This window comes from Macaca mulatta, chromosome 7, assembly GCF_049350105.2.
Source record: "Macaca mulatta isolate MMU2019108-1 chromosome 7, T2T-MMU8v2.0, whole genome shotgun sequence".
NCBI classification, from domain to species: Eukaryota; Metazoa; Chordata; class Mammalia; order Primates; family Cercopithecidae; genus Macaca; species Macaca mulatta.
Window position 1 is genome coordinate 13,593,836 of NC_133412.1, and position 72,089 is coordinate 13,665,924.

General features: G+C 36.2%; 1 long non-coding RNA gene across 1 annotated transcript; it reads right to left on the reverse strand.

Moving 5' to 3' along the window:
* Positions 1-28,600: 28,600 nt before the first annotated feature.
* LOC114679369 (uncharacterized) lies at positions 28,601-50,605 on the reverse strand. The gene is made up of 3 exons (XR_003731188.2): positions 50,035-50,605; positions 47,116-47,262; positions 28,601-31,129 (listed from the first exon to the last, which is right to left on the reverse strand). It is a non-coding gene; the product is annotated as an uncharacterized LOC114679369 (long non-coding RNA).
* Between the last annotated feature and the right edge of the window lie 21,484 nt (positions 50,606-72,089).

Below are 72,089 nucleotides of genomic sequence, written 5' to 3' on the forward strand. Positions count from 1 at the left end.
TTTGTTCTTGCTCAAATGGCTGGAAATTTTTATTTATTATTTAGCCGGAAATATACCAGTATTTTGACTTGTATTTTCTTGGTGAAGTGAAATTTTTTTATATCTCTAAACAAATCTTGTGAACTATTTTTCAGTTTAAATAGTTCATGATGTCAGCCTGTTAGAGGTTTAAATTTGCACAAAGAATCTTTCTAATGAGGCTTGACAGGGCATGTATCCAAGCAGAAGTTTGCCATCTTTTATCTTAAGCTTTATAGTAAGAGTTCACCATATCTTTTTAATGTGAGAGAATGTGAATTGGCAATACTTATTCCATACATTATTCATTTAGGAGACCTGCTTATCCAGAACTCACAGCCCAATTATTACTCTAGCCAGAGGCCTTATTTCTAGATTCATGTTTTCTCTTGGTGTACAGCTGTAAACCACAAGTGAAGTTTCTAATGTTAGACAAGGTGTATCCATTAGTTCCACTAAAATGCTCTAACCACCGGAGCTCATTGATTTTTAGTTTCATATATCTTTAATGAGGAGATTAAATACTTGTTTAGGAAGCACAGCCTAGCTTAAGTGGTGTTTGTTCCTACAGCATGTACAGTTGAAGACCTCCATAATCTCTCCCATAGGTCATGCCACGGAACAAGCTTTTTCACACTAAAACACAAAGCTACAAGTATTTCTATAATTATATAAATATATGCATATTATAATTATTTTTTACAAAGCATCAGAATAACCACAGGAGAGACAAAAATATTTCCACTTGTCTGGCATCTGGGTATATCTTCTAGAGTGTTGATTATTAATTCTCCATAAATGCCTAGCAAAATACTAAGTCCAGTTTTCAGATGAAGATAAAATATATCTTGAATCATGATCATGATCAGATCGTGAATTGGTGTTGATTATGGGGTAAGAGAAATGACTAAGTCAAGGCCAAAAGCGGATGTCACCTAGGTTCCCCTGGGTCATCAAGAAAAATAAAAATCTGGTCAATGCCTAGAATATTTCTTAAACATTTGAGATAATTATAAAATAACTGCAGTGAGAGATTAGGCCAATTCACTAATTTGGCTGGCAAACTAAGCCAAAGTGAGATCAGAATAAACAGTATCAAGCAACATTGCCTGACTGATTATGCATGGTACCACTAAGTATGGGATGCTGCAAGTCCCTTAAAATAGGATCAAGCAGAGTGATATTAGCATTTTCTGCATGCAGAGCCTTTTGTGTGTGGTAAGCAAACCATACTCTAAGAGAGCTGCTGCGAGTCCCTAGGTAATCTAACCAGACAGTGGGAAGAGAAGATCAACTGATTGCTCATCCTACTTTAAAGAAAGAAGTTTTCTCCTTCAGGGAAAAACAGGGAGAAAGTGAGGATGGGGTTGGGGGAGGAGTGTGGCAGAGGCACACGTGGGGAAAATAGAAGTGTGAGCATCCAGGGAAGACTAAAGTAGTCGAAATGTATCTAGTTCTTTTTAAAAAATCTATTATCATACCTTTAGCAATTTAAGGATCTGTTCTCCACAATACTGAGACAATTACTCAAAAATTCTTAGGACAAAATTGTTTCTTATTTTAATAAAAATATACGGTTCTAAAGGAGGTCGTTTAAATAGGTTCTTTTTTCAGATGCTATAGCAGCAGGGTAAGAATGTGATAGGAGATGCAACAAAATAGTACTCCTCAGCCTGGGGGAAGATATTCATAACAAATACAAACAAAGGTAATATCCCCAATATGGTGAGCTGTTTTTAAAAAATCACTAAAAATAACACAAACATCCTCAAAATAATACTCAAAGTTTGGACAAGGAACATGAAAAAATCTCAAAGCTAATAAGCATATTTTAAAACATCTAACTTCACTAATGATTGTATAGACTATTTCTGAAAAATATTTGAATATATGTATATATTCAGAATCTTTAAAATAATCAGAACTTACAGCCCAGTGATTCCAGTAACTGCTGCTTTCTTATTGTTGTTTGAGACAGTGTCTTGCTCTGTCACCCAGACTGGTGTACAGTGGTGCAATCATAGTTCAAACTCCTGGGCTCAAACGATCCTCCTCCCCCAGTTTCCTAAGTAGCTGGGATTACAGGTGCACGCCACCACACCCAGCTACATTTGTTGTTTTTATTTTGTAGAGATGGGTTCTCACTTTGTTGCTCAGCTTGGTCTCTAACTCCTGGTTTCAAGCAATCCTCCTGCCTTGGTCTCCCAAAGTGCTGGGATTACATGTGTGAGCCACCATATCCAGCCCAACAACTATTTCTAACAAATAGAAACTATGTATCATGACATTAAGAAAATTCTAAATATCTAATCAAAAACAGAAACATTGAAATAAATTAAGGTATATTCATAAATGAAATATTCTTCAGCCATGAAAATCACATTTAGTAATAATTTCAATGACAAAGAAAAATGTTCATGATATAGGCTACATGAGAAATCATTTATTTATAGTATAGTTTTAATTATTGAAAAATATGTACAGCAAAAAGAAAAAGGGAAATCTCGACTTTTTAACACTGGTTACATAAAGATTGTTGAATTTTATGTATAATTTTCATTTGTTTTTTCTAAGTTTTCTAAAATGAACATGTATTATTTTTCAGAAAAAAAGGACAACAAAAATGTCTAAGAAATACAGTAATCCTCTAAGTCAAATATATTTGGAAAGTACCTGTTTAATATCCCCAAAATTTTGTAAATATGAACATTTTACTTTAAAATATGTCATTTGAGCTGCTTAGGAGAGAGTAAACATAATGAAAAATAATAATATATTCTTGTATCATTTTGAAATGATACAAAATGAAAGATTTTGTTCTCTTCATGGAAATTTTTCATATGTATAATATTAACTATTTCCATATTAACTTCTGCTGGTCCCAGAGATCATTTTCAGTGGACACAGTAGCTCAGGACAACTTTATTCCTTCTGTATCCAAGGATAGAGAGGCTTATTCTGTTTTCTAGTGCTGAATTAGTGTGCAGAATTTGGCATAGAACTGTTGGGCATTGAAGGACCACTGCAAATCACTATTTAATTTTTAAATATAACTTTTGGGTTATGTTTGAAGGCAATATACACTCTCTGCAGTTCCTAAGGGTTAAAGTCTACAGAAGCAATCTGGTATCAACTTGCTGCACAGCTAGTGTGACAATCAGTATTCAAAATTCTCCATTCTAAAATGGCATGATTAATTCAGAGATTGGGCTGTACAGTGGTTCAATATTTATGTATAATCTTTGTACAAATTTTCAAATGGCCTTCATTTTGTTCTGATTTTCTGCTTTCTACTTATTGAGCTAACAATACTTTAGAAAACAACTCAGAAAATTGTATTTTGCATGACCTAAAGTCGTAACCATAATGCCCCTTTTACTGAGCCCTGACCCCTAATATTTTTCTAGGCAAGACCTTAAGAGAGGTAGAAAATTGAGAGGGTGAAGGGGAAAATCTTCAAAAGCAGCATGCCTCTAAATTGATACCATGTAAACCTCTCATAGTATTGGGAAACCACTGCTGGGGGTAAATGAAATGAATTCACTGGGGCATCTAATCCTATTCCTGCAACATTTAAACTGTTTAAATGCACTGACGGGCAAACAAACTTCAAAGCGATCATTACACCCCAGACACTGTTGCTTGTGTGGCTGAAATCTTTATGAGATTAGCCCCCCACAGAGAGAGAAGTTAAACACGGCCAGAACCACTTTGAAACTGTCGGGAGGATACCCATTTACTGGCTGAGGATCCGGGCAAATGTGCCTAATTCCCAATGTGCCTGTGCCCCAGACCCAAGAGCCACCTATTGAGCTTAAAACCCCACTTCACTCTCTGCAGCCTTCATTTCTCGCCTCTGTGACCTCAGCAGCACTGACAACCCTGGACCTGCACAAATATTCAAAGTTCCTAAGCACATCTTCGGCAAAGTATTCATTTCCCTGTCGCTATTGTCTTCACCAAAGAATTAAATGATGGCTAGCACATATTGAACACATATTGTAAAACAGTACAACTAAGAAGTTGTTGTTGTCGTTGTTGTTGTTGTTTTCTTCTGTTTGGTTTCAAATATATGAAAAATAATTAGCAAAAATAGAAAAATATATTGTCAAGATTTTTTTCTGTCAACTTTTACCCTCTTTTCCTTAAGAATCTCCCCAATTTTTATTCCTTCCTTATCTCATATCTTAAATTCATAATGCAATATCAATATTTCATTTGTTAACTAATTTAAGAATAAAACTTTTAGTTATTCCTAAACTAGCAATGTGATATTCACTTATATAGATGGGGCTAAAAAAAAACCAACACTAATTTATTCAACCAACTTTGAGTTGCCTATCATGAGATTCATTCTAATTGTTGGAAAGACAAATCCAACGGAATCATTCTACCATCAGGTGGCCGTTCAGAGGGTGAGGCAAGGCAGACAAATCTGAGGACTTGAGGAATGCAGAACAGACACATAAAGGAAGAGTGAATGGCAATGGAGGCTTGGATATATTTTCTTCCCCTGATCTTTTTATTTCCATGGTTCTTAATTTCTGAAGTTCTATTCTACATTTCTTAGATAAGTTTGTGCTATCAATTTTCAAACTCGAATTTCAGAGATGGAAGCTATTTCCATTTGATTCACTTTGTGGAGTCACACTGAAAAATTTATGAGAACATAAATTAGTTTTTATTTATTCCACGACATGATGCCATCAAGCTAATTTGGTTCCCTCTGAACATCATGGCCAAGAAGAGGCTTTTCCATAACCTGGAAGAGACTGAGGGAAATGTTGGCCATCCTGAGGTCACTTCTGTGGAATGCAGAATGGCCTTCTAGGTGTTCTCGTCAGGCACCTCAATATTCACGGAATTATGTAATTTCACTCCCATCAGGACTAAATGTTGAAGCCCATGAGTTGTCCGCACTAACCAGCTACCTTGTCCAGGTACCTAAAAATCTCAAGTTTAAAAGAAAAAAATAAGAGAGAATGAGAGAATTTAAATAGTCTAAAGAGAATATAGAGCTTATCTAGTCCATGGCATACTTTAAAATCTGTCTTTCATTATACCACTCTGGCGGGAAACATCACCCCTCAAACACATTCTATTAGTTCCCCAAAGATTTATTACTTCATTGCTTTGGGGTATAATTCTATCAGGCTATGTAGTAGAAAATTATATGTAAGCTCATTGTGAAAGCACTGTTAGAATATTGTGTCCCATGTTTCAGCGTGCTCTCTCTCTCTCTCTCTCTCTCTCTCTCTCTCTCTCTCTCTCTCTCGGAATCCATGAGATAAATTTATAACTGGGCATAGAATGGGAAAAAATTAGAATATTTATGATCAATGACCTGGTTTGTTTTTTATCTCATTAAACACTGTGAATCATAAAGCTGATCAGGTCTCCTTTAAGTTGGCTGCTCAAAACTTCAGTGTCACATCCAAGGCTCAGTTCACTCAAGAATGAAAACTCCCAACATTCGATGTGCACAGATTACTCTCAAGCCCAACTTATTATTAGTATTCTAATTTTCTTGTCCCTCACACTTTTCCTTCTTCTATTTTAAACATTGATTCTGTCTTACTGGATTCTGTGTATTTTGTTGAGTAATCTCCAATCGTGTTGAGAATAACAGCATATACAAAAATAAAAACAACGATTACATATCACCATTCTGAGAGATGCTCTTTTCCCTCTTATACCTGGAAGACTCTAGCTTTTGTTTCTTATCTGACAATGCTATTAATATTTGCCACTCCAGCAGAAAGTTTTACACAAATGAACTGGTATAATAGGATGTTAACCTACAATAAGAGTTTGTCACACCACAGTCACACTACAGGAGATCTACCATTGATTTTTCAGTAAATATGGCAAATGGTGAAAAATACAGTGTGTGTTCCTCAGCACTGAATTTTTCAGTGACCATTTTTCTTTTTTGCTGTTTTCTATTCTGCTGTCTTCAGGTGATATTTAATAAAATGTTCTCTTTCCTCAGTGTTTGAACTTGTACCGACATGGCTAATGGGGCCTGTACTAAAGTTGTCATCTGTTTCACCATTAATGCATTTGTAAAGTTTGCCTTCATTCTTTGGTAAAGCATGAAAAACAAATTAGGTTTGAAAAAAACCTACTGAGTCATGGAATGGAAGAGCAAACATGGACCATGCCTCCCTGGCTATTTAGGTTACCCAAATCCTTACAAGCTAAAGGACAATGTCTGAACATCATATAAAGCAAAGTTCAGAATATGATTTTTTTTAAGTATGGCAATTGTTAAAAGATTCTTTTTCCATTTGGCCTAAATTTTTCTTTCTGGAACTCAGGTATTTTGAATTATTATTCTTTTCTAAACATAAGAAAAAGTATCAATATTTCTAATTTGAACCCTTTGGAAAGGTAGGAGTACTGAGATGAAGGTGTCATTGGGAAAGGACCGCTCACTCTCATGGAAGATGACATTTGCCTTACAAAATGGTTCTAGTGCAGGGTCTGCTTCTCTGATTTGTGCAAGCCCAGAAACTTGAGCCTATCAGCAAGGGGAGAATGGATATACTTATCACAGAAAGATATAGATCAAGACAGTTCACCGAGACTAACACATAGAAATAATTTCTTTTCTTGGTAGTATGAGTAGTCTTTTAGTAAATCTCTGTCTTTCACAGGGCATCGGAAAGTTGGAATATGGGGAGCCTATTCCTCCGTTATTCTACAGATGTTGACCATCAAGTATGTAAAGACACATAAGATACCAAGTCAAATAAGACCTGTTCCCTGACCTCAAGAAACGTGTATTCCACTAGGCAGACACAGACATAGAAACACTATCAATGAAAGTCTACACCATGAATGTTCAAGACATTAAATCAAGTCAGCCTCAATGACAGGAATATGCTTGCCTGTAGAAGAAGAAGATTTTGAAAGTACTGCCCAGGATTCCCTCTTCTACAGAAGGTGATGATTGACTGGAGATAATTCTTTGTATGATTATTTTATACTTTATCCATCAGAGCGGAAACTTCTTTCCCTTACTGTCAATTTTTCCACTTTCATCTATGTGCATACTCCCATTATGTAAAGCAGATACTTTTAAAGTCACAGTATGCATCTGCTCTTGGATAAACTACATAATTTCAAAAAATATTTAATGACTCCCTATATCCTTGAGAATAAAACCTAAATATCAATGTTGGGATATTTATTTTTTATATCTCCTACCTTATGTTCTTCATCCTTTTCCCCTTACTTTATGAGCCTTGTTAAGTGCACAGTTTATCCCATTCATTCAATCAGTCCGCAAACATTTATTAAACACTAACTATGCCCAGGCACTGGCATATTTCTGGTCACAAAAACATCACCAAACCTGAAAACAAAGACCCAAACCACTTCTTTTTAAATTGATACATAATAATTGGACATTTTATGGGGTATATATGACATTTTGATACACATATACTATGTGTAATTATAAAATCAGGGTAACTGAGATATTCATCACCTCAAACATTTATCATTTCTTTATGTTGGGAGCATTTCAAATCTTCTCTTTTGGCTATTTTGAAATATACAGCAAATTATTTTTAACGATAATCACTCTACCGTGCAATTGACACTAGAACATATATCTTCTCTCAAATTGTATATTTATACACATTAGCCAACCTATCCTCATACGTCTCCCAACCTCTTATTTTCCCAGCCTCTGATAACCATCATTATACTGTCTAACTCCATGAGATCAACATTCTTAGCTACCACATATGGATAAGAACATGTGACATTGATCTTTCTTTGGCTGGCTTATTTCCTCTTACATATGATTTCCAGTTCTATCCACCAAAACTCTTCTAAAATTAAACATTGAAATAAACGTGGGCTCTACAAACATTTAAAACAAATTAATAAATAAAAACAAGTAAGATAATTATTTACTTGCTTATACCAGTTCAGGACCACAGGTGGCTGGAGCTTATGCTGGCAGCTCAGGGCATAAGGTGGGCACCAACCCTGGACAGGACACCATCCCATTGCAGGGCACACTCACATACACACTAACACTCACTCAGACTGGGAAAGCTTAAACACACCAATTGACCTAATGTGGGACATCTTTGGGACGTGAGAAGAAACCGAAGTACCTGGAGAAAACCCACATAGATGTGGAGAGAACATGCAAACTCTACACAGATACTGGCTCCAGCCACTAATCAATATTTTTTTCTTCTCATCAATGTTATAGCAAAATCATGTTGAGTGAAATGATGGTACTCAACGACCCGCTGTACCTAATTACCTCCTGGTTGTCTTTGCCTTAACTCATCAACTCATATGAAAGTCTCATGAGAAAAAGATTTGTATGTGATTCATCTTGGTATTCCCGTGGGATTCCAGAGATTTTTGGCATGTTGTATCTCTGTTTTCATTTATTTTATAGAATTTATTTTATGTTTGCCTTAATTTTTTGTTTACCCAAAAGTCATTCAGGAGCAAGGTGTTTAATTTTCATGCAATTGTGTGATTTGGGAAGATCCTCTTGGAATTGATTTTTATTTTTATTTCACTGTGGTTGAAGAGAATGGTTGGTAAAATTTTTATTTTTTTTTTCAGTATATTGAGAGTTGCTTTATGAGCAAGCATGTGGTCGATCTTGGAGTATGTTCCATGTACAGGTGAGAAAAATGTATATTCTGTTTTTGATGGGTGGAGTATTCTGTAGATGTCTATTAGGTCCAATTAGCCAAGTGTCAAATTTAAGACCAGAATTTCTTAGTTTTCTGCCTCAATGATCTAACACTGTCAGTGGGGTATTGAAGTCCTCCACTATTATTGCATGGCTTTCTAAGTCTTTTCTTAGGTCTACAACTACTTGTTTTATGAATCTGGGTGCTCTAATATTGGGTGCATATATATTTAGGATAATTATGTCTTCTTGTTGAATTGAGCCTTTTATCATTATGAAATGCCCTTTATTGTCCTTTTTTACTGTGAGTTTAAAGTCTGTTTTTATCTGACATAAGGATAGTGACCCCTGCTCTTTTTTTCTTTTCTGTTTGTGTGGTATATCTTTCTCCAGCACTTTACTTTGAGTCTGTGTGTATTTTTATGTGTGAGATGGGTATCTGAAGACAGCAGATGGATGAATCTTGTGCTTTTATCCAACTTGCCACTCTGTGCCTTTTATGTAGGGTATGTAAATCATTTACATCCAAGGTTAGTATTGATATATGAGGTTTGACCCTACTGTGAAGTTGTTAGCTCATTGCTTTGTAACTTTTCATTGTATGGTTGTTTTATTGGGTCGGTGGGCTATATACTTAAGCGTGTTTTTGTGGTAACAGATATTCTTTCAATTTCATCTACAGAACTCCTTTAGGGATCTCTTGTAAGGTTGGTCTAGTAACAAATTCTCTTAGAACTTACTTGTCTGGAAAAGATTTTATTTCTCCTTCACTTATGAGGTTAGTTTTGCAGAATATAAAATAATTAGTTAGAATTTCTTTTAAACTGCCAAAAACAGGCCCCCAATCTGTCCTGGTATATAAGATTTCTGCTGTGAAGTCCACTGTTAGCCTGATGGGATTCCCTTTGTATGTAATCTAACTTTTTCTCTAGCTGTCTTTAAGACTTTTTCTGTAGTATTGACCTTGGATAGTCTGGTGACTATGTGCCTTGGTGATGTTCATTTTGTAAAGTATCTCACATGCGTTCTCTGGATTTTTTTGATCTAAATGTCTACCTCTCAGGCAAGATTAGGAAAATTTTCTTGAATTATTTCCTCAAATATGTATTACAGGTTTTTCCATTGTTGTCCTTCTTTCTCAGGAATGCCAACAATTTATAGGTTTGGTCACTTTATATAATCCCATATTTCTCAAAGTCTTTGTTCATTTTTTAATATTCTCTTTATTTTTATCTGACTGGGTTAGTTTGAAAGATTCATCATAAAGGTCTGAAATTATTTATTCTGTTTGGTCTAGGCTATTGATAAAGATTTCAATCGTATTTTGAAACTCCTTAAGTGAATTTTTTTCAATTCCAGAGGCTTTTATTGATTTCTTTTTAAGATGTTTATCTCTTCCTTCATTTCATGGATTGCTTTAGAATTTTCTTTGTGTTGATTTTCAATCTTGTCTTGAATTTCATAGTGCTCCTTTGCAATCCATGCTTTGAATTATTTATCTGTCATTTCTGAGTCTCCATTTTGGTTAGGGACCATTGCTGGAGAGTTAGTGTGATCCTTTGGTGGTGTCACTACATTCAGAGTTTTCATGGGGCCAGAATTCTTGCATTGGTTCCTCCTTCTCTGGAGATGCGGGCACTTTTTATTCTTGTAATTATTTTCATGCAGTTAGAATTTTTTCTCTTTCTTTCCCTATTACATATATATTCTTATATATATTGCATATATAATATATAATATAAGAATACACACGCACACACACACACATATATACATATATTCTTTCCCATGTTCCCCAGCGCCTCCACCCAGGGAGAGTGACTGTAGAAAATGTGGGTAGGGTGTTTTGGCTTTGTTTCTATAGCCCTGTGCACTTCTGTTGGCAGGCTTTATATTGGGCTATGCAGTTTGACCTACAAGACAGTAGATGGCACTTATAGGTAAGAGTTGACTACAGCCAACAGGACTGGGTATATATTTTACCTTTGTTTACTGGAGAAGCTATCGGTTGCCTCAGGCAATTGGCTGATTCCTGGAGCGCACAATGGTATGAACTCCCTGCTCCCTCTGTGGGAATAGGGTCACTATTCGGGGGGTGCGGTGCTTTATGAGGCAGGTCTGCCTACAGGATCCCCGGATGGAAAGCACAAGCACCAGCACCTAGGAAGAACCTGGCAAATGGCCTAGTGCTCAGAAATGTGCCCAAGTGTGGAGCTGGAAAACGTCCTTGGCCCACATTCTCTGAACAGAGATGAGAGGTGGCCTAAACTCTCAATCCAAAATAGTGGGTATTCAGAATGCCTGGAGATGACTTGGCATGGAATGGAGAAGGACTTGCTGCACCATGATCTATGTCCAGCAAAGGTAGGGCAGTTCAGCATGTTGATCCAAACAAGTGAGTCCTCTGAATGCCTGGAGATCTACCTGAGCATGAAGCAGAAAGGGCCTCCCTATACCTGGATCTCTGAACAGAAAGAATGGGGCAGGTCAGGCTGCTGACCCAAGTGAATGGGTGCTCCAAATACTTGAGATGTTCCTGAGCATGAAGCAGAGGGGGCCCTCCCACACCAAGATCTCTGCACAAGAAGGGTGGGGTGACTTAAGTGAGCTGGTTTTCTGAATGCTTGGAGATTTGCCTGGGCATGGAGCCGAGAGGGCCTTGCTGTACCACAGTCTACATCCAAGAAGAGTGGGGCAGTTCAGGCTGCTGAACCAAATAAGCAGGTGCTCCCAATGTCTGGACATCTGCCTAGAGCCCCCCTGCACCAGGATCTCTGCACAGGAAGGATGGGGCAGCTCAGGCTACTGATCCAGCCAAGCTGTTGCTCCAAGTACCTGGAGATCTACCTGGGAATGGAATGGAGAGGGGCCCCCTGCACCAAGATCTCTTCACAAGAAGTTTGGGGTGACTCAGGCTGCTGATGCATGCAAGCAGGTGCTCTAAATGTCTGGAGGTCTGCCTGGACATGAAACAAAGAGGGTCCTGTTGCATTGCATTTTATGTCTAGGAAGGGTGGAGTGGTTCAGGCTGTTGACAGGTGAATGGGTGCTCCAGATGCCTGGATTTCTGCCTGGGAGTGGAGCAGAGAGGGACCCACTTCACCACAATCTATGTCCATCAAGGTTGGAGCAGCTCAGACTCCCAGTCCAGGCAAGTGGGTGCTCCAAATGCCTGAATTACTACTTGGGGATGGAGCAGAGAGGGCCCCACTGCACCACAGCCTCAGAGAAGTAGGGTGGGACACCCAGGAATAGTACATGCAGACTGATTCCAGGTCACCAAGCTGCCCCTGCCTGCAAATCTCACTGCTCAGGGGTTATATGTGTTTAACTTGTTGAATTGGTTAAGTTCATCATAGATTCTGGATATCAGACCTTCACTGGATTCATAGTTTGCAAATATTTTCTCTTATTCTGTTGGTTGTCTGTTTACTCTGTTGATAGTTTTGTTTGCTGTGCAGGAGCTCTTTGGTTTAATTAGGTCCCAGTTGTCAATTTTTGTTTCTGATGCAATTGCTTTTGAGGACTTTACATTCTTTGTAAAAGTCAGTGTCTGAAGGGTATTTTCTAGGTTTCTTTCTAGGATTCTTATATGAATAGTTTGCGGTATTACATTTAAATATTTAATTCATCTTGAGTTAATTTTTGTGTGTGGTAATGGTAGAGTCCAGTTTCATTCTTCTACGTATGGCTAACCAGTTGTCCTAGCACCATGTATTCAATAGAGTGTCCTTTCCCTACTGCTTATTTTTGCCAACTTTGTCAAAAATCAGATGGTTGTAGTTGTGTGGTATAGGAAATGTATCATTGAATGGATTTACTTCCCTGTTTGCTATTGGCTTGAAAGAGTCCCAGGATATTCATTTCTGGATAGTTTTACACCATAAAGAAACAAAATAGAGTATTTTAATTTCAAGTTGACCCAAGAGAGAAAGAACACGTGAACTCCAAGGAATTGCCATTTAGGCATTTATGACCAGATCAATGTAAATTTTCCATGACCACCTGGTTTTCTCTTTACATCAGCATCTTGAAAGTGGCAAGGTTTTGGTGCTCAATGAACACCTTGGAAATATTTGCCTTGAATTAACCAGAAAATTTATATGAATGAGACAGTCGGGACAATATCTCCTCCTAACCTCTTTGTCCATGTTTTTTTATTTTTCTAGAGGTAAATACTCTGTTTTCTGTGATTTCCCATAGCCTGGCTACCCTCTTCCTTTCCTAAATTTTATATTTGACACCTCCATTGACAAAGGACTACCTCTTTTCTTCTATCAGATAAGCTACAAACTTGCCATTTTATTTTTTATTTATTTGAAACAGGGTTTCACTCTGTTGCCCAGGTTGAAGTGCAGTGGCATGATAGCCCACCAAAGCCTCAAACTCCCTGGCTCACTAAATCCTCTCACCTCAGCCTCCCTCGTAGCTAGGACTACAGGTGTGCACCACCAAGCCCGGCACTTTCTTTTTTTTAATATTTTTCGTAGAGTCAGGGTTTCACCATGATGCCAAGGCTGGTCTTGAACTCTTGGACTCAGCAATCCATCTACCTCAGTCTCCTAAAGTGCTGGGATTACAGGCATGAACCACCACACCTGACTGAACTTGCCCTTTTAAATCCCAGTTCCTAAGGCTTTCTTGCTCCAGTTCACAAGACCTAATTACCTCCACCTATTTACTAAGTGTTCTCCCTCAAATCAGTCCAGAAAATATGGAATTCATGAGAACATTCTTGGATTTTATGCCATTTTGGTATGAATCCCAGTTAGATGGTACTTTGAAAATATGGGAAATCTACTTAATATCAACTACTATTATATTTTCTTTATACCCTCAGTGACCAACTGCAGGCATGTTTTTAAATGTCCTCATGATTATTTTTAATCCCAGGAAGAATTCGACTTGTCTGGTGTGCTTAGAAAAGTACATTGCTTTCCTCCAAAAACTTTACCAATGAGGTTCATTGATGTTAGCATTATGTACCTAGAGAAGATGTAGACAGAAGGAAGTAGCCTTTAAATAAAAAAGATTTCCTTTTTTTTTTTTTTTCCAGACAGAGTCTTGCTCTGTCACCCAGGCTGGAGTGCAGTGGCGTGATCTCGGCTCACTGCAACAACCGCCTCCTGGGTTCACGCCATTCTCCTGCCTCAGCCTCCTCAGTAGCTGGGACTACAGGCGTGCCCCACCACGCCCAGCTAATCTCCTGACCTCGTGATCCACCCCCTCGGCCTCCCAAAGTGTTGGGATTACAGGCATGAGCCACCATGCCTGGCCCCTATTTTTCTTTTTTAAAATTATGATAGGCATTTTAAGGAGCATGACTTTAAATATTAACTTAGCCCTTCTTTCTGAATTAGGTAATACTGAAAGGAAAAAGAATTGGCCTCTCATGGGGGAAAAAGTTTGAATTCAGTGAGAATAGATTTTTTGAAACAGTAACTCTAGTTCTAGTAGAATTTTATTACAAGAATTTGAACACTTGAAAGATTAAGACTAGATAGCCCTATCCACAAAGAGAAGCTGCCAATTTTCTGGCCAAGTTGAGCAATTACTTATCTTTTGAATTTAACCAATTAAAAAAAATCATTCTAGCTTCAAACTCCTACCTTCTCCTCAATAGTGGATTACTTTCGTTAGAGACATCTGGTTAATTAGTTCAGTTTTGCACTTCATTTCGCCTGTGAGGACAGAGGTTGAAAGCCACGTCTGATTCAATCCCAGAGGCAAGGAAGCATTGGGAGGGCATCATCTACGTCAGTTTCTTAGAACGAAATTATAGTCCAGAGAATGAATACAGAATGTACTAACTTGCAAATTCAAAGAGTTTTTGATTATTTAGGAAAATAAAGGTAAAGCCTGGCATGGATTACCTTAAGCCACAGACATTTGACAGAGAATCACGTCAGGCACCAACTCAACTGTTATGAAAAGTTCCATTTAAAAGGAGAATTGTGTTGAATATATTTGTGCATCAGCTCTGACAATTCCGCACATGATTTTAACATCTCAAAGCCCAGACGAAAGTATTATCATTGCTGAGAAATAGAAATATCATCAGCAAACGTAAGATCCTTTTATTATTCTTGGTAGTAGAAAAATAGATCCAAACATTTCAAAGTGTTGATAAGACTGATGCAAGACTGTAAATCAACACATGAAAGCAATAACTACAAATTCCTTTCTTCTTGCCTCCTTTGCTCAGCCGAGATGTAAATTCAAATCATAAAATAGTAAAATAGTAAAAAAAAAAAAAAAAAAAAATTAACAAAGTTGAAAGGCAAAGGACTGAGTCAAGGGATAAAGTAGATAATGTATTCCTGGAAAAAAAAAATCGAAATTCTTCAAGAAGGTTTTAGGAAAAACTATAATATACAAGAAGGAAAACATACCAAAGTATTTAAATAGCCACATTTTTTACAACAACCTATCCTATAATTTTCCCTCTTAAATTCATTAAAGGACAGAAAGTCCTGAAAACCATTAGTAATTCTATAAATGCAGGATTATAGTCATAAAGCAGTAGAATTCCTTTTTAAGGCTAGCCACTTATACCAACAAAAACCACAAGAGAGGGTATAGTTATTGTTTCTTCTTCAACGGCCTTGCCGTATTTGGGTTACAATGTATAGATAGCCATAAAGATATTTTAGGATGTGGATATTAGAATGAGAGTTGGCTTACCTGAGGTTAAATCAATCACTCTTTGAAACAACAGCCCAGTAATAGTCAAATTTCCAACTTAGAAAATGAAAATTATAAATTGCCATAGAACTTTGGTGTGGAAACTGCTACGGAACTAGCTAGTAAAGAAAAAGGCATATACCACTCAACAATAAAGTTAATCTCACATCAAATCAGCCAAATTACATTAAATAAATGCCTTCTAGACTGCACATGTAGCTGGAGGCTATGAACATCAAGTTATTTTCCAGCATAAAACTTGAACAGTATATCCTAACACCCTACCACATCCCCGCATTACTATAAAAAATATCAAAGAGATTATACACAGTCTATTGGTTGGCAAAACCTGGCAAATTCTCTCCACTTTTAAGTATATGCAAACAAACAAAATATATGGATAATACATTTTACAAAAATCTATAACATAAAGGAAAAACTGGTCTAATGAGGTGGAGGGAATCAAACCTACAAAAGTTTAAAATAAAACACATAAGAAAAACTAATAATACATTTATTTTAGAATGCATCTACTTTGTGTTCTTAAGAAAATAATACAATCAAGATAAAGTGAAAGAGAGCTTTATTAAAAGAAAAATGGCATGCAAACCAGCTGCATTAGGAAAGAACATGGTGTCATTTCAGTTTTTCTTCACATCTATCACTCACTTTAAAAAAATAAATTAAAAGATGAAAACAATAATCTCCATTATTATGAAACCAGGAGACAGTCACAATCCTAGGCTTCAAGTTATATATATATATATATAAAAATAGCTACCAATCGCATTGAATTTAGGATGAAATTGGAGAAGAACCCTGAGGAAACACACAAAAGTCTACAGTTCTCCTACAACATGCAGTTTCTTAAAGGTTCTAGATGCTAAGCACAGAACACCTGACCAGCTATCCTCTAGTTAGGACAGTTAGTCTGATGTTGTGGACAATATAGAAGTTGGTCCTAATGATGATTTTTCACACCACAGAGCATGAAGTGGGGTTACGCGGGAAGCCTTCACATGAGTCATATTTGGAGGAAGCCAGTGGAGAGAATGTCAGGGTGAAGGAGCAATCGACTTGGAGGCAGCTGATGAAAACTAAAGAAATATATGCTACTTTGTGACATGAAGTGCATTTATAAATCACATAGGTTCATTATGAATCACATTTATCTTCTACTCACTCCAAAGAGGAGTAGAAGCATGTCGTATAGCATAGGGGTGATGCACAAGTTATTTAAACGGTAGAGTTTATGTATCAATCAATTAGAACAAACACTGGCCAATAAGAAGGAAGGGAAACACAGGAGATAAGCATGTTGGAAAGTGAGGGCAAAAATATTCTTATACGCCATTGGTATGAATCCTTACATAGAAACCCCAAGAGAATCAACTGAGAAAACAAGTAGAGCATTACAGTAAGTCAGCAAGGTTGTATATACAAAAATCAAAAGCTTACACATACGCAAATGAGTTAGAAGAGATAAGGAAAGAAAATGTGACATTTTAAGAAGTAACAAAGGAAAACAAAGTAGGTATATCAAGAAATATGTAGATTTACTTAAAGAATAATTTGAACTATTAAGGGACCTAATAAGAGAATGTGTTAATAGAGACCATACTTTATTATTTCATCAAACTTGAGATTCCATTCCTTCTAAAACATACCATTATTTTCAAATTCACTATTAAAAAACTGCTGCCAATTAAAATATTACATAATCCTTTTTAATCATTGACTGCAATGTGTATCCCAATTTAAGAGATAATGAAATGAAAAATGTTCATTTTATAATTGAAGTGTTGTATATAAGAAATAGTTAATACCTAGAAATATCCTGGCAACATTATTGAATTTCAAGAGTAAACACAAAATTCTTTCAGGAACCAGGCAATAAAAACAATTACAAAGGAATTAGATCAGCCTTAGCTTTTCTTAGAATGTTGAGTGCCAGAAGATACTAGACTCATCTTTGGAGTTCTGAATAGAAAAGGATGAGATCCAAGAATTCTATGGTCTGCCAAGACTTTTTTTATGTACAAAGGCAATTAAAAAATATTCTGAGATAGAAGGCTTAGAAAATATATTACTATGTTCTAGAAAAATTTACTCAATAATCATGCATCTGATAGTCATGCAGTGAATTAAAGGAGAAACACAAATTATAGTATAAAGCACTGAAGTGATTATTCATTTTATAAAATCAGAATTAGATTTATAAATACATTAGACTAAATTAAACAAAGTAAATTACAGTGATATATTTCATATATAATATTAGAAATATTAATTCAACAATAAGACCATAATAATCTTAACCTCTTACTTCAGAGTATATATATCAGTCCCATAGAAAAGTGTTGGAGAGGCAGAAAAAACAAGCCACATTCACTGTCTTATGTAAGTAAAATTGTCTAATTCACTTTTTTTCACATTCTTTAAAATTAGTTTTTATGCCTAAGATTATAAAGTAGAAAATCTGACCCACAATGTCATCTCATATATCTGTTAATATTTAAAATATTTTAAAATAAATGAGTAAAATAATACCTGTTTATGGTTTAAATTTTTGGATAGTGCAGACAGGTATAAAATGCAAAGTTAAGTTAATTTAATGCTCTAGGCCTTCTTTCCACTGGTAACAATTGCTAACCAGTTTCTTATTTATCCCTTCCAAAGGGGATAAACACATACACACACCCAAGGGGGGAAAAATCTTTAGAAATGTTTATACTAAAGGGATCATAATGTCATAAATTATCTGTATTAGTACATTTAGATTATACTATTCAAAAGTTGTTTCTCTCCCTCACCATCTTTTGTCCCTTCTGGAAACACATATGCTTTTCCCAATGGACAAGCAATTCCACGTGGTAAGGGATTCAGAGGGTAAGGGATTGTGGTCTGACCTTCCTCCATGCTGTAGAAATGACAATAAAATACAAAAAGCAACAACTCTACACCACGATATTTGATTTGAGACTGCTGGAAGATAAAAGGAATCTCTCCTCATCTGAGATCATGAATAAAAACCTTGGAGATGTTGGCCATCTTTTCTGGCATTTATCAAAACCTTTCCTATATTATTTAGAGCAGGCTAGCTGCTGTAGCAAATAAATTAAAAAATAATAGCACAAACACAATAGAAGCTTATTTGTTGTTCACACAAAAGTTGAATGTGCTTTCAGTTTGGAAAGGGTTGATGGGGAGAAGTCTAATCCAAATAGCAATTCAGGCACTCAGGCTATTGGAAGTACTGCCATCTTTTGTGCATGACTTTCAGGAATACCTGGACATGGAACATGGCGTGTTGATGGGTTTGGGGGACATTGGCCTAGAATTACTTCCATTTTCATTCTATCGACTGGAATGCAGTGAGCAAGTCCACACAAACTGCAAGGAAGACAGAAACATAATCCAGCTATGAAACCAACAGAAGAAATGGGTTTTGATGAGCAGCTTACAGTCTCTGTCAAAGTCTTCCATTCAGATTACCAACTGTATAATTTCCTATATTATTTCCTGTTTCCATATGGCCCTCCCTCCCCTAAAACAAGTATTGTATCGAGGAATACCTGTCCAGGATTCCTGCATGATGCATAGGCCTTTCCATCAGGTCCAGATGTGATTCCTCAGTCAGGTAACTCCCAAACCCAATCCCATGTTTAATGAAAAAGCAAGGATAACTATCATGTAGGAATGTAGCTGGAATTGTATGTATAGTTAGGTTGCTGAATCTTGGCTTTGTGTTAATTTCTCCAAATTCATTAAATGTCCTCTATCTCCTTTGTTGAGACAGATTCTGTCACACCCACTCTAAGAGGTTATCCTTGAGTTTTCAGTCATCTACCCAGCTCAATTTAGAGTTCTAAAGCCAAAGCTCACTCTTTCAAGACTTCTTAAATGAGCAATCTTAAATATTTATGTGTTTGGTCCTACATATTAGAGGCTTATGGTAAGTACTTCCTGGAGGATCTTAATACAACTTTCCTTACATTTTCCTTTTCTGTCGGGGGGGTCTTTGTCTCATTTATTTTAGCTCCTGGCTGCCGTTCCACTGTGTCTCTTTTGGTGGAGGAGGAGGATGAACTCCTATTAAATTATGAATACTTTATCTTAATGCTTCATTTCCTCCTGATCAAGAGGAATCAATGGAAACTCCTAATATTGCCTTCCTTTGCTAAGATCTTTTGCTGATAGGTAATAGTTTCTATGTGTGACTATCTACTCACTCCTCAGACCCCTTTCTCAAAGTCAGGACATTATCAGTGAGATTTCTCTGGATTTTAAACATTTATCTTCTTTGCTAATATTAAAGAGGAAAATGGACAGTGATTTAGAGATAAACTGAACCCCAACAAATGTTTTTTTTTCCTTAATCCCCATGTTTTGAAGATTATGACAAGATATAGGGTCCCTTTCCTCATTTGATTGCTATCAGTTCCTTTTTTCCCCCTCCTTCTTACAAATCACTTCGGTTATTTTGTTTGGAACTGGAGAGGCAAATTTAGACTTGATGCCACTCAATCTATTCAGATTGTATTCAGAAGTCATTTTATTACTTCTTCATTGACTGATAGCTAGTTTAGGAGAGTGTTAAAGATATGGCTTCTGGGACTAGGACATTCATGTTTAAACATAAGCAGGGCAATTTGCTAGCTGTGTGCCCCATAAAAGTTGCTTATCCTTTCTGTGCCACCGGAATAAATAGAATAACAGGAATTACCTTACAGGATTGTTGTGAGGATTAAGTTAGGTAATATTTACAATGCAATTGAAAAAGTTCCTGGCACTTGGTCAGCTATGTAAGTGTTTGTTAAATAAATAAAATTAAAGAGCTTGGTTCAAGTTATTTTTTATTGTGACTCTTAAAGCCAACTACCAATAGAATTATCTGAATATATAGCTCCCCATCACTGGAACATTTACAAATTGATATGGATAGATACAAAGAAAACTTTAATAAATTAGAACTGTCAGAATATATATATGTCATTATCACTTGTTTAACCAGAAAATATTTAACCCTTAGATATTTAAAAGCACATCCCAATCTAACAAATCAAAGAGGATAAAATAATTTACAGATTATTATTAAATAATAAAAATGGTCATATACCAAAACTTTTGTAATGTGGACAAGCACAATGTAAATTTTAGCCTTGAAGGCTTTCATTTATGCTGCTGGTGACCTACCCAAAAACCCCTTCTTTCTTTCTAAGAGAACCCCAAGTTTGTCCATCAATCTAGCCCTTCATGACTGAGACGAAGGTCACCCCATTGCCAGCTGTGGGCATAGATCCTGACAGGCTAATTGAATTAGTTACAGCATTCCTTGCAAACTGCTGTTGAAATAGGGATGCTCCCATGACTTGTGCTGATCTAATCAGATGAAAGAAAAGGATCTGGAAGAGAAGCTTTCTGTCTTCCTCTGAAAATGAACAAGAAAGTATGTAACCTGGCTACTACCTGGCCACCTTGTGACCATGATGTTAACCTGTCTGAAATGGGGCCTGATGTTAAAGAAGACAGAGAAGAGAGATGAAAAGTACCAGAGTCCTTAATAAAACCTTCAAGTACTGATCCATAGCACCTACCCTACCTCTAGACTTACAGGGATAAGAGATTAATATATACTTCTATTGTTAGACTCCTTGGAGTCAGCATTTATACCACTTGTAGTCAAAAAGAACCTAACTGGTACAATTTCAAAAAAAAATGAATAAATTGAAAATACAACTAAAAATTAAATAACAATGAGAATAAAACCACAAGAAAAGGTAATAAAACTAAAAGCAGAAATGCATGAATTAGAAAGCAAACACTGAACCACAAGAGGAACTAAAAAACTGTATAAGTAGTTTCTTTCAAGCGTACTTATTATATTAAGAAATTCAAAAAGGGTTCATTACCAAAAGATACAACAGAATTTAAGATGTATTGATTATGAGGAAATATATTACAGAAATTTATCATAATAAATTTGAAAATACTCAGGACACAGAAACATTTTGGAAAACAAAATATCCAAATTGAACGAGGAAGAATTTAAAATGCTGAAGAGTAACAAAACATTGAAGATGTTATAAAATTAACTAAATGGTTATTTTTAATAAACCCCCCAGGGCAAATTTGTGTCAGTGCTGTGATAATCCATTCTACAGAACAATGCGAAGGTATTCACGTGACATCGGGACAAGCAGGTTGAGTTACAGGAGAGGGACCTGAGCTTAAGGACCCCTAACCTTTTCCCATGGGCACTAAGATCCTCTTTCCTATGCTTCCAATGGGGACACGATGTCTGTTTTCTAGGGCTGTTTGCCAGACAAACATCCTTGAAAAGATAGTCCTAAAACAAAAGCAGTCAGTGTCTCTGTTCACAGGATTTGCAGAAACCAAGAGATCCATGCAGAATTGTCTCCCAACATTCGTAACTCCTCTACACCAGGAACAATTGCATATATAGGTCAATAAAATTTGAAATATAATATTTTCAATAACTGTGGTGCACAAAGAGCTGATAGATATCCTCGTTATATAAAGAATTCTTAGAAATCAATATCAGAAGCACAAACAATTGAAAGAAAAAAACTGGCAAGGGGTATGACGAAGGGAGAACAATTCTCAGAAGAAATAGCAAAAGTGTGAAGCTGGTTCATGCCTGTAATCCCAGCACTTTGGGAGGCCGAGGCGGGTGGATCACGAGGTCAGGAGATCAAGACCATCCTGTGAATGGTGAAACCCCATCTCTACTAAAAATACAAAAAATTAGCCGGGCGAGGTGGCGGACGCCTGTAGTCCTGGTTACCCGGGAGGCTGAGGCAGGAGAATGGCGTGAACCCGGGAGGCGGAGCTTGCAGTGAGCGGAGATCGCGCCCCTGCACTCCAGCCTGGACAACAGAGCAAGACTCTGTCTGAAATAAATAAATAAATAAACAAACAAACAAACAAATAAATAAAATAAAAAACATGTAAAGCAACAAATGTTTAAGTACAAAACTTTGCTAGTTTATTAGAACTCAGAATAGAAACAAAAAATAGCATTTCTCAGCAAGTAACTTGTCTAGCTTAAATTGGACAATATTTCTAAACGTTTCTGAAAATGTGGGAAATAGACATTCTCATATACTGTTGGGGATGTAACTTTCACAAACTTTTCAAAGAAATATTTAGCTCTGTATCAAGAACTTTAAAAATATTCACACAATGTAACCTAATAATTCCATGTGTAGTAATAAATTCTGAGGAAATAATTACAGATAAAATACTTTTACATTAAAGGAGACTCAAAGAATTCTTATTAGCAAAACTAAAATCAAAATAGCCTTACTCTCCAATAATAAGAGAATGGTTAATTTTTTTTTCTTAAATCCAATTTAGATTTCTTACATTTAAATTCTTGAATTTCTTAAATTTAAAAATTTCTTAAATTTTCTTAAGAAGTAATGTCATGTAGCTAATTTAAAATATGCTGTCAAGGACTTTTATAACATGACGAAAGATGTAATGCTATCTCTATTACATGATCTCAATTATTAAACCATGTTAAAGCCTGGAAGGAATTTAAACTAAATATCAAGCATAGTTACTCCGTAGTTTTATGCTTACTGACTTTTTAAATTTTATTCCTTTTTACTTTACTATATTTCTCAAGTTTTCTACACTTTACAACAAAAATATTCAAAACATAAACGAATACCAACTATTTTTTAGTTCCTTCATGTTTAAAAAGTTATCATTACTTAATTGATAGACTCTGCATAATTCTGAGGAAATAAGTGAAATAAGATAATCAGCTGATCTGTGGATAGACTGTGTTATTTTTAGTACCCAAAGGACTTTCCCACGCTCGGTTTACACTTGTGTTATGGGGAAAAGGGAGGGAAAGAAAACGCAGCATGAAAACAGTGTGAGGCATGTTCAAATCCACTGCTCACAGCAGGGAAAAGCAATTGCTTCCTCCCCTGCTTCCAGTGACCTTGTGGTGAGGATCACAGTGCTGGAAAAAGAATCCAAAATTGGCTTCAGTGTGACTTCCTTCTGTTATTATTATGTTAGCAAATGCCTACTCCAAGGGAACCTCTGAGAAACCTAAAGGCCTTGTACTAACCTGGTCCTCTTGGTCTAGAAAGTCTTCAAATAGACACCAGCTTATTTTATGAGATGGACGGGCTCAGGAGAACAGTCAAGGACCTCCACGACAACTTAACCCCCAAGAATGACTGAATCATTAATTTCTAAGGATATGACCGCACTCTGAAATAATTCTCTGTGATTTTAAACCCCTGTGGATTGGGAGAACTCTTCAGTAAACACATATCCCTTCTTTGCAAAGAAAAACAATTTGCATATTATTCTTGCCCAAACACTTGTTTATTACTTCTATCAACATCAATCACGAAAGCTTTCAGTGTAGGTGCTGAGGACAAAGATGAAAATAGGTGACTTTAAATGTTTGTTTATAAAGATGTTTGAAGGGATTAATTTTTATCTGGCTATTCAAATAGGATTAAAGGGATTAACTTGAATAATAAAAGCGCATTATAAATACGTATGTTGTCTCTAATTAATAGGTTCAGATATGAATATAAGATATGTCAAATTATTACAGAATCACCTGTAATTACGTTATTTTTAAATAATGGAAAGGAAACTCATGAGTCATTATTAGCAAAGAGATGACTTTGGAATAAGGCAAGCTCATTCAGCTAATATAATGCTTTGCAAGACACATTTCCTATTTATATGTACAGTTAATAACATCTATTATGTAGTCTTAGTCCTAGAAGCCTGTGTTTGTTGAGAGAAATACTTTAAAGCAGAAGCTTAATTACACAGTGCTCAAGTTTCTCTGGCAACATCAAAGCGAGAAAGTCATTTGTGCTTTAATGCACATTTTGAAAGAGAAAAGTTAAGTTTGCAAGTTGAGAGCCCCACAAGTTTGAGACAAGGAGAATGCAGGAGGAATAAAATGTTAGATGAGAATTTATTTTTCCAGTATATGACAACAAAAGCAGTAAGAGGGAAAAACTGTTTTTCTTCTTCTTCATCTTATTATTATTATTATTAATCATAATAAAAAACTATAGCCTTTTGGTATTTGCTCCAAGGTTTTGCTCTCTGAGAATTACTCAGGTACATTAGAATTGGAAACATTCCTTTTCAATTTTGAATACACCGAAAAGGTTCCTTCAGTTCTCTTTACTCACATTTCTCTCCAGACACTACAACAGAAACATGTTAAAGAAAATTACTAAATAAACTTAGTGTCCTATTGCAAGGAGTCTGCAGCTGACAATAGTTTTTGCAAAATGGTTTTAACCTAACTCAGAACTGTGACCCCAAAATTCACAAATTCATATTATAAAAATGTTTATCAATTTGTACATGCGGACAATAGGAAATATAAACCTAGGGTTGTCCAATTTAATATGGAGTTCATAGAACCGAATGGATACGTTTTTGCATTTCATAAGGCAGATAAATGTTAGATACCATTAAATGTCCCTCATTTAATAAAATAGTCGAAAGATGCTGACAGCTCTTAAGTGACAGCCAAGCTCCAATCTCCTGCCTCTGGTTCCAGGGGTGTTCTACTTACTAGTATTTTATCGAACAAAGAAACTCAACTAAATTTTGAAAGGAGTAGTATTTATCTTCAGTACTATTTGATAGAACTTATGAGAACCTTGTTCACGGTCAGCATTAAACAAATCCAAGAACAAAATCAAAATTGGTCTTTGGCATCTGTTTCCTCCTCTTTTGTGTCCCTCTTCCCCCTTGTATTGTCCCTTGTGTCAACGAGAACCCCCTATCTCAAGCCACAGGATTCTCATGCCTCACCCACACCCATCACGTACACTATCATTGCAAAGTAAATTAATTTGCACAATACTGTTAATATTCAATTCATTTTACCTTATTAAAGAGTATTCTCTTTTTGAACTTGGCATCTTGAAGGCACAATATTGTGCCTCAAATGAATGAATTCTTCCTTTTGTCCTTCCTTCTTTTCTCTCTTTCCTTTCTGTTGTTAACCAGGGAAGAGATCAAATAAATCGAAATAGTCAATTAACTTCTGTTGCATATCAAAAATTTCTGGCCGGGCGCGGTGGCTCAAGCCTGTAATCCCAGCACTTTGGGAGGCCGAGACGGGCGGATCACGAGGTCAGGAGATCGAGACCATCCTGGCTAACACGGTGAAACCCCGTCTCTAATAAAAAATACAAAAAAAAAAACTAGCCGGGCGAGGTGGCGGGTGCCTGTAGTCCCAGCTACTCGGGAGGCTGAGGCAGGAGAATGGCGTGAACCCGGGAGGTGGAGCTTGCAGTGAGCCGAGATCTGGCCATTGCACTCCAGCCTGGGTGACACAGCAAGACTCCATCTCAAAAAAAAAAAAAAAAAAAATTTCTATTATAAACACATCATGAGTGCAAAAAAGCCAGATAACTATTTGCTTCTTAAGTTTAATGTAGAATAATCATCAAGTACCAACAGCATCATCTGTTACTTTAATGCAATTACACTTGTGAGAATATTCTACAAACCACCTATCAATACCTACCTGAAATCTCCAGGATGCTGAAATCACCAGTAAGTTTTTGACTATGTCTAAAGCATCATAATGCCAAAAATAAAGTGAGAACAACATTTCAACATTTTGCCTAATTCTTGCACCTCTTCAGTGTGTGGTGATTTATCTATTTCCCCTAAAGTGATGGCACCTCTGCCCTCCCAGGACATGGCTTTTAAAGTCATTGATTAAAACAAAATACTAGATGAGATGGAACATAAATGTCACAGTCATCCTTGTCTAGATTCCTAGTACTGTTTTCATACATGACGCTACACTTGAAGACCCCAAATATACCTCAGTTGTTGGAGCAGAAATCAAAACCTAGATCATCATTTAACTCTATGGCATTTGATTTCAAATTTTACATCTTGGGCTCTCATGGTTGCCTTATTTAAAGCCCTTCTTTTTGCCATCACTTCTTTTGAACTCTGAGAGATGCATCCATCATGGTATGAAATTGGATCTGTAGCTATAGGAAGTGGAATAATAATCAGAAGTATATATATAAGCCGAAAGCCTCTGCATTTCCTCAAATCATCCTCTGTTGTAGGAATACTAAAGTAATGCTAATGCAAGAAAAGATATTCCAGTGTCATTTTAGATTTCAGACACTGCACATTTGCACCCATGATTATGTCAAAATATACACATAGGCATCATTTGAGAGAGAATTTATTATAAAAGAAAATATTTTTTAAAAACCAAAGCTAGCCTGACCATGCTTTATTTATTTTTTAAAAAATTGTACTTGAACTGGGGTTGAATAAATTCGTCCAGCTTAACATGAAATTGTATTCATCTGAAAATAAAAAATAAAACTGGTAAACCTATTCATGTGGACTAAAAAGAAGAGAACATAAAAGAAAAACATAAAACATCTCCCTTCTGGCATAAAAAAATGCATTTTTTAAATCAAAAGAAACCTACTTTTATATAAAAAATAAAGAATTGAAAGTCTCAGAAGCAAGGACATTCACATTAAATGCTGGGGATATCTACCTAGGGGAAGAAAAGGGAAAAGCATAAAAATGATGATTTTGTAGGTTTGAATTTTCTTATTTTTTTAGGTCTGAGGGTCAGACACATCCAGACATGAATGCAAGAGACAGGAATTAATGAATGTTTATCCTTTCAGGTTTGCATACTCTTGCGAAGTAAATAACTTCTCTTATACCTAGACTTGTATACCTAGAAAAAATAAAATGACTTTTTGGGGGAGATTCATCAAATCATTTATCGTAAACCAAGTAGAGTTCAATTGATTCAAGTTTGGCTTCCTGGACCCCAGGGATCAATAGGACTAAGGTAACATTTCTACTGAGCTTGTTCTTTGCCTTAGAAATGCAGTGTTCTATGAATTCAGCGTTCCGAGTTTCCCTCAACCAAAACTAAAAGAGATAGGCAAAGATTGCTTCTCCTTTGCTATTTTCTGTTACTTTTTAAATCTATTGCTTGCCATCATTAACAGATGCTCCTTGGATGAGACTGCTAGAGCTGTGGCGTAAAGCTATATGGGTTAGGGAAGCTCAGAAATAGCTAAATAATTAGCTACAAAAACGCACTAATTTTGAGAAGGGATTTCTAGTTAATTTATTCATCATTTTTCCTTAGAGTATAGTTGGTGAAATATTATAGTAAAGATAAGACTCTTACAAACTCCAAACCTCATTTATTTCTAAATAGTCCTTTAAGGCATATATCTAACATTTAAAAGTTCAGAGTCTGTAAACTCAAAGTTCATTAGACACAATAGAATGGAAACTAAAGGAAAATCCTCAGTCTAATTTTTCCCACATCAGGACCCCTTTAAGCTCAGCTGAACTTCTTCTTCCTTTACAGAAGGGGGAAAAAATCCAACATGTAAAAAGATCAGATTGCAGTTTTCAAGTTGCAGCCTAGAAGGAATTTTTAGCCTTTAGTTATAAATTCCAGAAAATAGGAGTTTATAAGGGAAACAGTGACAGAATCTTAATTATGGCAAAGAAAAGGGCAATGCTGCCATAAAAAGGAACTACTCCTGAGATGAAATGCTTCATCTTTGAGTGAGATGTGGCCTAATCAGTTAAAAGGAGAGTGGTGCGATGATTCGGGGCCTCACTTGTAGTAGGCTGTTTGGGTACCCTTCATGAAACTGACTGTCACCTTCACCTTCTTCCTTACAGACTACACCTCACTTCACTCTGGACAGAGTCGGGAAAAACGTCATAAACAACCAATTATGGCAAATTGCTTTTTGACAAAAGCTGTTTTCCAACACATGTATCAGAGAATCAGAGATGGTGGGAAGGACAAGAAGGGCCGTCTGGTTCAAACCCCCTGTCTACAGCAGATAAAAGCTAAATCATCTGACAGAGTGGGAGGTGGCCCAACGTTCACGTTTTCAAGTGAAGGAAAGTTCACATGCTCCCTTAAAAACTCTGCGCTGGCTCTGAAGTCAAGAAGTTTGTTATGAGAAGCTCAATTCTTAGTTGCCCCAGTTTTACCCACTTCACCTCACTCTATTCTCTGTCATCATGAAGTGCCTTCTGTAAATATACTTTGACCACTTGGAGATATTTTTGAAACCCATCCTTAGGTCTCTCTACTTGTCAAATAACTTCAAATTCCTTAATATTTATTGGTACAAACAAAGGTCAGTGTCCTAATTTTTCGTATTAGTTTAGCTTTGTTTTCCCCTGGAATCTTCTTGCCACGTCCACATTTCTCTTCCCATTACAATTCATCACTGTAACCCAAACATCTGACACCGTGCCTAGCCCACACTAGGCATCCAGTAATCATTTCTGAGAGAAAGAATAAATATAAGGGACTACACAGTAGACATTTAAGTACACGTTAAACAACAAACCAAATTTAAAAGAAGTATTTTTGCATTCCCAGTAGCCATTTCCCAAGTTTCAGTTTTCTTGATTTAAATTGTATCTAAAATACAATGAATTCACTGTCTTTGTTGGTTTCGAAGTTACATTAATAACATGCAAAACATGCATCTGTCTGGCAGCAGTATTATGACCCAGAGAAACCAAATTTTATTCCCAACAAACCAATGTTTTTAGAAAGCATATAAATTAGCAATGGTCATTGTTTTTCCCATAGGAAAGCAAACCGAACAGATGCAAAACAGTGCATCCATCGGTAGGTATGGTATCTATGGTATCCCATTCTCACATAAATAGAAGTTCTAAAACTCTGAATATTTGCAGTAGGACTCCAAAGGCATGACTGAAATAGTTCTGGCTGCTCAGCTCCAGACACATATTGATCGCAAAATCTTACTAAATAAATCTTGGAAAGACAAAGCCATAACCCACCATGTTTCAAATTCATACCCAGAAAATGAAATAAGGGGAAGCAGGAAAAAGAGAGGCATCCAGGACACCATAGAAATGAAGACTTGCTCCTGTTGGTTATTTCCCCATTTCTTTCCCTCAGATAAAAGGAGACAACTCCTACACTTGTGATAGCTTGCAAAGGAAAGCTTCCATCTGAGCCCACGGAAAGCTTTCTAACCAAGCACCAAAACTGAGCAACTCTCTCAGAGTTTCTCCAGAAAAAAAAAAAAAAATCTGCTAGTGCTCTCCCTAGGAACAGATATCTTCAGGCTAGCAATCAGGAAAACAAAAAGATATAAAGGTCACCTACAGTGTATCACCTATGGGTGCAACTCAGAAATGAAATACACTGCATTCCCTTCATATCTGAATCTGAGGAACTGAATAATTCTGGAAAGAAAAGCACCACAAGGGTAATCTTGAGTTAGTTGACTACATGACTGCACACATCGACATGGCATTTTGCCTGATTTTACAGTTAGGAGCATTTGTTTTTATGTTCATGTCTCTCATATAGGATTTTACTTGGATATACTTTTATGTGATAGCTTTTAAATTTCCATTTGCATACTTTTTTGGAAACAGTGAAAGAAAGGGTAGTTTATTTTCAATTCTAGCCAGGCACCGACACTTGGAAGAAAAGAGAGAAGAAGGGAAGGAAAAAGAAAGGAAGGAAGGGAGGGATAGAGAAAAGAAGGGAAGAAGGAAGTAAGAAAGGGAGGGAGGGAGGAAGCTTTTAATTTTTAACAAAATGTCAGAGACAAACTATAAGTAGTCTTCTGCTTGATTCTTTTATAGGGTAAAATGATTCTGACTGGAACAAATGAACAGATGTTTGACATGTTCAAATGCAGACAGATGAACAAAATTCAGACTTTCCATAATTGTTGTAAGCTAAAAGCGAGGATAAAATATGCCCAACTATAACTAAGGTAATCAACTTTCCGAGTTAGGTATAAAGATAGAGACAGACATGGAAACACACACACATATACATATATATGTATATACATGGAGATATCCATCTGTGTTTATGTATGAAATGTTTTCAGCAGGTGTACATTAAACAAGGCTTGCACCCGAAATACTGGATTCATCTCTGATCATAAAAATTTCCAATTTTGTGGGTTTTTAAATATGCTTTGTACATTAAACTTAAGATTTCCTGTGATAGACTTATTGTGCTAAATAATACTGTATTTCAAAGTACAGCATGAAATCTTTCCATTTTGACCCAAAAGATACCAGCATTATATGGCCATTGATAAGAATAGAGGCTTTGTGAAAGAGAACCTCAATGATTATTCTTTTTTTTTTTTTTACAAGAATATCAATGAGCATTTGGAGACAGCAGCTAGGGTCACAAATAATACTATGCTAGAGCAGCTATGTGGTTTAACTGAAAACATACATAGTACTAAAAGCCTTGCTTTAAATAAAAATGTGAAGCATTAACCACATATCTGACTTGATTAGAGCAATGATAGAATCCTCAGGATCAAACATGAAATCTGAGTGGGGCGTTGATAACATCATGTCCAGAAGCTTGAACCTGGATGAGATTTTGTAGACCAGCCACCTGCCATTCATGCTCCCCAACACCACTGTTCAAACTTGCTCGAAAGACTCTCAGAGGCTTTAATCCTCAAAATCTTGAAAAGTAATCAGTGTGCCACAGGCATTAAAGCTGTAAACTTCTTTTAACCTTTCCATTAAATACCAGGAACCTTAGTCTGATTCTGGCAGGTGACCTGGGTGAAGATTTTCATGTTCATTTGATGCACACACATTTTTGCGTTCCACTGCTCGTGCTTGTTCGCTGTTGGTAAATGCCGAACGCATCTGGGGAGAAGAGTTTTGAAAACAATTAGACAGCCTGAAAAGCCCCAACAATAAAACAGAACTCTTTACATTGCAAAGCCAAACAAATGACTTGGGCAAGTATAATTGAATAAATCCTGGGCTTCAGTGCAGATGGCTGTTTTTACTGTCTGTCTATGTCGGGATCTGCTGAAGGTTCTTTAGTTCGTGTGTGTGTGCACGTGTGCGTGCGTGTGTGTGTGTGTGTGTGTGTAGAAGGCTTTTTTATATGAGATTTGGCATATTGCATGTGGCAGGCTGTTGAAAAATGAATAAAGACAGGGGAAAAAAGGCAATGCACATCCCATTGGTAATGAAGGAAAGCAGGTTGCTGACTGCCCATGTGCCAGTTCTCCAGGTTTGCCCAGGGGCTCCCAAGATCATTTCTTTGCCCCCAGATTTTCATGTTGAATTACCGCTCACAGTTTCTAAATGAACATGCCTCTTATTTTATTTAAGACACGGTGGGTACTTGTATTTGACTTCCTGCTAGGCAATACAATATTTAGCGTTTGCTGCATACACAAATGGCAAAAGATAAAAAAATGGCCTTATAAGCATAATTTCAAATTTGTTTTGTTTTTTTCAAAGAGATATCTTTGCTCCAAGCTTTCAAGAGGCAGACATCAAGTGAAAAGCATTTGTTTTGTGCTGGTTTTGTCTGAGAAACTCTGACCAGCGAAGTCTATGAGGATTCATCAGGAGCTTTAGGCTATGGCCTCATGGCTTTGGCCTGAGGCAAAGCTGGGGGCTAAGGCCTTTTCATGTGGGGGGTAAAGAATAAAGAAGGAACACATCATGTCTCGACTCTTACTGCTGTTCTAACTGGTACCCAGAAGCCTCTTCTTCGAAAACGTGGCTCGTTGTTACTGTGCTGCTGTTAAAATAGAAACGAGCAGCATCATAACTTATTTGTGACCTACTTAGAAAAAATTCAAATTAGTCTACAATGGTCAAAAGGAATACACATTGAAAAGAACAAAAATGCTTTCCCTCAAAACAATAGCTCAAAGGAGTAGAGAATGGGATAAAGAAAAATGTTTTTCTCTGAATATGTGAATGTCACACTTGGCATTGACCACCTATCTTTTTATGTGATGGTCTTTTTTTCTACCATTCATTTTAAATGTTTGGTCAAGAGGCAAGGCTTTGTATAATATAGTAATCATTTTTTGAATAAAAGATTGTCATATCTACATAATAAAATCCTATATATTTTTAAAATTTCTTTTGTTCCAACAAGAACTGCAAAAATAATCTGCAAGGCTGCTTATTTGTTAAGTGCTTCTTAACTCATCTCTGACTCAAAGAATGCTCTTGTCAAAATCCAGGCCTATCAATAATTAATGATGTTTTTAACTTTTGATCTCCAACCACAACTTCTTTTATTTTATTTTTTTAGGGCCCAATTATGATTGTAACCACCTGCAAAACAGAGGGAGAGGACACCTGACAAATTTTCAGAAAAGGCTGTGACCTATGAAAGCAGTAACAGCATTCCTGGAATGTTTTTGTCTTCTTGTGTTTTTGCCCCTTTCTGATCGTCTTTGCCCCCATCCCCCAGGAGAAGAGTGGCTTTAATAAAAACGGGGTGAGAGAATGAAAGCATTTAACACAATAACCACTCTAATATGATATTTTCAAGAAACTATGTGCTTCATTTTAAAGCCCACTCTTTGGGGAGGGAAAGATAAATTCCTAGAAAGCAATTGCTGAGAAATAGCCCATTGCCACTGTAAATATATTCGGCCAAAGATAGTGAGGGTGGGTTAGGAAGCCCTCTCTCAGCAAGCCTGAATCTGAATCTTAAGACGCATGGTATCCCATACAACTTTATTATTTAAAATGTTCTTTTCTAGTAAGAAAACTTCAGATGTTCTGTGCGATTATCTTAAGTGCTTCTAGATTTGTGGCAAATTAAGTATATAAACCTTAAATAGTGCAGTTGTCTAAAACAGCAGTACTTATCCTTTTTGGCACCAGGGACAGGTTTCGTAGAAGACCATTTTTCCATGGACTGAGTGGAGAGGGGTGCAGGGATTGTTCTCAGATGAAACTGTTCCTTGTTCCACCTCAGATCATGAGGCATCAGTTAAGAATCTCATAAGGAGTGTGCAATGTAGATCCCTCACATGCGCAGTTCACAATCGGGTTCGTGCTCCTATGAGAATCTAATGCCGCCGCTGATCTGACAGGAAGCGGAGCTCAGATGGGTAATGCTCATTCACCTCCTGCTGTGTGACCCAACTCCTAACAGGCCATGAACCCGTACTGGTCAGCGGCCCGGGTGTTGGGGACCCCTGCTTTACAACAATCACCTCCAGCAGGCAGGGAGATAATAAAATAAAAAAGGGTGAAGGTAGAGGCGCAATAGTGACCTGTTAACTATAGATTCAAACCTGAGGACACCACTGCTTCAAATGCTGCCAAGATGGAACAATTAATATGTTTAATCTTAGGATTTTAGGTCTATAGCTCTAAATACTACAGGCAAGTTTGGCTAATTTTTAGTCTGCACACATATTCAGCTCAAATGCAATAAGGCCACTTTACCATTAGCAATTCCCATGTTAAAAACAGTACTCTCGGCATGCCAGTCATGGAATTGGGGGAGTTGTTTACATGTATCACTAAAGTAATTAATAAGCATTCTTCTGAGAGGTTTTTTTTTATAATTCAAACATTGGTATAGAGTTATGAAGTAGGATAGGTAGTAGGGTTGGAACTGAAGAGAAGACTGCGTTTAGGATCCTCCAATCATCTGTAATTTTTCCAAAAATTTACTTGTAAAAATTGCCAAAAATACAGAAAAGTTGAAAGAACTATATACTGTTCACCCAATTCATTGCCAAGATTCTACAATTAACACTTTGCTATTTTTGATGTATTACATATCTACCCATTCATCTATCCTTCTATTTATGTATCAATCTCTCATATGTATTGATGTAATTGAGTTAGTTGAAGACATTAGTATATATCACCCCTAAACACTTAAGCATGCATATCATTAGCAGAGTTTAATATAAGTTTCTTCTTTATTTCTAGGTAAAATCTACCTACTGTAAATTGCACAAATCTTAAATGTGTCATTCTATCGGTTTTGAAAATTTATATATCTGGATAATCCAAACTGCTGTCAAGATATAGAAAATTAATATCACTCTAGAAACTTCTCTCAGGTTCCTTCCCAATCTCCACTGCCAGCACCTCCAGAAGCAACAACTATGCTAATTGTTTTCATCACACATTTGTTTTGCCCATTCTAAAAATGCACATAGATGAATTACTCAATAGGTTCTCTTTGTATATAACTTCCTTTACACAGCATAATGTTTTCAAAGATTTACCCGTGTTAGCACTTACATCAGTTGTCTGCTCCTTACATTGTTGATTAGTATCCCAATTGTTTGAATATGCCACCATTTTGTTTCTATCCTCTTGATGAATACTGGACTGTTTCCACTTTTTTTTTTTTTTTTGGCTATTATGAATAAAACTTTAATAAACTTTGTTATAAAAACTTATTTATGTATACTTTAATATTTCTTAGATTGATTACCAGTAGTGGAGTTTCTGGGTCACAGGGTAAATATATGTACAGTTTTATAATAAGCTCCTAGGAGTTTTCCCAAAGTGCTGTACCGTTTTAAACTCCCATCACCAAGTGTATGATGGGATCTCTAATCATTCCTTTATTAAGATTTTCAACCATTCCTGTGGGGGGAATATAATGAGATTTCATGGTGATTTTTATTTGTACTTTACTGATGTCTAATGATATTGAGCTCTTTTTCATGTGCTTATTGTTCCTTTGAGGAGGGTCTATTCTAATCTTGTGCCTGTTTTTAACCAGGTTGTTTGCATTTTTATTATTGAGTTGTAGGAGTTCTGTATATATTCTGAATGGAAATTCTTCATCAGAAATATGTTTTGTAAATATTTTTCCACAGTCTTCGACTTACCTATTTGTTTTCTCAATGATGACTTTTGATGAGTAGAAGATTTTAATTTTGATGAAGTCTAAATAAGTTGTTTATTATCACTGCTTTTTGTGCCTGAAGATATTTGCCTATCGGCAAGATGCAAAGTTTTTCATTTAATGTTTTTTGTTTGTTTGTTTGTTTGTATGTTTGTTTGTGAGACAGAGTCTTGCTCTGTTGCCCAGGCTGGAGTGCAGTGGCATGATCTTGGCTCACTATAACCTCCACCTCCCAGGTTCAAGTGATTCTCCTGCCTCAGCCTCCGGAGTAGCTGGGATTACAGGCACATGCCACCACACCCAGCTAATTTTTGTGTTTTTAGTAGAGATGGGGTTTCACCATGTTGGCCAGTGGGTCTCAAACTCCCACCCTCAAGTGATCCTCCCACCTCGACCTCCCAAAGTGCTGGGATTATAGGCTTGAGCCACAGCACCCAGCCTAATTTAATGTTTTGTTTTGTTTTGTTTTTCTTAAGAAACTTTATTCTTTGAGCTTTTATGCCTAGGTCAGTGATCCAAATGATTAATTATTGTGTGTGATGAGAAATAAGGACAGAAGTTAGTGTCTCTATCTCTCTCTCCAAAACCATTTGTTGAAAAGGCAATCATTTCCCTATGTACTGTCTTAGCCCCTTTGTAAAAATCAGTTGACCAGCTGATCATATATATGTGAATTTTTTCCTGGACTTCATATTTTGTTTCACTGATATGAATGAATATATATATATAGAGAGAGAGAGAGAGTGCAAGAGAAAGAGAGAGGTGGAAAATATATATATCTATATAACATATGTATATATATCCATATATATATATCCTTTAACACCACACTGTCTTGATAACTATAACTTTATAGGGTATTCTTGAAATTAGATAGTGTAAATCTTCCAACTTGCTCTTTTTAAAAGTGGCTTTGTTTATTATAAGGTTTTTAGTTAAATTATCATACATTTTAGAATTAGCTTGCCAATTTCCATAGGAATTTTGATTGAAATTGTTTTGAAAATATAGGTCAATTTGGAAAGAATTGATATCTTAACAATAGTAAGTCTTCCAATCCATGAATATAGTATTTCTTTACATTTATTTAGGCCTTTTATTTATCTTAGCAATGATGTATAATTTTCAATGAAGAGGATATGCACATTTTGCTAAATTATTTCTAAGTATTTTATGTTTTGTCTACACTATCTTAATGGAAACTTTTTAAAAATTTCACCTTCTGATTGCTGCTAGTATATGAAAATACTCATGATAATTGTATGTTGACATTGTATCCTATAATCTTGCTACATTTACTTTTAATTCTAATACTTGTTTTGTACATACCTCGAATTTTTCTTAAGTAAATAATGAGGGCATCTGTAAATGCATATATTTTTTACCTTTTTTCAAATAATTATGTCCTTTATTTTCTTTTCTTGTCATGTCACACTAGCAAGAACTTCATAGAGTGTTCAATGGGAATGTTGAGGGTGAAAATATTTATTTTGTTTCTAAACTTAGGTTTAAGCTATTTGGTTTAATGGTCTATAAATATAAGTAGGTCAAGGGAGTGGCTAGTGTTCATTATCTATGAACTTGCTGATTTTTTACCAGCTATTCTATCAATTGTTGAGAGAGGAGCATTAAAGTCTTCAACAATTATTGTGGAATTATCTGTATCTTCCTTTAATTCTGTAAATTTTTGCTCACTGTTTTTTGAAACTCTCTTATTAGACACATACACACTTATAATTATTATATATTTCTATGAATTGACTTTTTATCACTATGAAATATTTGTTCTTATTTCTGACCTGATAGCTTTTGATATGTTAACTTGATTAGGCTTAGCTACAGTCATAAGACTTCTCTTTCCAGTAGATTTCCAGCTGGAAGTGTGGACTACAAGGATATTTCTTGGCTAGAATTGGAGACTAGCAGGGAGGAAGAATACATTTTAAAGCATATACATATCTTCAACTTTTTCAATCAAACACCGATGTAGGTGCTACTGTGAAGGGATTTTGCAGATGGAATTAAAGCGTCTACTTAGCTAATCTTAAATTAATCAAAATGAAAAGTATTCATTTGAGGTGGGCCTGACTTAATCAGTTGGAGGGCCTTTAACGGAGAGCTTAGGTCTTCCCTAAGGGGGAAATTTCAAACAGCCTCTCGATCTGCCATTATTATTGCTTCCCTTGGATATTTTCTTCTAGATTAGCTATGGACAACAAGCCTTATTCCATGCTGGTAAGATTTGAACTTGTTCATGATCTTCCCCTCCTGACTGCCACCTCTACAGACTTCACATTTGATTAACATGCTCCCAAAATTGAATAAGCCAATTTCTTATAATAAATATAAACATAAATATAATTATATAAATAAATACACACATATACAGGTCCTACTGGTAATACTCTTTTCTTGAATTCTACTTTAGCATTTTTAACTTATCTGCACCACTATATTAAAAAATTTTCTATTATAAATAACATATGGTCTCCTTTTTATTTGGAGCATTGAGTCCATTTATATTAAATATAAATATTGATAGTAGATTTTTATATATATCATTTTACCATTTGTTTCATTTTTTTGTTTTTCCTCTGTTTATTCTTCTTGAGTTTTGTTTCTCTATCACAAGCATATTTTCCTTTGTGTGCTTCAGCATGGCTCTCATAGCTACTTCAAAATCTTTTTTGCTAGTTTCAACACCCAGGTAATGTGTGTCAGTCTTCACTGTTTGTCTGTTCTCTAGAGTATAGGTCATGTTTCCTGCTTTTTTATGTATAGCAGTGTGGGATTTTGCATAATATCTTGTAGAGACTCTGGATTCTGTGATATTCCTCTAAAGATTGCTGAATATTTTGTTCGTTTTAGTTGGTAGTTAACTTCTCTGAATTCAAAGTCTAAATGTTATTGTCCCTGTGGTGGGCAACAGCTGAGATTTCTGTTCTGTTATTTTAGTCTTAGCTGGGCTCCTTAGAACCTGCCTACGCATTCACAGTTTAAGGGGTTAGCCAGAAATTTGGGCAAAGTTTACAGAGTGTTCAGTTCTCCACCTCTTTGTTTCCTTCACTGTCAAGATTACTTCCCTCACTTCACACCTACTATGCTATCTCTGGACCCTGTCCTCTAGGACTTCAAGTCTATAAAACTACAGCATTCTGAGTCTTAGCCAGGATGCTGTTTCTCTGATTGGAACCATCCACCCAGCAAACAGTGGTAAAATAAGAAATATTTAATGTTATTTCCTTCTTTTAGAAGTCCACTTTTCTGCCATTCTACCTACATTTGGTTGCTCTCTAGTATCCTTAAGTAGTTTTTTTCTTTCTTTCTTTTTTTAAATATCTTCTTCAGACTTTAACATTATTCTCTGCAGGATGTATTTCACCATCCCTTGTTGATTATTCTTAATTCTGCCCATGCCTTTGTAAATCCTTCTATCTTTAAACCTTCGATATAATTCTTCACCTACCATATTTAAGTGTGCCTTGAGATATATACCAACTTTATACTTTTGCATATGCTGTATCTTTCACTAAAATGCTTCTCCCCTGAAACTTACAAGACTAGTTCCATTTTATCTTTCAGTTTCCACCTAAATATCTCTTCCTTGGAGGTGACCACTCTCTTGAATAGGTTCAACTCCTATCACACTTTACCACATCCTCACTTCTGTGCCTCAGCATTTTGTTTAATTCCTTTACAACTCATCAGAATTTTTTTTTTTTTTAAACAGGATCTTGCTCTGTCACCCAGGCTGAAGTGCAGAGCACGATCCCAACTCATTGCAATCTCCACCTTCCGGGCTCAAGTGATCCTCCCACCTTGGCCACCCTAGTAGCTAGGACTACAGAATCTTGCCACCACGCCTGGCTAATCTGGGGGGCTTATTTGCGGGGGTGGGTTTGTTTGTTTTTTTGTTGTTGTTTGAGATAAGGTTTTGTCATGTTGCCCAGGCTTGTCTTGGACTCCTAGGCTGAAGCAATCTGCCTGCAGCAGCCTCCCAATGTACTGGGATTACAGGCATGAGGCACCATGCCCGACCAGACTTGCTTATTTACTTATCTGTTTACCTGTTTGTTATCAGTCTTATTACCTAGATGGTAGATTTCATGAGTGCATGAATTATGTCTGTTTCATTCAACACTATATAAGTGGTGAGTATCAGAATGTTTAGCACATACAAGCCAATCAATAAGTATTCATTCATTTATTGCAAGGTATTGTCAGTACCTTGCATGAGAATTTTGGAAGATTTCATGCTGTTAGGTTTCATTGAATTGCTATAGTATTAACTAAAGTCATCACTTTCAACAATGTAGAAGGTAGAAAAATATATAGCAATTATCTTACTTCAAGGGACAACAGATTAATAAGGGAGATAGAATACATTATGTAATAAAGGATACAAAATCCTTTCAAAAATCTTCAGATCATAAAATATGCAGCCCTGTAAAGTAAAAGGTTACAGTATGGTACCACTAAACAAAAAAATCCAGCAAGTGAATAACTTTTAAAAATAAAGGTAGGTTAAAAATCTATATACACTAACTAGTTATTTTTTTTCCTACCTTGCAGTTTATTTGCCCATATTTAGAAAGAATAATTCTTCCTAAGTGATTCTGAGTGTTTAGAAAAATGCTTAGAATTCCTTAGGGAATTTAGGAAGAGACTAGGATGCCTTTTGAAGCTGTTATTATGCCCTCAAAAAGAAACTGAGACTGCACTTCTAATCTCAGGCCTTTGAAGAGAAGCTGCCCTTTTCAAGACCTCCCCTCTGGACTTTAATCATCTTCTAATAGGTCTTCTTACCTCTAGTTTTTCTTTTTCAAATTTTACTAATTATGCACTCCACTGCTTAATTCTTAAAATGTGAATACTTTTACAATATTTTCCTGTGAAAGAATCTGTAATTGTTTCTCCTGTGTCTCAGATCAATTCTGATATCCAAAAATATTCACAAGGTATTTAGTCTTCAACCAACTGATAAAACCAGCTTCATCACTACTCCATCATGTCCAAGATCAAATAAGTCAGTCATCTGCCATGCACTGTGTGCATTCTACACATTGCTGCCATTGTCCTTTTTAACACAGCATTCCATCACATTCTACCATACCCTTCTCTGTTAGAATGTCCTTTTCTTTTTTCTTTTCTTTTCAGCTTACTGAATTCTTATAATTCTTTCCAGATCACAGCTCTCATAATTCATGAAGTCTTTTTTCAATTACTAAAAATACAATGATCTTCAGATTAGTTCAGTTTCTTGTAATAATTATCAATAAATTTGTACTGAGTGCCTATCATAAGCTGGGGCCTGGATATACAAACAGGTGGAATATTCAGTACCCAAACTCAAAGTTTCATGTTCATCTAACAAAATAAATAATAATGCAGAGGCAAAAAAAGGGCCTCATAGTTTACTACCCAACTATGCAATTCCTTAAAATCTGTCTTTAAATTATTCTCAAGTATTTTCATATTATCTTTCTTCCCAAATTAACAAACTCTCAAAAGGTTAGATTTCATATCATTTTTATTTTATATATCTATCTTAAAGTTTGTTGAATTAAATAACAGCTAATGCTTACTGAGTGTTTACTATGTGATGGGTGCTATTTTTAATACTATAAACATATTAACTCATTTAATCTCCAGAAAAACCCTATGAAAAAGGGTATTGTTACCATTTGATAGATAGGAAGATGGAGGCAAAGTAAGATTAAGCAACTTGCTCAGGATCACATAGCTAAATTAGTGACAGAGCTACAATTTGGACCTAGGTATTCTACCTCTAGATGCTGTACTTTTTAATGTGGTGCCTTACTGCTATGTAGACTCCATGTCTATAGCACACATGCATCAAACCATACTGCTAAAATAAAGAAGGTTCTACTATGAAAGCAGAAAATCCACCTGGGGACAACAGGGAAGCTGTCGAAACCTTAGAGAAGCAGAGGTGAACTTGAAGTTCAGGAGTTCTCCAGCCCCAGTCAAGTGTTCTAAGGTTTGGAAATCATGTGATTGCCACCTTCCTTACCACTGCTTTTTCTATATGGCTGCAGGGAGTTCTAATATGTCATGGTCATGTTCCTAGAGTCTTCCTCTCAAGAAGAAGCCTAGCAAGGAAACCCATTCCATTGACTATGCTAACCAACATAGGCCATCTCCTCCTTTTTCCTTGCTAAATGAACCCTGATTCTGTTTAGAAAAGCAATGTTCTCAGATAAAAGACAATAAGATTTCCTAGGTTTTTGAGAAAAAAATGCATAGCTATGAGTCATGGATCCAACCAACAAGATATAAACAGAAGTATGTTGGATATATATGTTGGGTATATATTATACTCTAGAAAAAGACATTGCCTTCCATTTTTGCCTACAAAACAAAAATAGACTGATTCAGGTAGTACAGGCATTTTGGCCCTCTGCTCTTCACTTTCTGCCTGCCTGGAAAGGCAGACATAGTGCACATTGGTACAGCAGCCAACCTCCAACCAAGATACCAGATATCACACACCCAGATCAATGAAATGGGAGGGAGGAAAAAAAAAAAAAAAACCTGGCTCCTTGAGTTCTCCAGTCTCCCTGTTAAGTATGTAAAATTAACCCCTAATTTGACTAAGCCACTGAGTTTAGGATTCTGTTTACATGCAGCTTAATGCAATCCTAAATGATAACACTTATTATCAGAAATTGATTCATAGGAATGAGTTCATTCAATTTTTGAGAAAAAGGTGTTAATAAACCCTCTACTCAATCACTGTGTGTGGACTTTTGTATATGTTTGGAAAAAAACAATAAAACTTCCACTTGATTTTTTTTTTCAAGAGGAATAAGTATTTTGTTACCATTATCATTGGGGTAAAATAAAATGAAAGACAATTAAATAGAGTCTTTCACCATATCTGAGCCAGTATTTTGAAGCTCAATACACTTTTACTTCAGGAAGGAAAGTTCACATCAGTAATAAGGTGATTCATCTTTCCTTAATCAATGAACAATTAATCTTCATTAGTATACTCAGATCAGTTGAAATGTGGAATGTGATGCTGGATCTTAGCAAGGAAGCCTCAAATACAATGGAAGTCATTAAAATTACATTACATTTGGCATTCTTGACGAGGCCAAGCTGGCACCAATTCCACAGTAATCATAAGCACTGAGGCTCATGGCTGAGTCATTCAGAGACTATGGACAAATGTGTTCGTTTAAGTATCATCACCTGCTCCCAAGGCCAAAGTATAAACTTCCGGTGACTCTAAGGGTCTAAGGATGGTTCCCTTTAGTGATCCTTACACAGGTCACATTTTTGCCTCATTCACCTTTGTTCATACTTTGGGGCCCAGAACCACTGGGTTCTGATCCCATTAACTCTAAGGTACCTTGCTCAACCACTCCAGCTTGTAGAGATATCCCTATTAGTCCAGTTATTTTCTGTCTGTCACTTAGGCATCATTATGTCATTATTAGCATTATCATCACTGTTCTTACATATTGAATGCTTAGTATATATAAGGCTATCTCATAGGACATGCATCTTTGTCATTTCAACCGTAAGTTGATCATCTTATTTTCACCTTACAGATATGAAAACTCAAATTCTCATTAAAAAGTTTGCCCGAAATTAGGCTTCTCTGCTTCCAAAATGACACACTGGTATTTCAGTCAGTTATAAGTTACATTCTCTTTTGTTGTTTTTGCCTCTTTCTAGCATACAATGCTGTCAGGTCCCTGAGGGCAGTGATCATGCCATATATTTCTAGATATCTTTAGACTTCAACACATATGGAACACAGTAGGATCGGTAAAGCCTTGATAAGTGCAGTGGGTTTTGACTCTAGTCCAATCCTACTAATTCTTGGTGTCTCATATCAACTTATTTGATACAAGAATTATCTGTAAACCTAGAAGTAATTTTCAAGACCACATGGTTGGATTCGGTAGATAGCAAGCTCTTATAGACTGTTTATCCTTCTAATCATACACAGAAATAGAAGAGAAGCCGGAGTAAGGCCTTGAAAAGACCAAGTCGACTCATCAAATATATGTCTCTATCAGTCTTGTGAAATAGTCTTTTTTTTTAAGACTTCAATTTAATTAGGATTCCGTCTTCCATTGAGATAACATCTTCAACTGGTTTAGTCCTTTCTTGTACCGTCTTGCATCCTGAGAGGTAGTAATGGTTTTCATTTTACTTTCTGGTCTTACAACAGGTTAAACAGCTAGTGTCAGTTTTACTTTCCCTGACCAGGGCCTGCAGCAGTAGGAGTAGGGGAAGGTCAGGGAACTGGCTTGCAGTCATCTGCAATGCTTCTCACCCTCACTCTCCACAGCTTCATGCCTTCTTTCCTGTTGTCTTGATCCATCCTTTTACTCTCAAAGATTGTATGATCTGTGGCTAGAATTCTAAAATAATTTCACATTTTATAGATGTATTTCATTAGAGACATTTATGAAATATCAAGTCTGTCCTTAAAATGCAGTTCAACAGCTTTTTACTTTATATGTCTTTGGTGTACCTCTGTTTTGTTTGCTATGAAAAATAGCTGGAAAAAAAAAGAAAAAAAGAAAAATAGCTGGAAACGAAAGTTGGTTTTATTTTTCTTCTTAATTACAGTTATTAATGAAGACTATAAGTTTTTAAAAAATAAATACGCTAAAGCCAATAAATAAAGATTACAGATTTTTTAGCATCAATGTATTCAACATTGAATTTCAACAGAGTAACACAAGTCCTATGATTACAGTCAATAAATGACCCAATACAAATCGGCATGTCATGAATTTTTTGGAAGGCTGAGTCTCTTGATTGGGGATGCATTTGGCAGAGCCAAAGACTTGAAGAGTCAATGACTGTAAATGACCCTTCAAATTTTACTACCATTTTATCTAAAGTGGTCACCTAATTCCAACTGGTTCTAAGCTTTTCCCATCTGAGTCTACTTCCAAGAAAGAATGTTTTCATTGGGATAATCTGGGGATATTTTTATCCAGGCATTCATTACACCAGGAGGATTTTTGTTTTCTTTTTGAATAAAAATAAAGTAGCCAGTTCCGTTTTTCTTTTCTTTTCTTATGTATTAATTTTTAAAATAATTTGCGGTTGGGCGCGTGGCTCACACCTGTAATCTCAGCACTTTGGGAGGCGAAGGTGGGCAGATCACCTGAGGTCAGGAGATTGAGACCAGTCAGGCCAACATGATGAAACCCTGTCTTTACTAAAAATGCAAAAATTAGCCAGGCATGGTGCCACGTGCCTGTAGTCCCAGCTATTTAAGAGGCTGAGGCAGGAGAGTCACTTAAACCCAGGAGGCGGAGGTTTCAGTGAGCCGAGATCATGCCACTGCAATCCAGCCTGGGTGACAGAATGAGACTCCATCTCAAGAAAATAAAATAAAATAATAAAATAAAATAAAAAATTCGCTAGCAAAGAATAAAATATGGCACACAAAAGTGCATCATTTTATTAATTTATTTATTTTAAGAGAAAAGAGACAAATACACTCTCACTTACCTGTATAAAAATAAACCTCTGATATCCAAATTATTGCCCCTACTGATTTAATTAATCAGTATTAATTTTAATATACAACTCTATATTTAATACTTGTGTAATTTATAACATTTTAATATTCTGTTACATAAAATAAAAACTGAGAAATTATATATTACTAATAAGCTACTTCATCTAAATAATTATTCTGTTCACTGATATCTAAAACTGAGAACATGGGTTTTTGATTTAGAAATCTTAGGTCCAAATTTTCAAGTTTTATGTATTTAAATCATTGAATCTCCCTGAGTCTCAGTTTAACTATCTGTAAAATGGGGACAGTAATATCTACACCAAAAAAATTATCCTGGATGTCCAATAAGATTAGATAACATGCTGAGAGGTAGTCCAGGACGATGAAGAGTATGGAACCTGAGCCAGGCAACTTACTTCACTTCTTTGTTTGTCAGTCTCTCTGTCTGTACAATGAAAATGATGGTTATGGGGTCAGGTGTTAATATATGGAAAGTGTTTAAAATAATGTGAATTTCAGTAAGTCTGCTTAAGTATGGGTATTATTATTATTTCATGTGAAAGTACTTAGCATACACCATGGAACATAGTTCTACTTTCCTCTTGTCTTGTTATTAACAGATTGGTTTCTCATTTAACTATTATCACTTGACAATGGTGGCTACAGAATTTCTTTATGGGGTATGGAGTGGGAGTGGGAGAAACCTGGTAGAAAAAAAGAGCTGGTATATAAAAAGAATTTTGTCTTGAGACTATGTTTGCACACTTGTTTAAATAGGATCAAGAAAATGTTATTTCTCAGAGGAAACTATTGAGAAAGGTAACTGCAGAGGGTAACCTACTTAACACTCCGGATCATGCAAATATTTCCAAGCAGCACAATAGTGATCAAAATAATGAATTCTCAGTTTATCAATCCAGTATTTTCCGTATTTTTCCATTGCTTAGCACAAAACAATAATGGGAGGCCGGGCGCGGTGGCTCAAGCCTGTAATCCCAGCACTTTGGGAGGCCGAGGCGGGCGGATCACGAGGTCAGGAGATCGAGACCATCCTGGCTGACACGGTGAAACCCCGTCTCTACTGAAAAATACAAAAAACTAGCCGGGCGAGGTGGCGGCGCCTGTAGTCCCAGCTACTGGGGAGGCTGAGGCAGGAGAATTGCGTGAACCAGGGAGGCGGAGCCTGCAGTGAGCTGAGATCCGGCCACTGCACTCCAGCCTGGGCGGCAGAGCGAGACTCCGTCTCAAAAAAAAAAAAAAAAAAACAATAATGGGAACTTAAAATACGTGAATTGATTGGTGTTTGGTCCATTTAAGTGATCCACAGAAATTCATTCTACCCAAGACATTCTTTCTAAGACACATGTAAAAATGGCACCCTCTTCATTTATTATTGCTGTCAAGATTAAAAGAATTACAATCCATATAAAAAATTGTATCCCAATCTAAAATATCATGATTTGCTTTTGTATATGGGGTTAATATGTTAGGTAACAAACTTTGATATCCTGAAAATGAATTTGTAAAAGTCAATGCCATATTTCTTTTATGTATAACACATAAACACAACACACACAAAGCAACACACACACACACACATTTTCTACACAGCAAATGTCTATGATAGGATCAACCCAGCAGCAACGAGCACCCCAGTACTCAGATTTTCCCTCCCATTACCATTTTCTATAAGAAGGAAAAAGTAATATTTTAAGTGGTTGCTAATTCCAGATGTGAGACAAGAAATATATGAAATTATCCTGGCACAAGCAAGAAAGCTATCAAGGATACTCAGCAACCAACTTGAATAAACCCTTTTTAATCCAAGATAGCACAACTGAGCATCAATAAAGATATGTCTGCAATGCACTGTAAAACATTAAGTATGTTTAAATCCAGGCACCTTTGATAATTCTTAGACAAAAATGAGTCATCTCTGGAAGATGCTAGGGTTCCACCTCTTCATTTAAACAATTGATAAACTAGGGAGGAAATAAACAATTGATTCTGTCCTTCCTACATGAGCTATACCACAGAGTAACCACATATGAGATAAGGGGAAAATTCACTTTTTTGATGTTTTAGGGTAGCAAATTAAGACAAAATAATCAATTGATGTAAAGTAGAAGCATAGAGATAAAACAACAGTTGACATAAGTATATAATTGTTAACACTAAAAGGTGGGTTCATGAGCATTACATTATTATGCTATACAGTGTCTTTTATATATGTTGATATTTTCATAATATGCAGTTAAAGAGAAATAATATTATCCTGGTGACAAGTAGCTTGGTAGTAAGTCTTTAAGAAATGTAGCATGAATTCTCTAAATGTATTCTTTTTCAGGATTATATTGGCTATTATTTTTTGTTTCCATATATATTTAGAATCAACTAAGCTATTTCTACAACACGGATCATTTTTATATCGTTGAATCTATAGATCATTTGGGCAGAACTCACATTTTAACACGTTTGAATCTTCCAATCCATGAACATCTCTTCATTCATTAAGTCTTCTGTGAATTTTTCAATATGGTTTATACTTTTTGGTGCTGCATTCTTCCACATATTTTGTTATATTTATCCATGAAGTTTGTCTTGTTTTTCCTATTTAAATTGTATTTGAAATTTTTAATTTAATTTGTTTTCATCAAATATATAAAACTACAAGTAATATTTGTTTGTATTTTGACTTTGCATCCTGCAAATTTGACTTACCAGATTTGTACTTACCATTGCTAGTAATTGCCTTGTAGATTCCTTAGCATTATTATGTGTAATAGAAATATATGTGCACACTTTCACATAGTGTGCAAGTACAGACTTTTGCTTTTCCTTTCTAATTTTTATGCTTTAATTGCCTTATATTGCTTTATTGCAAGTGCAATATTAAGTAGAAGTAGTGGATGCATGGAATTTTGCCTTTCTCCAATCTTGGGAAAATGTTCAATATTTCACCACTAAAACTGATGTTAGCTATAGATCATAGCTATACTTAAATGCTGCTTATCAGATTGAAGACATTTTCTTTTCTGCCTAGCTTCCTAGGGGTTTTAGAAAAATGTTTGCTGTTGTTGTTATTATTTTTTAATTGTAGAGAAGAGGACAATGTTTTTGTCAGGTTTTGGTATCCAGGTTATGCTAGCCTTATTAAAATGAATCAAAAAGTGTTTCTTCCTCTATTTTCTGAAAGAATTTGTGTAATGCTGGCTTTTTTCTTTACTAAATATTTAATAAATTTCAGCATGAAAATTATCTGAGCCTGAGATTTTCTTTATGGAAAAGTTTTTTAAATTTTAAATTTAATTCATTTAACATATTCATTATACATTTATTTAATAAATGTAGTTCTATTTTAATTTTTTATTTCCTTTTATGCCAATTTGGGTAAATTATATTTTAAGGAATTTGTGTATTTCATATAAATTGTTGATAGTGTTGAAATAAGTAATTCATAATATTATCTTACTATCCTTTTAATATCTAAATCATATATAATGATGTTCCTTCTTTCAACCATATTTATTTCTCTAGTGTTTTTCTTTAAACAGTCTTATTAGAAGTTTATTAGCTTTATTAATATTTTCAAATAATTCACATTTTGCTCTATTCATTTCTCTCTTGTTCATCTAATTTTTATTTCACTTGTTCTGCCTCTATCTTTGTTATTTCTTTCCTTCTACTTAACTTTGCATTTAATGTCCTCTTTATCTAGTTTAAGAAGGCAGCTTAGGTCATTTTTTATAAATGTTTTATCTTTTCTAATATAAAACTATAAATTTTTCTCCAAGCACTGTCTTAGCTGCATCACAGAAGTGTTTAAATGATAAATTGTAATTATTATTGCTCAAAATATATTCTAATTTCCCTGGTAATTTATTCTGTAACCTATTGGTTACATAGAAAATATTCTTTAATTTCCAAATACCTAGAATATTTCTAGATTTGTTATTGTTATTGATTTCTAATTTAATTCTGGAGGACATTCTCTATAAAATTTAATCTTTTAAAATATGTTGAAACTTACTTTTAGCCCATTTATATGGCATATCTCTCTAAATAATCAATGATTATATGAAAAGAATAAAAGAATATGTAATCCTGTAGTTATTAAACTGGTGTCCTATAAATTGTTAAGTCAACTTGGTTGCTAGTGTTACAGAAATCCATTGTCTCAATAATTTTTTTGTCTACTTTTTCTGCCAATTACTGAAAAAAGTACCTCCCATTATTATCGTAAATTTGTCTGTCTCTTCTTTCTATTCTGTAAATTTTGCCTACACATTTTGAGCATCTATTATTTGGTGCATATACATTTATGATTGTTGTGTCTTCCTAGTTAATTGCACCCTTCCTCATTATTAAATACCCCCTCTTTTTCTCTTGTAATCCTCCTTGCCTCTGACAATCCTTATGCCTTAAAAGACTACTTAATCTAGCCAGGCGTGGTGGCTCATGCCTGTAATCTCAACACTTCGGGAGGTGGAGGCTGGTGGATTACCTGAGGTCAGGAGTTTGAGACCAGCCTGGCCAACATGGTGAAACCCTGTCTCTACTAAAAATATAAAAATTAGCTCAGCATGGTGTGCTAATTGTATGCCTGTGGTCTCAGCTACTCGGGAGGCTGAGGCAGGAGAATCTCTTGAACCCTGGAGAAGGAGGTTGTAGTAAACCAAGTTCATGCCACTGCACTCCATCCAGCCTGGGTGACAGAGCAAGACTCTGTTTCAAAAAAAAAGGAAAAGAAAAGACTACTTAATCTCATATCAACATAGCCACACCAGCTTTCTTGTACTTACTCTATGCATAATATATTTTCCATACATTAACTTTCAATTTCTAATGCTTCTATGTTAAGATATATCTCTTTAAATGTAACTAAATTTTGTTTTTATCCAGTCAGAAAGTCTCTGAATTTTCATATTATTTAGTATATTTCCATTAATACAGTTATGATATGAGTGAGTTTAAAGGTACCATCTTGTTATTTGTTTTCTATTTAGCCCATCTGATTTTTGTTCCTCTTTTCTTTACTTCTTTGTTGTCAATATAATATTTTTTCAGTATTCCATTCTATTTCCTTCTTAGACTTTTCTGTATACCTCTGAATATTACTGTTTTAGCCCTAGTTATCAAAATATATAATTTATCACAGTCTACTTTGAACAAATATTGTATCACTTCACATAAAATATAGGAATCTTTTAACATTATAATTAATATAATGTCCACATATTCATCCCTCATCATGAGTATTCTTGTTGCTTATATTTTACTTATAACTGTGTTTAAAATGTACATTAAAATGTTACTACTATTGCATTAAACAGACCATAGTCTTACAAAATTTCTAAGGAAAGTAGAAAGTTTCATACTTACCCACATATTTATCATTTCTAGTTCTTTTCATTTCTTGCTGTAGAGCTGATTTTCCATTTAGTATCATTTCTAAAGAACTTTCTTTAGCATATTTTATAGTCCCAGTCTTCTGGCAAAGAATTCTCTCAGAATTTTTTTTTTACCCAAACTGCCTTTAATTTGTCTTCTTTTTATTTTTAATTTTTGTAAGTATATAGTAGGTATATACATTTATGGGGTACATGAGATATTTTGATACAGGCATATAATGCATAATAATCACATCAGGATAAATGGGGTATCTATTTATCTACCTCAAGCATTTTTTACTTCTTTGTGTTACAAACAATTCAATTGTTCTATTTTAGTTATTTTTAAATGTGCAATAAATTATTCTTGACTGTAGTAATTCTGTTGTACTATCCAATACGAGATCTTATTCATTCTATCTAACTACATTTTTGTGCCCATAAACCATCATCCTCTTTCTCCTTTCCCCCTACCCCCACTACCCTTCCCAGCCTCTGGTAACCATCATTCTATTCTCTATCTCCCTGAGTTCAATTGTTTTAATTTTTTAGCTCCCACAAGTAAGTGAGAATATACAAGCTTTGTTTTTCTGTACCTTAAGGTGCCTTCAGTTTTGAAGAATGTTTTCCGGATGTTAAACTCTGGACTGAGTGTTTCATTTACTTTGGGCACATTAAAAGTATTTTTCAATTGTGTTGTAATCTTCCTGGTTTCTGATGAAAGGTCAGTCATAATTTGTGTATTGTCATTTCCTTGTACGCAGTGCTCTTTTTTCTATTATTAAGATAGCTTTTAATTTGTATTATTAAACATTTCAACTGTAATGTACCTAGGTTTTCTTTGTATATCTTTTTCCTGGGGATTACTGACCTTCTTAAACCTGTACTTTGATTATTTTCACCAAAGTGTGAAATTCTCAGCCATTATTTCTTTAAATATTTTTGTTCTATTTTCCTTTTCCTCTTATAAACTCCCATTACCAATAACTGAGACCACTTGATATGTTCCACAAGTCACTGAGTCTCTCATCATTTATTTTCAGTCTATTTTTACTCTGTTCTTCATCTTTGATTATTACAAATGATCTCTTTTCAGGTTTGCTAGCGATGTTTCCTATAATATACAATATACTGGTAATGTGAATTTCTCATTTCAGATATTGTCCTTTTGAGTTCTAAAATTGCCATGTGGTTTTTTTTTTATAGATTACCTTTTTCTGCTTAGATTCCCCATCTATTCACTCATTCTGTCTTCTTTTTCTTCAAATCTTTGAACATACTTATAATGGTTGCTTTAAAGGCAATGTTTGCTAATTCCAACATCTGGGTTATTTCAGTCTTTGCTCCTAGTGACAAACTTTTGTTATTTGATCATCAATCATATTTTCCTGCTTAGTTGCATGTCTGGTAATTTTTAAATTTATGTTGTAGAGAGCATAGATTATGTTTTCTGCCGCATTTATTTTCAGCAAGACAATTAAATTACTGGAAGGTCTTCTTAACCTTATAAAACTGTTTATGTTTAGTGAGGACTACTCTGTTTTAGATTTTGCTTTAGTCCTAGAATATGGTTCTTTCTCTAGGGCACACTATAGGCTTAGGCATGGCCTTTCTCATGCCTCCATGTAATGCCAGAGGTACCTGGAAAGGTCTTATCACTTATGGTGGGCCAGAAACCCACCAAGTTTCAGCCTTGCATGACCTCTGATAGCTTTGCTCACCTCTCAGCCCCAGAGCAAGCCAACTCTTCTAGACTTCAGAAAGCCTTGCCCTATTTATACACACCCTGGCACTTGGGAAACAACTCAAAGTAATTTCCCCAGCTGACTTATCGGCCCCTCCTTTACACAGGTCTCTCCTCTCAAATAGCTTTTTCGTTAAAATCTAGTCACTTCAGCATCTCGAAATTTTGATCTCTGCCTTTTCATCAGCTGAACTGTGGCTGTGCTTGGACTCTACCTCCTGCCATTGGGAAAAATGTTCTTAGCAGGAAGGTGAGGTAAATGCATTTTGCCTTATGAAGGTCCCTTCTTTCAAGGACCGTGGTTCTATGCAGCCTATTGTTAGATGTTTGAGAACAGTTACCTCATATTTTTTTTGCCCAGGCCTACTGTTCTTTAGAAGGGACATGATAAGTCTAATACCAGTTACTTTACCATGTCCAGAAGCAGAAGTTCTCATTTTATGTTTTTAAAGGGAAAAGCCTTTTAAAGAGAAGAGCCTAATCACATTTGCTCCTTTTGTATTTTAACCTGGCTCTGTTACAGAGGTTGGATATGGAAAAGCAAGAAGACCTTTAAGAAGAATATTGCAGTAGTCCAGATGTCAGATAAGGATTGTGGTAGTAGATATGGAGGAGAGACAAATTTGAGAAACACTTAGAATGTAAAACCAGCAGGAGAGTAAGAAAATATAAAGGCTGGATTTGCAAGGCCAAACCTGCTGATGTCTTCAATGCTATGGCAAACCCCTTCAGTCTAAGTGTTTGTTTCCCAAGGCATCGTCTTTTAAGTAACGTAAAATACTTTATTTGGTTTAAATATTATGTCAACAAACTTACCAATAATTGATTTGCACAGTTCAATCCAAACCAGTTTGCATGTGTTTATAGCCCTTCTGTTCTCAGCCAGCATCCCAAAATTCACAATGTCAGCATGACAATCTCAGATCTCAGAGTTTAGCTTTTCATTCAAAAAGTTAATTGAGGTTTGTGTGAATAGGGAAAATAATTAATTTATTATTCTCATGTCCTATTTCAGGCTTATCTCAGGGAAGTACTACTATGAACATCCTGTGCAATGATGGGAGTGGGATAATTGTAAAACACAACATTCACTGAGCACTTCTATGTGAACTATGTTAAATGCTTTATTTAAATCATTTCATTTTATCGTTATGATAACTTGTGAAATGGGATCTATTATTATATTCCTTATAAAGAGGAAAAACCCCATGGCATAGTGAGTAATTGGCATACCTGAAATACAAATTGTGGTCAGTTTGACTTCTAATATAGTTTCACAGCATCTCATTCAACCACTGTGCTAGAAATAAGAGGTTTCGGTCAGGAGAGAAAAATGGGCAGGAATCCAAAACTGGTTTCTTGATTCAAAAGTTGGGTACTTTACTCATGAAAATGTCAGGCAGCATAAAATGTAAGTGGAGTAGATGCGATGAGTCAACATAGGCAGATCTGAGATGAAAGGCATTCGATTTGGCACACAGATGCTAGCAGAAGGAGGGCAGCCACTTGGCCCCATGGTCATTTTCTATCTTTTTCTTCCCAGCAGGGTACCAGTTTTGTATGGCTGTTCTTCCCAGCAGCCACGTGCTTTGGAAAGGGACCTCTCTCAGTTCCAAAATATAAATTTTGGGGCCGGGCGGGGTGGCTCACCCCTGTAATCCCAGCACTTTGAGAGGCCTAGGCAGGCAGATCATGAGGTCAGGAGATCGAGACCATCCTGGCTAACACGGTGAAACCTCGTCTCTACTAAAAATACAAAAATTTAGCCGGGCATGGTGACGGGTGCCTGTAGTGCCAGCTACTCGGGAGGCTGAGGCAAGAGAATGTCATGAACCCGGGAGGTGGAGCTTGCAGTGAGCCGATATGGCGCCAATGCACTCAAGCCTGGGCGACAGAGTGAGACTCCGTCTCAAAAAATAAATAAAATAAAAATAAATAAATAAATAAATTTTGGATAGCCCAAGCCAGTCACGGTCATTCTGCCCTCCTTGCCAGTAATTAGCCATGAGTATGTGATGCAGTTCTCTCTAGTGAAAAGTAAAGGGGGGGGGGAGAAAAAAAAGCAAGTTTCCTCTAGGGTCAGTGTGGAGGTACAACAAAACCATCCTTCCTTGATAAGGAGTGACCTGTGAAGGAAGCGTCTCATTCCTCTGCCTGTGTTGAGGTACATGAGGATGTGATGCCTGGGAAGCTAAGAGCCAGACTAGGACCACGAATAGATGAGCCAACCTGCCAATGTGGCAGAGCAGAAAGGCCGAATGGACCTGGATCTTGGATCATTTCTTTGAGGCATGTAATTAATAAACCTTACACTTATTTTTCATGCTGTAATACATTTCTTCATTATTTAACCACTATTAGTTACACATTCTGTTACTTAATACTGAAAGCATCTTAACAGATACTGAACGTTTCCTGTTGGCTTAGACCAGAGGTGGACAAATGTACTCTGTAAAATGGCCAGATAATTAAGTATTTTCTGCTTTTCATCCCATACAGATTCTATCTCAAAGATCTAACTCTTCCATTATAGCATGAGAGCTGCAAAAAAAATTATGTAAATGAACGTGTATGGCTGTATTCCAATAAAACTTTATTTATAAAAACAGGGGGCTAGATTTGGCCCATAGGCCATAGATGGCCAACCCTGACTTAATAAATTCACATGCACCTAACTTAGTAAATTTAGACACAATCTCTTTGGTCAGCTCTAGGCTGAATAGATTTGGGGATACACCTACCAGTCTCTATCACAGTACTTTTATCCAACCAACTGACCCATGAATGTCACAGAGCATTCAGGACCAACATTATTCCATATACTTACTCTGACAATAGGGTTCAGTCTTCTACTTAGTACTTCCCATTTAACAAGCATGAAGTTGTCTACATATTTTTTTGAAATACTCATAAAACAATTGCCTTTCCTATATATTTTTGAAGAGATTAGAGAGTAGTCTGACACAGAAGGGATGTTAAATAAATATTTCATACATATGTAAATAATGAAGAAGTAGAGAAACAGACGAATGAATGAATGAACAAAAATAGTGAGCAGAGATTGAACTGATAAAGACCTTAAGATAAAGTTCTATGACTAGGCAAAAGGAAGAGAATTTGGGGGGATGGAAAAGCAGAATATATTAATGAGTTAGATAGAATAATGTCTCCCCAAATATGTTCATGTCCTAATTTTCAGAAACCATGAATTTGTTCCCTTCCATGGAAAAAGGGACTTTGCAGAAGTGATTAAGATTACAGATTTTGAGCTAGGGAGATTATCCCAGATTATTCAGGTTGCCCAATGTAATCAAATGAGCCATTAATCGTAGAATTTCTCCCAGTTGTGGTCAAAAAGTATGATGATGAAAGAAGAGTTGAAGAGGTGGGATGTTGCTGGCTTTGAAGATGAAGGGGTCTTGAGTCAAGGAAAGTGGGCAGCCTCTAGAAGCTGGAAACAGCAAGGAAAGGAACTCTGCCATTGTGCCTCCTGAAACAAACATAGTTCTGCCAACATGTTGGTTATAGCCTAGTGAGACCTGTGTTGGACCTCTGACCCACAGAAATATAAGATAATAAATCTGTGTTGCTTTAAGCCAACAAATGTGAAGCAATTGGTTAAAGCAGAAATTGAAAACTTACACAATTAATAGACCATATAATATCTTTAACAGTTTCTTAGAGATCTGCTATGTTGATTGCCATTATTCCTCCTTATTCTCTTACTACTCTTTTGCCTACCCTATTCTTCACACACATACTGTAGCTCTATATTTCAGTAATATTGTTGTCTGCTTTAGTAACACCAAGCCTAAATATTTTTAATCTAAACAATATAATGGTTTAATTCATAAAATCTCAATAGATAGACCAGGCATGATTTCCAAATAGTCACCATAAAGACACCGAGGGAGAAGTTTGCTATCCTTGATCCAGTGTAATTGGTCTGCATAGATCTCACTTGCTCTACTAGGAGGACAACAGGTTTGGTAGCTCTGCTACTCATAGAGGCATCGTGGGGAGCCTTCATAAGTAGTTTTTTGCCTGTGCTTCATTCCCTGTTTAAAACTGTAAGTGAAACAAATAACTTTCATTCATCTCATCCCGTCTCTCAAAGGTATTATATAGCATTTAACAACTTGTAAGTATGCCACGGACAGGAATTGACAGGACAGTGTTGATTTACAATAATAATATGAATAAACTTGTGAAACTGTATAGACTTAATAAACTTGTGAATCTGTGTAGGTCTCAGGTTGATTCTTCCGCACTGCTGTTCTCTCTCCTCAGCTGGAATAAGCAGAGTCTGACATATAATGCCAAATTCATTTTCACCAAGGGCTCCCTCTCTACAAGAACTTGGTCAGTTCAGAGAGAACAACTCGAGGACAGTGGGTTCCCTGCCCTCCACTTTCATGCCTGTCTGCTCTGGGTGGCTAGGCTAGAACAGGATGAGCATTTCTACACATACTGAAGGTGTGGCCTTCATAGTGCTCCTTGTCTTAGCCATCTGTGCCACATCCACTGCTGCACGTATTTGAGTATTGTCCCACATCATTACCCATTACATGAAGCTGGCTTCATGCAGTGTGGTGCAGAACATAGGTTGTTAGCCTCAGCTGAAGACCCCACTTCTCCAGAGCAGTGGAATTTCCAAATAACCTCACTTCATATGCTGCTTGTTCAACTCTCTTATCCTTCCACCATGTTATTTTGCTGTAAGATGCCCAGCAACCCAAAGAAAAATACAGTAATTTTTACTGATGAATAACATATATGAATAACACATATTCATGACATGTGGAATGAACTAGTGGCTAACTTACACTGCTTATACTAAGCACTCTGTAAGGTAACATTTGAACTCTGGTCTTTTCCCAAGGGTTTGTCAAATAACAAATAAAATATAAATTCATGATATTACCAAATATTAACCCATAATTCTCCAGCTTCTAGGGCATCCCCAGGCTTCAATCACCTATTTCAGTACCAATTTCCAGACTATTCCGAAAATACAAAAACAGCAATACAAAAACACTATTCAAATATTTTAAGAAGTCACCTTAAGGAAAAAAAAAAAAAACAGGTTCCTAGCTTGTCCAGGAAAGATGATACTTGCCATCTGTTAGTTTTCTGGACTAAGCTTTGGTTTTAAATTGGGGGATTCTGGGGAGGCCTAGACAATAGATTCTAGAGCCTGGTATGGTATAGTTTCTCCAGTTTGCAGGTTCTCACAGATTGGTCAGGGAAAGCTCCAGAAGTTCCTTTATTGTGGACTAACATCGAGGTCACCTACATGAAAAGGGAGATATTTTTTCACAGATTGCACAGGCTAATTTCAGAAAGAAGATGGAGACTTGGAGCACTGTTATGCTTATATAAGATTAAAGGAAACAAGGAGAGTCGCAGACTAGATTTTACTTATTTTCTGGACCCACTGAATTGTTGCAAAGTTGAACTTCTGTGCCTCAAGATGTCTTATTTATTTATTTATTTATTTATTTATTTATTTATTTATTTATATTTTTTGAGACAAGGTCTCACTCTGTCACCCAGGCTAGAGCGCAGTGGCACAATCATGGCTCATTGCAGACTTGACCTCCCAGGCTCAAGCCATCCTCTCGCCTCAGCCCCCAAGTATCTGGGACCACAGGCACGTGCCACCACACCCAGCTAATTTTTATTTCCTTTTTGTAGAGACAGGGTTTCACTGTGTTTCCCTGGCTGGTTTCAAACTCCTGGGCTCAAGCAATCCTCCCACCTCGGCCTCCCAAAGTGTTGCGATTACAGGTCTGAGCCACCACACCCCGCCAGGATACCTCTTTTGATGTATGAATAAAAACAAAAGCAAAATGTGTTCTCAATACCAGTATCTTATAGAAAAAAGTCATGAAAAAGATGCAAGCTGCCATATTAATACAGAAAACTAAATCACCCTTATCCTCATGTAATGCTTGGTTGCCTAAATCCTAATTTTAAAAAACTGACTAAATAAAAATAACTAACAGCAACATCAGTTACATGCCATGAAATGAACATTCTAGTCAGTTCACAAATGTTAATGTGTCCATTGGCAGTGATTTTGATTCACCCAAAGAACAGTTTCAAAGGAGCCTATATCTCAAAGACTGAGTTTGACGTTCAATACACTTTCCTATCTCACTTTTCCTAACAATGAAAATCTAGATTTAAATCATATAGAATTTCATAGAATGGCCTAGACTATTTTGGAGGCATGTATGGTTAAAATGCATTGTATTTGTGCTGAATAATCAAACTCTCTTCAAATGTTATTTTCCTTGGTAGTGGGCTAATCCTGTATTTCCCTCTACAATTAATGATAGTTTTGATTGCTAGCATTACAAGATTCTTTTGGTGCCAGTTTGCCAGCAAGAAATCTTTGCGCCTGCTATATCCTTTGCCCAGGGCCTTGCTCGGGCCTGCCACGCTTGCTCTGCCTGTGGGGCCCAGCAGACTGCACTCAGCCCGTATCCCAGCCCAGATACCGCGGCAGAAAAGGGACTCTGTGCTTAGCCCACAGCTGGACCAGGTGTGTCACGAGTAAATTTTGTGTTAGGCACCAATGTCTAGACAAGGGGAACACGGTGGCAACTGAAAACGCAGAGATGCCAGCAACCGCGGAGTCCCTGGAGGTGTCACGGCTCTCACCCAGGGAGTCCCGAGGTATGAGCCCCCAAGAAATGTTGCAGATTTTGTAGTTCTGCAAGAAAGCCAGGAGGGAATGGCGCCCGATGGCTTCACTTCACACCCACAGCTAGGCAAACAGGGGTGTGTTCGAGCTCTCTTCGCGCCCACCGCCCATAGAGTGGTAAACTGGGGGCCTGTTACAGGTCCCTTGGCACCTGCTGCCCACAACTCAGAAAACGGGGGCGGGTTACAGCTCGTTTGTTCTCACCACCCACAGCTCAGCGAGTTGCAGCTTCTTGTACCACGACCAAGAGGAATAAAGTACACAGACACTGGAGAGTAAGGCAGAGAAGAATTTTATTGAGTGACAGAAGGAAAGCTCTCAACAGCAAGAAGGAACACTGGAACACTGAAAGCGGGTTGCCCTCAGCTGTGAGAGGCGGCCTGAAAGCGGGTAGGCCTCTGTGAGGCTGAGTCCAGAGGTTCTATTGGCTCAGAATGGGGGAGTGAGTGCTGATTGGTCCGTGGGTAGGCTTTGGGAAAAGCACCATTCAACTGGTTAAAAGGCATCATCCAGAAGGATCCAACTGAGAGAGAGAGAAAGGGTAAATCTCACTCCAGTTGAGGGATCTATCCAGAACCATAGCTCAGTTTTCAGGCTTTCAACTGTCTTTGGCTTAAAGGTTGGATTTCACTGGGGACCTATCCCTGTCTGCCAAGAGATATGTCTGTCTCTCGTAGCTAAAACTGGCACAATCAAATTTAGCCTGGTTTTCAAAAATTAATATATGCTCTGACATAAGACCAACCCTGAATATAAGATCATCCTTGATATTTCTGATAAAAATCCTGAAGTCATTTTTGGCCAAGTTGAATATATATAAAGATTTTAGGAGTGTAGATAAAATTGTCAAATGTCTACTTATAGTATTTTGTTGATTTAGTTATACCTGCATATTAAAGTTGACTATATTAAATATATTACTGGGGAATATTGCTTTATCCACTCACATATTTTACAAAATAATTACATTCATACTTTTCACATGCGTGTTTAACATCAGTATATTGATTTTCCCCAGGGTCACAGAGTCATCTGACACAGATTTCCAGGGTGCGCTCTGCATTCACGTCTGCCTGGGTTCTTTGAGATACTGCCCTATGTCAACCCACATATAATGCAGACTCTTGCTATTTTATCCCAAGTGCCAATTCACATAACGTTAAAGCTGACAATTTTTTTTTATGTAGTTGTATACTCTTGATTCTTGATTTCTACAACTGTAGTGCTGTGCTACGTTTTTGTTGTTTTGAGTCTCGCTTTGTCAGACAGGCTGGAGTGCAGTGGCGTGGTCTTGGCTCACTGAAACCTCCGCCTCCTGGGTTCAAGCGATTCTCCTGCCTCAGTCTCCTGAGTAGCTGGGATTACAGGCGCATGCCACCACGCCAGGCTAATTTTTGTATTTTTAGTAAATTCAGGGTTTCACCATGTTGGTCAGGCTGGTCTTGATCTACTGACCTCGTGATTCCACCTGCCTCAGCCTCCCAAAGTGTTAGGATTACAGGCGTGAGCCACCGTGCCCGGCCAGTGCTGTGTTTATTTAATGACATTAAACACTTGCAATTTTAAGGTCATGTTTCATGAAACTATTACTAAATCCGTGTTAAATTTCTTTGTCTCATTTTGGAAGAATTGACTAAGGCACTTTCAGGCTAATGTGTCTTATGCTAATAACCATTTGTATAAAAAAAAGTAACAGAAAACACTACAGAAGATGAGAGACTTTGCAAGGAACTGATTATAAAGAGTGTGTGTGTGTGTGTGTGTTTAAAAATCTCACCCTTATCTGTGTATATAGTAACATCATTTTTCCAAAACTAAGTTATAGTTCCTTAGTATATTCAGTTTTTCTTATATCCTGCTTATTGGTATGGCATAAATAGCAAACCAGAATTTTTATCAGGGACTAAATACGGGTGAATAAAAAAAAATACTGCATTCAGCTCTGGGTTGAGCTTGTTAACAAGTGAAGAGGGCTAATGAAAACCACAGATAATCCTCAAACCTCATTTCAGCCATTAGTTTCAATCTTGTCCCCTGCTCCTTCTTTTACCAGAATTGCTGACAAGGAGTAAAGTGGGGCTGACTAGGATTTCTCATCCCACACACCTCTGGTAGAGGCGCTAATGAACAGCAGAATGGCTACAAGGCAGCATACCCAACATAGAGAAGAGGCAAGGGAGTGAGGTAATCCTCCAGCTGAATATAAACCACTGATAATGCCAGCTTAATCTCCACTTCTGTCACCTATCCAGAGGCAGCAGTCTTACCCTTTTACTCAAAAATACTAAATAGTGAGAAAGACTTGGCATAAATGATATAATTCAGCCGTTTTATACTCAGTAATAATAATTTGCCTTAAAAGATTTAATTTAAAATCATCTTTTAACAGAACATACAGCAAGGTGCATATCGATTGCTCATTCACATTACCAATTAATAGCACAGAAGAATTCTCTGAAAACCGAAAACATTTTGTTCCTGCTAAAATCATCTGTTGGTTTAACCAAGCTGGCACAGACTGAGCTCGCGTTATGCTTATTAGAAAGATATGCTGCATCCAAGCTGTGTTTATTAAATATATGCAGTGCCTACATTACCAGGATTTATAACACACATCAACAGATAAAAATTAAATACTGTAACATATCCATTCATATTAGAGCGCTTCAACAAAATTCAGCATAATTGTGAAATTTATTAAGCAACTGAGAAAATATCGATGGACTATAAAGCTTGACTTTTCTTATTTCAGAATAAACCCAAGCTCCATAAAATTCCATTCATTTTCCTATTTAAGTATTTTTAACCTCAAAGTTAAGTGTCCTCTGACAAAGTATTCAAGCCTTTACAAACCCTTATATGCCCTGAAATGTTTTCTTTCCATGACCATAGTAAGCTTGTTGAGAATATGGACAAAAATACCAGGACCATGTAAGCCCCCAAAACACCACCATTCAGTGAGCTCATGGAAAATCAAAAGTGAAACTGATTAGAGACAGGCGAAGTATAAAAGAAACGAACCAAATTTAGCTTCATTACTCAAGCTGAGTGAAATGCAAAACACAAACAATCTAAGGAGGTTCAGGTCCTTTGTATTTTAGCAATTCTTAAATTTTTTATGATTCTGGGTTTTGTGGTAGCTTGGGAGAAATGTTTTAATGTAAGATTCATCTTGACAAGAAGGCCTATAACAATGGTACTGCTTAGAATAGCCCAATTAAAATGTTCACATTTGGTAACTTTGCATTATATAAAAAGTACACAATGGAATATGGATCATTATCACTTTTTTTTCCTGGAATCAAAATACTGAATGTTGCATGGCACCAAAATTGCCCCTCCTACCCCTGAAAAAGCCCCAAACCAAGTCTGAATATCAACCAAGTTAATTAAGTCCATATGGGCAGACAGGCATCCTGGGGACTTTTTGCTTCTTAAGAGAAAATATATTGATTCTAACCTGCATATGTGTCTGCTTCTTTTATCTGTATCTTTGCCCAACTATTTTTAATTATATAATTATTTATTTTCATTGTCACCAGATCATACGTAGCGTAAGTGTAAGGACCACATCTGGTTGTTATTTTTTAAAACTATTATAGGTCCAAATGCCTAGGGCGAAAATAAGGCAGAAAAATAGACTAGCTATTGCTGAACTAGTTGTGGTTTATCTAAAAACTTGCATCAGTTCCTCACCTCTCTTGGCCACTAGGGAACCAGCTGGTAGGCTGATTCTCAGCCTCCTCTTCCCCAGCAATGACATCACTTCTGAAATTCCATTTAGGCTCTAGCACTTCCTTCTCTTACCATATACCCCTGAATTCGTAGATTCTAGACTAAACTAAGAGGTTTTCAGCCTGAAAGTGGGACCCGATGAGTGGGTAGGCTATGTAAAAGAGTCAGCATTTTCTCATGTAAGTCATGCAAAGTGTCAGATTTCAAGGGTGGAGGTGGCTTCTGAGGTAGCTGCCCTCCTAAATTGGTCATTGGGCATCATTTTACCATGGCCACTGGTCTCCTATCATTAACCTCCCTGTTACCACATAAGAAATCATTGTGGGGTAAATCAATTTCACTATCTCATTGCACAAATAAGTAATTCAAGTTGGTGAGAAATCTATAGGACTTTCTTCACAACACTAAAGACATTCATGATCATTGAGCATCTGGTTACCATTTAAAGCACAGAGAACAACCCTAGAAAATCTGAGCCATTGCTGTTACTCCTGCATACAAATATCCTCCAACTCAGGGGTCCCCAACCTCCAGTCCATGGACCAGTACCAGTTGTGGCCTGTTAGTAACTGGGCCGTGTGGCAGGAGGTGAGCGGCAGGCAGTGAGCCAAGTATCATCTGTATTTACAGCCACTCCCCATTGCTTGCATTACCACCTGAGCTCTGCCTCTTGACAGATTAGTGGCAGCATTAAATTGTCGTAGGAACCCAAACCGTATTGTGAACTGTGCATGCGAGGGACCTAGGTTGTGTGCTCCTTATGAGAATCTAATCCCTGATGATCTGTCGCTGTCTCCCATCACCCCAAGATAGGACTGTCTAGCTGCAGGAAAACAAGCTCAGAGCTCCAACTGATTCTACATTATGGTGTGTTGTATAATTATTTCATTATATATTACAATGTAATAATATAAATAAAATACATGATAAATGTAATGCACTTGAATCATCCTGAAACCATCCCCCCACCCTGGTCTACGGAAAAATTTTCTTCCACAAAATCGGTCCCTGGTGCCAAAAAGGTTGGGGACCACTGCTCCAACTCAAGGGACCCACAAAACTTCATGGAGATGCCAAAGATACAGGGGCAATAGTAAAAAAAAAAATTATTTTGATCTGTATTGAACAGAAAATTGTACTTAACAGGGGGTTTTGATTGTGAAGAATGCTGTATGCCTGACAGCTCCTAGCATATTGTGGGAGCAGAGTAAAGTCTTCAACCATGACTTCTGTTCCTTTGTAGTCCCCAGAACCTATTGCAAATCCAGACACAACTCTGACTGGTGATGAACAGAATTCCAAGAAAGAACAAAAGTTGAAATGAAATGTCTTTGGAAACTGCATCTAAATCTTTTCTCAATTTTCTGACTAAATTTGCATATTTTTATCAGATAGATGTGAATAATGCAACAAACATATTGTAATTATGATTTTTTAAAATGTCTTGTATGTCATCTTAAAACTTACAGAGTTCAAGGCTTACCAATGTAAAAATGTTGTCTGGAAAAAAAAAAAAACTAAATGATATGGATAAAAGTCCTCTCAAAATTTGATTTTGTTACCCTTTAAAACTCTCTCATATCCTCTTAAAAAATATTAACTAATACTTGAAACCAGGGACGTGTGCTCTAACTGCCACTCTATAGGCTGCCTTCAGGTTAGATAGCATGCTTTAAGGATGATGCAACCGTTGGATTTTGACTCCACTTAAGGGGTCAGTCTCAGACTGGAAACTGTTTTCCCTTTGGGAGAGAGGCTCCAACATGCCTCTTGCTTTGTAAAGACTTCATTGTAATCTACTTCAAGGAGCCACATCGTCTGGCAAAAGTTGAAGGAAATGTCTGTGTCTGACTTTAGTTATTATCATCATACCTCCAGTAGGAGTGTTAAAAAAGTACACTCTCTGAAATTTGGGTTGTAGTTATACTTGAGTCACTGCCTGCTGATAAAATGCCATCAGTGTTTGTTTCCTCCTTAGTTCTAACCTGAAAGGGCATCATCTAAGATGGTTTGGGATGGGGGTGGGGGTGAAATAACATGCATGAAGGGAAAATTGCTGCATAAAAACCAATTCTGGCCCTGCAGGAACACATTGAACTGAATATCAAATGACATGGTTGGAGGCACTGGGGACTAACACTCTTTGAGGTCCTCAGCTTCCAATCAATTAGAATAAAAGGCGCCAAATTAACACAAGTCAGACCAAAACAGATTATAAGATAAACATGGAAGTTTGGGGGGATATAAATAGAATGCATATATATATAGTTAATTATTTAATGGTGAAAGAAGAGGGGGGAAATAAACATTTATATCAAACAAAATAAAGATTTTACATTTGAGAGATACTTATTTACCAGTTTGCCAAGATATTTGAAGAAGTGTCAATATATTTGTTAAATAAAACATTCATAAATTTAAAACATGGGATTTCCTTGTTATATATTCAAAGGAATGGCTTGAATCTGCCAGGCCTGCCATAACAATATACCTCAGAACAGGTGGCTTAAAGAATTTATTTCTCCACAGTGCTGGAGGCTGGAAGTCTAAGATAAAGGTGTTGGCAGGTTTGGTTTCTTCTGTAGCTTCTCTCTTTGGCCTTGTCACTGTATCCTCATATCCCTTTTCTCTATGTCCCTGGTATCTCTTCCTCTTCTTATAAGGAGTTAGTCATACTGAGTTAGGGCTGCACTTTAATGGCTTCGTTTTAACTGAATCACCTCTAAAGATATTATCTTCAGTACATTGTGAGGTACTGGGAGTTGGACCTTCATCTTTTGAATTTGGGAATGGAGACACAATTTAGTCCATAACACTAGTGTTTGGGAGAAAGTATAAATTCCAACTTTAAACTGAGATCCTCTGCCATAGTTACCTAGGAAACTAAATTGATCCGTTTTTAACAGTCATTCAGCAAATATTTATTAAGCACTTACAGCTCAAAAGTCATCCCTTTGAGGTTCTATGCTAGATATAAAATGAATAATAACAGTCCCTGTCATCTAAGTGTAGCTAAGAGACACCTATTCAAACACATGTAATTCTTTGACTAGTTTAGTGAGCCTCTCTAGGTCAAATATGCTGCCCATTCATTAAGAAGAATGAAGAGCTTTTCCAAGTAAAAACTTTGTACTTTGTAATTAACAAAGGAAAAACTCTTTTAGGAAACTTTGCCCTATTTCACCATTTTGCTGAGATTTGGGCATTCGTTTCTTCATGTATGTGTTCTTTCTGTTCAACATTAAGGACATAAATGCTATTTTCCAGACACTAGGCTTCTTAATGATGCCAACGTCATACAGAATAATCAGAAAATATCAAACCAGTTGTAAAAAAGATAATGTTGACAGTCACTGTTTTTGTAAGTCCTGGTGATGTTACTCAGTTGTTACAATGGATGACCCAACAATGACATGTCATCACACAAGTCTATAGCTTACATCATTAAGTTTCACTCTTGATGTTGTACAATGTATGTATTTTTGCAAATGTATAATGACAGGTATCCACTATTATAGTATCATACAAACTAATGTTATGCCCTAAAAATCCTCTCTGCTCTGCTTATTCATTCTTCCATCCCCTCCTAAACTTTAGCAAACATTGATCCTTTCTTATTGTCTCCTGTCAGATTTACTTTTTCCAGACAAACTTTTACTTTGTCATATAGTTGAAATTTTGCAGCAGGTGGCATTTTTAGATTGGCTTTTTTCACTGACTAATGTGCATTTAAGGTTCTTGCATTGCTCATTTCTTTTTAGTGCTGAATAATATTCCACTCTCTGGATGTACTGCAGTTTATTTATCCACTCACTTCCTAAATAATAATCTTGGTTGCTTCCAAGTTTTAGCCAAAATGAATAAAATTGCTATAAATGTTTGAGTGCAGATTTTTGTATGGAAATAAGTATTCAACTCATTTGGGAACATTCCAAGGAGTTGATTGCTGTATTGTATGGTAAGAGTATGTTTAATTTTATAAGAAACTGCTAAACTACCTTTTAAGGTGGCTGTACATTTTGCATTCCCACCAGTGTTGAATAAGAGTACCCGTCACTCTACATCATCACCAATATTTGCTGTGTTAGTGTGAACAATATTAGAATATTTGGCCGTTCTAATAAATGTGAATCTCATTGTTGAAATATCTCAACAATGTCCATTCTGATAAGTGGTATTTCATTGTGGTTTTAATTTGCAATTCCCTGATGATATGTGAAGTTGAACACTTTTTCATATGCTTATTTGCCATTAATATACCTTCTTTGGTGAGTGTGATGGTTAATGCTGAGTGTCAACTTGATTGGTTTGAAGGATACAAAGTATTGATCCTGGGTGTGTCTGTGAGGGTATTGCCAAAGGAGATTAATATTTGAGTCGGTGGGCTAATAAAGGCAGGACTACCCTTAATCTGGGTGGGCACCATCTAATCAGCTGCCAGCATGGCTAGAAAATAAAGCAAGCAGAAAAACATGAAAAGCCTAGACTGGCCTAGCCTCCCAGCCTACATCTTTCTCCTCTTCTGGATGCTTCCTGCCCTCAAACATCAGACTCCAAGTTCTTGAGTTTGGGGACTCAAACTGGCTCTCCTTGCTCCTCAGCTTGCAGACAGCCTATTGTGGGACCTTGTGATCCTATGAGTTAATACTTAACAAACTCATATATATATATATCCTATTAGTTATCTCCCCCTAGAAACCCTGACTAATACAGTGAGGTGACTGCTAAGATCTCTGGCTATTTATATATTTATTTATTTATTTATTTTTGAGACAGTTTCACTCTGTCCCCCAGGCTGGAGTGCAGTGGCACGATCTCAGCTCACTGCAACCTCCACCTCCCAGGTTCAAGTGATTCTCCTGCCTCAGCCTCCTGAGTAACTGGGACTACAGGCACGCACCACGACAGCTGGCTAATTTTTCATATTCTTAATAGAGACAGGGTTTTTGCCATGCTAGCCAGGCTGGTCTCAAACTCCTGACCTCAGATGATCTGCCCACCTTGGCCTCCCAAAGTGCTGGGATTACAGGTGTGAGCCACCGCACCCAGCCTTTGGCCCATTTTAAAAATCAGGTTGTTTGTTTTCTTGTTGTTAAGTTTTGAGAGTTCTTTGTGTGTTTTGGGTAAGAGTCCTTTATCAAATGTGTATTTTGCAAATAATGTTTTTCAGTCTGTGGCTTTTCTTCTTATCCTCTTGACAGTGTCTTTCACAGAACAGATTTTTTTTTTATTTTAATGAATCCAGCTTATCAATTATTACTTTCACAGATCATCCTTTTGGTGATATATCTAAAAAGTCATCATTATACCCAAATTTATCTAAGTTTTTTCTTCTGAGTTGTCTTCTAGGAGTTTTATAGTTTTGCATTTTACATTTATATCCATGACCCATTTTGAGTTAATTTTTGTGGGATATAAGATCTTTGTCTATAATTATTTATTTATTTTTACATGTGAAAGTCCAGTTGTTCCAGCACCATTTTTTGAAAAAGCTATCTTTTCTCTATTAAACTGCCTTTGCTCTGTCAAAGAACTGTCAAAGATTAGTTGACTATATTTGTGTGGGCCTATTTCTGGGTTCTTTATTCTCTTCCACTGATAAATGTGTCCTCTTTTTTATCAAAACCATATTCATTTGATTATCATAGCTTTATGGTACATCTTGAGGTCCTGTTAAGTCAGTTTTCCAACTTTGTTCTTCCTCCTTTAGTATTATGTTGACTATTCTCTGTCTTTTGCCTTTCTATGTAAACTTTAGAATTACCTCATTAATATCCATGAAATATCTTGCTGCAATTTATATTGGGATTGCATTAAGTCTATAAATCAAGTTAGAAATACCTGGCATATTGATAATATTGCATCTTCCTAATCATGAACACAGAATATTTCTCTATTTATATAGTTCTTCTTTTGTTTATCAGAGTTTTGTAGCTTTGCTCATATAGATCTTGTACATATTTTGTTAGATTTATACCTAAGCATTTTTTTTGGATGCTAATGAAAATGATACTGTGTTTTTAACTTCACATTCCACTTGTTGATATGTGGGAAAGTGATTGACTTTTCTGTATTAATCTTGTATCCTACAACCTTGCTATAATTGCTTATTAATCCCAGGTGGGTTTTTTAAATCAGTTCTTCCAGATTTTCTACATAGATTATCATGTCATCTTCAAACAAAGACAGCTTTATTTCTTCCTTCACAATTTGTATGCCTTTCATTTCTTTTTCTCACCTTATTTCACTAGCTAGAACTTCTAGTACGATATTGAAAAGGAATGATGAGAGGAGACATCATTGACTTATATCTGATCTTAGTGGGAAATCTTCCAGTTTCTCACTATGAAGTATAATGTTAGCTGTTTTTTGGATATTCCTTATCAAATTGAGGAAGTTCTCCCTTATTCCTAGCTTGCTGACAATTTTTATTATGAATGAATTTTGGAACTTATCAAATGCTTTTTCTGCATCTATTGATACAATCATGTTATTTTTCTTTTTTAGCCTGTTGAATTGATTGATTACGTTAAGTAGTTTCAAAATTCTGAACCAGCCTTGCATACTTGGTTATAGTGTATAATTATTTTTATATATTGATAGATGTAATTTATTAATTTTTTTAGGGTTTTTGCATTTATGTTCATAAGAGAGATAAGTCTCTGGTTTTCTTTTATTGCCTGGTTTTGGTATCAGGGTAATTCAGACCTCATAGAATGAGTTAGGGAGTATTCGCTCTGCAGTTACATTCTATCAAAGAGATGTAGAGAATTGGTATAACTTTTTCTTTAAATGTTTCATAGAACTTATTAATAAATCCATTTAAGTATGGTGTTTTCTGTTTTCAAAGGTTACTATTAATTGTTGATTCAGTTTCCTTAACAGATATAGGTAGGCTTATTCAAACTGTTTATTTCTTCTTGTATTTTAGCAGAGTGTGTCTCAAGAAATTGGTTTTCTTCATCTAGGTTACTGAATTTGTAAACATAGAGTTGTTTATATTTCTATATTATTCTTTGAAGTTCCATGGGATCTGTAGTGATGTTTCTTCTTTCATTTCTGATACTAGAAATTTATGTCTTCTTTCTTTTATCCTTAGTAAGTCTGGCTAGAGGCTTATCAATTTTATCGATGTTTTCAAATAACCAGGTTTGGTTTTGTTGATTTTCTTCATTGAGAGAATCAATAATTTCTGTTTTCAATTTCTTTGATTTTTTGCTCTCAATTTTATTATTTCTTTTCTTCTGCTTCCTTTGGATTTAATTTGATTTTTCTAGTTATTTTAAAGTGAAAGTTTAGATTATTGATTTCATATCTTTCTTCTCTTCTAATATATACATTCAATACTATATATTTTTTTGTAAGCACTGCTTTCATTGCATGCCACAAATTTTGATAAGCTGTATTTTATTCTCATTTATCTTAAAATATTTTGTCTTGAGACTTCTTCTTAGAACCATGTGTCATTTACAGGTGTGCTGTTTAATATACAAATATTTTGGGATTTGCCAGATATCTTTCTATCATTGATTTCTAGTTTAATTCCATTATGGTCAGAGAGCACACATTTTATAATTTCTACTTTTTTAAGTTTGGTAAGGAGTGTTTTATGGCTCAGAATATGCTCTGTCTTGTCAAATGTTCCACATGAGCTCGGGAAGAATGTGCATTCTGCTGTTGTTAGATGAAGTAGTTTATAGATGTCAACTATTTCTAGTTGACTGATTGTGCTGTTGAGTTTAATTTTGCCCTTACTGATTTTCTCCCTGCTAGGCCTGTCCATTTCTGATAGAGAGGTGTTGAAGTCTCCAACTTTAATAGTAGAGTCATCTATTTCTTCTTGTAGTTCTATCTGTTTTTGCCTCATGTATATGGATGCTCTGTTGTTAGGTACATACCTATTAAATAATGTTTTGTATCTCTGGAGAATTTGCTCTTTTGTGATTACATAATGTCCCTCCTTATCCCTGCTAACTTTATCTGTTCTGTCTGAAATTAATATAGCTATTTCTGCTTTATTTTGTTAGTTGTTAGCATGGTATCTCTTTCTGTATTTCTTTACTTCTAAGTTATACATGTCTTTATATTTACAGTTGGTTTCCTTTAGATAATATATAGTTGTGTCATGTTTTGTCAGTGACTCTGGTAATCTCTCTTATAGTATTTAGACCACTGATGTTGAGTAATTATTGATAAATTTGGATTCATATCTACCATATATGTTACTGTTTTCTATTTATTGCTCTTGTTCTTTGTTCCTATTTTTTCTTCTACTTTCTTTCTGCCCTTTGTGGTTTTAATTGAGCATTTCATATGATTCAATTTTTCTTCATTTCTTAGCTTAGTAGTAATACTTCCTTTTTATTTTCTCTTAGTGGTAATCCTAGAGTTTGCAATATGCAATTACAGATAAAGCAATTTCATTTTTAAATAACTCTATACCACTTCACTGGCAATGCAAGTATCTTACAATCACAAAATATTCCTAATTCTTTTTTAATCCTTCTGTTACTTAGCTTTCATTTCTTCCTTATACAAATGTACATAGCATTGGTATATCTACAAAGCAGAAATAATCTAATACTGTTATTATTATTTTGAATATTATTATTATTATTTATTATAATATATTTTGCTATTATTTATTTTGAATAAACTGTAACCTATTAGGTTAGTTAAGAAGAAAAAAAATTAGTGTATATTTTAACTTCACTCATTCTTACTCTGATGCTCTTCCTTTCTTTTTGTAGATCTGAGTTTATGAGCTATAACATTTTTCTTCCCTCTGAAGAACTTCTTTTAATATTTCTTACAAAGCATGTCCACTGGCAACAAATTCCCTCAATTTTCATTTGTCCCAGAAAGTCTTTACTTTTCTTTCACTTTGGAAGGATGACGTTGCAGGGCACAGAATTTAAGGCTTACATTGCCCATCTGTTCTTGCATACTGTCTGCTTTATCCCTTAGAGCCCTTAGCATATTAATCAGAGCTGTTTTAAATTTCTAATCTGATAATTCCAATAGTTCTACCATATCTGAGTCTGGGTCTGATGATTTCTCTGTCTCCTCAAACTGTGTTTTTTGCCTTTTAGTATGTCTTGAAATTTTCTTTTGAAAGCTAGACATGATGTACTAGGTAAAAGGAACTATCATGTTGAAGTGCCAGCTGGTCCAAACAATAACAACAATAATAACAACAACAGCAGCCAGTTCTCTCTATTAAAAGGACCAGGAAAGAGGCAGCCTAGCAAGATATAAGGCTTTTACACAAGTATTTACTCCAGGCAAATACCACAGAAAAAACTTATTCTTACCCATACCTATACCAGCAAAAGCTGGCTGGAAGTCTATTCTTCCACCCTTGCCAGTCTGCCAGGATGGTGTCAGAAAGGCCACGTAGAAAGCAGAGTTTCATCCCCACTGAGTGGTGATAAGATTTTCCCAATGGACATCATGTGAAAAGTCAGAACTTCACCATGTCACCCCTCAATTTGGCAGTGAAGAAGTACCTGTCCCCTCTCAGTGGGGTAGTGCCAGAAGAAGCCTACTGGAGAGTCAGGACTTTCACCACCACTCAGTTGCCACAGGCCACCCCCATGGTATCAATAGAGGACTAGCGGGGAGCTGGAAATCCCACTCCCACCCGGCAATAATAGGCCCCTCCCCTCCCCAACTTGGGTGTCAATAGATGCTGAGGAGGGAACTGAAAGAAAAAATAGACTAACCCACAATTATAGTGAGAAACTTCTCCACTCTTTTCTCAACAACTGATAGAGCAACTAGACAGAAAATCAGCAAAGATATAGAAGAACTCCATGAAAGCATCAATCAATAAGATTTAATTGACTTTAGTAGA